The sequence below is a fragment of the Cantharellus anzutake genome, assembly GCF_015039405.1.
Source record: "Cantharellus anzutake strain C23 chromosome Unknown EI90scaffold_279, whole genome shotgun sequence".
Classification (NCBI taxonomy): domain Eukaryota; kingdom Fungi; phylum Basidiomycota; class Agaricomycetes; order Cantharellales; family Hydnaceae; genus Cantharellus; species Cantharellus anzutake.
In genome coordinates this window covers 1-71024 of record NW_024067229.1, presented here as the reverse complement: position 1 = coordinate 71024, position 71024 = coordinate 1, and the positions used below count along the sequence as shown (strand labels likewise).

The 71024-nt window shown below is 49.4% G+C and overlaps 7 protein-coding genes across 7 annotated transcripts; 4 read left to right on the top strand and 3 right to left on the bottom strand.

The window, feature by feature from the left end:
• Positions 1-7979: 7979 nt before the first annotated feature.
• On the top strand, positions 7980-8875 carry EI90DRAFT_3024492 (uncharacterized protein; the record flags this gene model as incomplete). The annotated part of the gene is made up of 4 exons (XM_039057898.1): positions 7980-8465; positions 8517-8662; positions 8721-8811; positions 8861-8875. The coding sequence occupies 4 exons, from the start codon at positions 7980-7982 to the stop codon at positions 8873-8875; spliced, it is 738 nt and encodes a 245-aa protein (XP_038907618.1).
• A 19538-nt stretch (positions 8876-28413) lies between these two features.
• On the bottom strand, positions 28414-29638 carry EI90DRAFT_3296065 (uncharacterized protein; the record flags this gene model as incomplete). Its single annotated transcript, XM_039067465.1, has 2 exons — positions 28414-29001; positions 29024-29638. The coding sequence occupies 2 exons, from the start codon at positions 29636-29638 to the stop codon at positions 28729-28731; spliced, it is 888 nt and encodes a 295-aa protein (XP_038907617.1). The 3' UTR covers positions 28414-28728.
• A 14870-nt stretch (positions 29639-44508) lies between these two features.
• EI90DRAFT_3024490 (uncharacterized protein) lies at positions 44509-45027 on the bottom strand (the record flags this gene model as incomplete). The annotated part of the gene is made up of 1 exon (XM_039057897.1): positions 44509-45027. The coding sequence occupies one exon, from the start codon at positions 45025-45027 to the stop codon at positions 44509-44511; it is 519 nt and encodes a 172-aa protein (XP_038907616.1).
• A 5646-nt stretch (positions 45028-50673) lies between these two features.
• Positions 50674-52772, top strand: EI90DRAFT_3024489 (uncharacterized protein; the record flags this gene model as incomplete). The annotated part of the gene is made up of 7 exons (XM_039057896.1): positions 50674-50764; positions 50838-51104; positions 51187-51372; positions 51437-51602; positions 51671-51905; positions 52257-52299; positions 52522-52772. 7 exons carry the CDS (start codon positions 50674-50676, stop codon positions 52770-52772), a joined length of 1239 nt encoding a protein of 412 aa, XP_038907615.1.
• Positions 52773-56397: 3625 nt separating this feature from the next.
• On the bottom strand, positions 56398-57365 carry EI90DRAFT_3161289 (uncharacterized protein). Its single transcript, XM_039066270.1, has 5 exons — positions 57240-57365; positions 57074-57177; positions 56644-57019; positions 56545-56578; positions 56398-56464 (listed from the first exon to the last, which is right to left on the bottom strand). The coding sequence occupies exon 3, from the start codon at positions 56931-56933 to the stop codon at positions 56748-56750; it is 186 nt and encodes a 61-aa protein (XP_038907614.1). The 5' UTR covers positions 56934-57019; positions 57074-57177; positions 57240-57365; the 3' UTR covers positions 56398-56464; positions 56545-56578; positions 56644-56747.
• Positions 57366-59104: 1739 nt separating this feature from the next.
• Positions 59105-61832, top strand: EI90DRAFT_3296063 (uncharacterized protein; the record flags this gene model as incomplete). Its single annotated transcript, XM_039067464.1, has 10 exons — positions 59105-59178; positions 59226-59331; positions 59881-59984; positions 60038-60113; positions 60441-60473; positions 60557-60714; positions 60752-60844; positions 60913-61010; positions 61231-61327; positions 61368-61832. The coding sequence occupies 10 exons, from the start codon at positions 59105-59107 to the stop codon at positions 61522-61524; spliced, it is 996 nt and encodes a 331-aa protein (XP_038907613.1). The 3' UTR covers positions 61525-61832.
• A 2348-nt stretch (positions 61833-64180) lies between these two features.
• Positions 64181-65317, top strand: EI90DRAFT_2956713 (uncharacterized protein; the record flags this gene model as incomplete). The annotated part of the gene is made up of 3 exons (XM_039055442.1): positions 64181-64331; positions 64935-65069; positions 65145-65317. The coding sequence occupies 3 exons, from the start codon at positions 64181-64183 to the stop codon at positions 65315-65317; spliced, it is 459 nt and encodes a 152-aa protein (XP_038907612.1).
• Positions 65318-71024: the final 5707 nt, after the last annotated feature.

The following is a 71024-nucleotide window of genomic DNA, read 5'->3' as shown; positions in this document are numbered from 1 at the left end:
TCGGGCCTGTAGAAGAACCGGAAGATGTTGAAGATCCTGCAGAGGTGCAGGACTATATGGCCGACGATGAGGCGTTCGACGATAAACTCGTGGACGACCCATACGATCCCAACCTCCTCGCTGAGGCGGAGGAGGAGTACGTAGAAGTGGACGCCGACATGTTCGTCGGTGCTATGACGTTCGTGGATCCCACGGACGAAAACTTCTCCATTAAATTAGCGTCTGCTCGGCAAGCAGACAAACTGCCATCTGATGAGCAGATAGTAGCTGAGCTTGTCGACGACGCGGTAAAGACCTACAAAAGGGACGGTGTTATACCGGTCCCAAAATCTTCATCGGGGAAACCGTCAACGCAAAGTGTGACGAGTTCTTCAGTGCCTAACAAGCTTCTGAAGAAAATCCCGCCAATATTCGACGCGAAGTTTAGAATCTCACGAGAGGCGGGTAAATACCCTGAAAACCGCAGCGCCGACTTAAGGCGGACGCTCACCGGCGAGGTTAACATCGCGGGGTAAACGCCTTTGTCCTATTTGATAGTGGCGCTGAAACAGACGCCCTATCTCCAGATTTTGTCCGAGCAGTTCACATTCCACTGCTCGAGTTGCCAAACCCCTTGGTTCTCCAGATGGGGACCAAAAACAGTCGTTCGTGCATAATGTACGGCACGAATACTCCCGTAACCATTCACGGGGTTACGTCTACTCACTATTTTGACGTCGTCAACATTGACCGCTACGACGCCATTCTCGGGCTCCGTGGCTGAATGCCAACGGAGCGTCCCTCAATTTCGAAACTCACACCGTCCACATAAAGACGGGCGACATCAAAACGTTTGATGTCCTGACGGAACGGGGTAAAACCTCAGTGGGGGCTGCTGCACGCGGTCGCCCCAAACTTCCCCGTGCACCGAGATCCGAACTGTCATCTAAACAGACGGCATGACGCAATACGGCGAAGGCTGGAAACCCTTCGCCACGCATCCTTGCCATCTCCGCTCAAAAAGACGCGGATACCTCCCAGTGGCCCAATCACTGGCCAAGCCCGAGGTCGAAAGATCTCAGGCTTCCCGACTGTTCCCATTTAGAAGGTCTGCCAATGACAGACCCTGAATTCGTGCCACTCAGGAATTGGTGGCGTGAACGTTTCAAAGACGTCATGGCGCCAGCCCCTGAGGTCCTACCTCCGTTCAGGGAGGTTAACCACCGGATCAACTTGATTGATCCGAATAAAAAATATATAGAAAGAAGGGCTACGTGCCCTCAGGCTCTCGAACCGCAGCTTCGAGAAAAGATCGCTCGTTATGAGCGAGCCCAATGGTGGGAACGCAAGGCGGTCGCAACGGCGGCTCCACTTCTTTGTCTTGCAAAGAAGGACGGTTCTTTACGGACTGTAATCGATGCGAGAAATCGCAACGCGAACTCCATTCTCGATGTCACGCCCATGCCTGACATGCGTTTCATCATGGATAGTATGGCTCGGGTAACTTATCGATCAAAGATCGATATGACAGACGCGTACGAACAGATTCGTATCGAACTGGACTGCGTACAATACACGGGGATGAGTACCCCGTACGGTACTTTCATATCGAACGTGCTGCAACAAGGGGACTGTAACGGCCCTTCCACGTTCCAGCGCGTTTTGACTTGGATCCTAAGGGACCAAATCGGTCGAGCCGTCCACGTATGGTTCGACGACATCTTCACTGGAACTACGTCAGTGAAGCAACACAACGAGAAATTCTTGTGGATATATACTCGTCTAAGGACGAGAAGCTCTATGTAAGCCCAAGAAAATTTGAGCCATTCGCCCCTGTACTCGACATACTGGGGTGTAAAGTGGACTCAAACGGAATCCACGCAGATTCCGACAAACTAGAGAAAATAAGGAACTGGCGAATGCCAGAGAACCACACCGAGGTTCTGCGATTCCTAGGGCTCATTGAGTACCTAGCGAAATTCCTACCCAACGTCAGTGCATACACTGGACCGTTGCAATCCATATGCACCAGCCATATGCCGTTCCGCTGGAGCGCCCTACACGAAAAATGTTTCGCGCAGATCAAAATAATCGCGTGCAAGACGCCGATTCTAAAGCCCATAATCTGGGATATACCGGATTCAGAAGACCAAAACAAGTACCGTGTCTGGGTGATCACGGACGCCTGCCCCGCTGGCGTCGGGGCCGTGCTCGCACAGGGTGCAGAATGGCAAACCTCTAACCCTGCTGCGTTTATGTCGAAGAAGTTCACCCCGACTCAACGGGCGTATTTCGCCTATGAGCTAGAAGCTCTAGGCGTTCTGGAAGCGCTCACCAAATGGCTCGACGAGCTGACTGGTGGGCGGAAATTCACTGTGGTCACTGACCACAAGGCGCTTACTTACTTCAAAGAGAAGAATCACACTGCGCCGCGTCACATTCGTTGGCAGAATTTCTTTCACGGTTTCAATTGTGACATCGTGTATGTACAAGGCCACACAAACAAAGTGGCTGACGCCCTGTCGCGATACTATGAGTCCTCGTCAGACGAGGATGTCCACTACGACGATTACGTATCCGCAGACATACGAATTGATAAAGAGGGCGACGATCTGCCCTTGGCACGTGCTGAGGAAGCACGGGAATTACTACACCTGCACAGGTTGAGACTGCAGTGCATACGGCTGGGCGCGTCCCACTCTATCGGAGACGCTCAAGAGCCACGAGATCTCGAGGCATCCGTGCTCGATCCCCCTGACGATCGTCAAGGGAGGAGGGAGCTTTCCCTCGAAGATGTACTGCCGCCATTGGCAGAGCTACGTCCTCATGTAGAGGACAAAGCTTTCATCGCAAGTGTGAAAGACGGCTACTCCAAACACAATGCTTGGAGAGGGATCCTGGCAAAACCTGGGGATTTCCCTAGGTTCTCGATCGTCGATGGCCTGATTTTCCGTCTGAATGATTCAGGCGAGCCACGACTTGTCCTCCCTGAATCTATTCATAAAGGGGAGAGGATAACGGGCATCGCGATCGAGCACGCACACCGCATCCTTGGTCACCTCGGCGCCAAGAAGACGCTCGAGTACATACGCAAACACTACTGGTGGTCTTCGATGTCAAAAGACATCGAGAAATTCTGCACGTCCTGCGGGACGTGCCAGACGACCAAGAAAAGCAAACTCAGATATCCGGGACTGCTTCACCAGCTCCCGGTCCCTGAGAAACCTTGGGAGTCAATCGCCATGGATTTCGTCGGACCATTCCCGACGAGCCTGAGTTATAACTACCTCTGGGTAGTTCTGTGCCGACTAACGTGCCAGGTTCACCTAGTGCCTGTGACGACCCAGGTCAAGACTATTGAACTGGCGCATCTGTTCCTGCAACATGTCGTGCGCTTGCACGGCATGCCAACATCCATCGTGTCAGACCGTGACACGAAGTTTACGTCTCAATTTTGGACTGAGTTACACCGACTCATGGGTGTTAAACTCAAGTTAACTACCGCATTCCATCCTCAAGGGGATGGCCAAGCAGAACGAGCGATCCAGACGGTGGTCCAGATCCTTCGGTCATTCGTCCGACCCGATCAGCGAGATTGGGCCGTGCATATACCCATGGTAGAATTCGCATTGAACTCAAGTGCAAACAAATCAACGGGATTCGCCCCGTTTGAGTTGGTATACGGATACCTCCCACAAATGACCGTGTCTCTGCCGTCATCCGAATTGCCGGGGGTGAAATCCTTTGCCCAGCGGGCCCTGGACAACATCCAGGCCGCTCACGACGCTATTATTAAGAGTCGTGTAGAACAGGCTATCCAGGCGAACCGACATCGGCGCCCTGATTCCCCAAAACTGAAGAAAGGGGACTACGCATATCTTTCAACGAAAGATCTGAACCTCCCCAAGGGGAGGGCACATAAGTTGTTGCCAACTTATATTGGCCCCTACGAAATACTGGAGGTATTTGAGGACTCATCAAACTACGTCCTCAGGCTTCCCCCAGTGTTGACGCAAAGAAATATCTTTGCGAAGTTCCACGTCTCACGGCTCGCACCTCATGAGCCGAATGATTCTGTGCTGTTCCCTGGGCGCGCCGTAGAAGTGTTTTACGACTTTGGCGACGACCCAGAACGGGAATACCAGGTTAAGGAGATCGTCGACCATCGATGGGACGACGATAAGTCTTTATGGTTCCGTGTCCGATGGGGACTTGGTGACCTTACTTGGGAACCCTTGGCCAACGTAAACGATCTAATTGCGTTGGATGACTACCTAACAGTACAAGGGGTAGAGAACGTCGAGGAACTGAACCGTCAACGACGGGATCAGACGCCGGACAATAGATCCAGCGGACCATCACGACCACGGCGTGAACGTCGCCTACCGGTCCGATACCAGCGGATATCAATGCCTTATCACGGCCAACTATGGCGTTGAAGCCATGAGTTGCCTAAACTGGCAAGTCCGGGAATATCCGAATAATATCGGATAAATGCGACGAAAGCGGGATCAAATCCTGCTTCCTACCATCAAATTTGAAATCGCTCAAATGAACGCTACTGAATCCCCCCTCGCTGATTCCTCCCTCGACCTTTCCCCCATCAAGGAGGCCCTCGTAGACTCCAGTCCAAACTCCCCACCTGTAAGTCCCACCACGGATGCTGCCATGTCGTCAATGGACGACAACTCCACAGTCGCTCAGACTGTCACCCCTGGAACGCCCAGCATGGGCGTTTTAACCCCAAAACAGGACCATTTGGTCCTGCCCACTCGCGTAAGCGCGAGTGAGAAATACCCCCACCTGCCGCGTTCCACGCAGACAGGGCTCGATCAACTCGAAATGATTACAGAAGTCGTGTGGGCCCGTATCGAAAAGAAACTCGAGAAACGCAAAGAGACTACGTTCGAAGACGAACGTAGGAGTGATGAGCTCGATGAGCTCAGGAACAAGTATGAGATGCTGCAGAACGAGGCCGACGACCTGCGTTCTGAAAACGACCGTCTTCATCGACGGGTCGAATCCCTCCGAAAGGCCAACGACGAACTCAACGAGGACGTCTTTAGAGTCGCGCGCACGGCGAGGGGACGCCCTGCGTCTCCCAAACCCGCCCCGATCACATCTTCTGCTCCCTCGTCGTCACGGCCCACTGTTCCCCAAACCATCGTTATCCCCGGGGTTGGCCCGGTGGATCCTGCGTCGGCCAAGTCTGCGCCGTCGAAAAAAACCACCTCTTCCAAGAGATGGGCCCCCACGTCCGACGATGACGAGATGGAAGGCGAATGGGTCGTCGACCCTGATGCCCCATTCGAAGAATTCGTCGCGAACCGTCCACCCGGCTACCATTACTACGAGTACTACGACGCCAAACTCACTGAAGTGCATGGCGAACCCCTACCCCCACCGACATATTGTCGATCGGTGGCCCTTCCTACCCGCTTCTACGACATCGACCATGTCGATAGAATCGAATTCCCAGACGCGGCTGTGCTCGTCCGCGACAAAGAACCTAAGTGGTTCGAGTTGGTTCGTAACTACATACACACCGAAGAGGGTGTGAGGTTCTATGCTACAATGTACCATCTTGCCTGGTCGTTCAAGACGGGCAAGCCCTCGCAAGAGGACGTCGACACCTGTACCGATTGGTACAGGGTGGCTACAAACAACCGCGCCTCACGAATGCGTATGTCGCGCGACGACATTGAGACGGAGGCGAAAAGACTTCCCGACCAGTACCCCCCGGCTCGTATTGCACGGATGTACATCCTCACGTGTCGATGGATAAAACCAATGACTGACGACGCTCGTGAGCGTCGTAAAATTCAACGCCAGGAACGAGCACTTATGTACTCGAACCCTCCCCCAACATCGTACTCAAACCCGCCTATGATGTACGCGAGCCCACACCCTGTGGCGTATTCAAACGCCCCACCTCCGCCGCAATACCCCCCTCCGACGTATGCACACTCGTCGGTGTACGAATCCGCCCACGCACCACCAGTGCGAGGGCGTGCTCCCTCTTCTCATGGACGTGGCCATCCCGCGCACCATGTCCACTATTCGCACCGTCGTCAAGACGAGGATTCGTCCATGAACGACGCTGATGTCGAGACTCGTCACTACGACGACAACTATCTGAGTGACGATGTCGCTGTCGACGCGGCTAGGTCCACGACGACTCGTAGGACTACGTCGAATCGCCCATCCGGCTCTGGCCCGTCCGGGTCAGCGCCGCGTAAACGAATGAGGAACTGACCCCCCCTCATCCATACCTTCGTCAACGACAATGCCGTCGTTGATTACCCACTTTCGTCAACGACAAGGCCGTCGTTGATCAATAATCTCTTACCTTCGTCAACGACAATGCTGTCGTTGATTGTCTATTCTGTACCCTTCGTCCTTCGTCAACGCAATCGTCGTTGATTATTCATTTTCTCGTCGGCGACAACTCTGCCGTCGACGACCTACACTGTCAACATCGTCACGGTGGACGATGGTATTTAATAAACTCACAACGACGAGAAAGTCGTTCCATCGTCGACAACACTGTCGTCGAGATCTGGGTGCATATGTTCCAGGAGAAACTCTAAGTGGGCTTCGCCTACAAAATACTATTATAGCCTCCTGCAATGAGTGTGCCCCCGTTTGCATACATTCTTCGTATGTAGAACGTTTTTTTTATTTCTTTAAAAATGCTTGCTTTCCCCTTGTGTATATATGGCTAGTACCCTGTCTGCGATCTAGTATCGCAAGGGAGGAGGATGTGAGGCCCCGGCCCATGTCTATATTCCGCCCACAACATCAGTTGATGTTGTGTTGTGTAATAATTATGTCACGACGCTAATTTAGCGTCGCGGAAGCTTCTCTATTTATTTGTGCCGAGAATGTATAAGATTGTATATAAACCCTCGGGGTAGCTGTAAAAGGCAGATTAGCCTTTACTTCTACCCCGTCAATATACAGCCAAATCAAGCGTATACTTAGACGGATTACTGAGGCCTGAGGCGAACGGGGGAACGGAACATTACCGTCCCCAAACTAGTAAGACAACCTTTCATCCTCCCAGAATTTAAGATCAAACTTTTCAATGTTAGTCGTCATAATGAGAGAGTTAGTAGAAGGGAAAGATCAACGCTGAACTTTCAGACTAAGAGGCCATGGAACGTGGCATTTTATACCTGGTGAACTCGGAAGTGCCGTCGACAGTGCCGACATACAACAAATCATGGGATGCGCTGTGGTCATGTAACGGATGAAGCAGCCATGCTTCACATGAGCTACAAAACTATTGAGTGGCACACGTGAAACAGGGTAAAAATACCTTCAACGCTGGAAGAGACCCCAGCAGAAGACGGGCAGTAGGCAGTTGCCATATAGGTCATGTGTGCTAAAACAGCGGTGTATTCTAATTCTAATTTGACCCTGATTTTGCTCCCGATTTGGATCATCACGAGACCCACCCGTGACGTTTAGCAAATTTTGATCGGCCGTTTTTTTTGTCTCTTGCTGTAACTTAAGAGTGTAGGTATCGACTGACGAGGGACGCCCTTTACGTTGGGAACTTGACGAGCGCGCTAGTTTCCGCTTCGCACGCTGACCCATTCGCAGAGAAAATAAAAATATGAAACAAAAAGGAAGGCAAATCGCATGTTGTCTTCCTGTGGAGCGACGGGAGCCCAAGCGATAGACATATTATTAATAAACCAACTAGAAAACGGTCCTTCTGCGTGAAGTCAGTTGATCAATACGGGGCCACCGCGGGCCTGCAGTCCTCAGAGCTTCGCAGGTGATGAATGGGTTCGTCCGCGGTCTGTCCATTGCTTGTTGGATCGTATCGAGTATCTGTGCTTGGGCTCACACCTACTGCAAGAACGGGCGCTTATTGCGTAAGGACTTTCCTAATCAGTCGGCTTCAGGGCTGTGTGCTCATACCGCCCAAAGTCACTGACACCGTGTTGAACTCTGGAATCTTGCTCGATCTTCATCACAACCTATCCGACATGAAGCGCGCTAAAGAAATCAAGGGGAAAGCCAAGGGTAAATTCAGGGAGATATTCCCGAAGAAAGACACTTCATCGCAAAGTGGTCAAGCTTCAAGGGTGCCTTCTCCCTTGCCATCGCCGTCCAGCAACACCAGAGGAGATATGGAGGAATATACCAAAGGAAACGTCAAGGGCAGAATTAAGGGGAATACCGACTCTTCGAGGGTGCCTTCTTCCACACCCTTGTCGCCGTCGTCGGCCGACCCTGGCGACGACACCAGAGTCAACCCCAAGGGAGACAATGAGCGAACTCTCAAAGGAAACCTCGAGGACGATGTTAAGGGAAATACCAAGGGTGACAGTAAAGGCGCCACATGCGTTGGTACCATTTGGAATGGTGTTAAGAGCGTGCTGCGTATTGCGCAGGCGAGTCTGGACAGCGTTCCCGTTCCCGGCCTCAAAGGGGCGATCGGTGGCTTCCTTGAAATAGTTAACCAATTAGAGGTGTGCTCTGTCATCAGCGTTAGTGGGGACATCATGTTCAAACTCTTATAGAAAGTGGGAGCGAATACCGATGCGATTCGTCAGCTCCAGAAGAACATCGAATTCTTTAAAGATTCAATATCCGAGCCTCTCAAACGCTATAGCTCTAAGGATCCTATTCCTTCCGAGGTAGCTGAGGCGATCGATACTTTATCGACGTGTGTACACATCTCTGGTTGCCTATCGGCGTCGGGCTAAACTGACCGTTTCTTTCAGCCGGCTTAATGCAGCTATTGCACCATTGCAATTGTTCCCCGACCAGAACTCTGCGTCCCTATGGGTGAATCGCGACGAAATCGAAGGGGCTGTTCGTCTGGCTGGGGAGGAGATACGTAATGCTGTGATCGCCTTTCAAGTCGGTACTCTCCTAGTATACATAAATTATGATTATGCATTTGAAGCTAATTCCGTGGACGTAGGCTTCGCAAGCAGTCCAAGGCAATTTAAGAATGGAAACTATCCTTACACAGATTGAGGTACGGCGCAGTTTGCATCAGATCTCTCAAGCTCTTAGGCTGACCAATCTGTTAGCGACTTCCTGACCATCTTAAGGTAATTTCCGTTTGTGGCCATGGAAATCATCCTTTCTGACTGTTTCCGAGTACAAAAGCGCGACGAAAATTTGGAGGCAAAGCAGCTTGAGTCCTATCTCAACAAACTTCCCCATGTTCTCGGCGCTGGCTATGACACCAACCGCCCCGGTGCCCCATCTAACTGTTTCCCTGGAACACGGGCCCAAATTCTTGATCATATCAAGCGGTGGCTGAACCGACCGGTTAGCGATACAGGGAAACCAGTATTCTGGATTAATGGCCTAGCAGGGATCGGCAAGTCGACTATCGCGCGCACCATTGCGGAGTACGCCGAGGAGCACGGCCTTCTCGGTTCTAGCTTCTTCTTTGTCCGTCAGCATGCCGAATTGTCCAATGCGAAGTTCTTCCTTGGGACAATCGTGCGAAACTTTGCTAAGAAACTTCCTGCATTCGGTGCGGCCGTCACGGAGGCAATGAAGAAGGATGAGAATCTTCCCTATGCTTCACTTTCCACCCAATGCTCCTCACTCCTCTTTGCACCCCTGCGAGGCCTCAGCCTTTCTGAGCCTCTTGTCCTCGTAATTGACGCCCTGGATGAGTGTAAGCGAGATGGTGTGGATGGAGTGAAAGAATTACTCGGCTGCCTTGTTCCTGGCTGCGCTGACATCCCTGGTCTCCGCATACTCATGACAAGCAGGCCAGAATCCCACCTCATTGGGGATCTGAACCGAGCGGTGAATGTGGACAAGATTGTGATTCATGAAGTTGATAAGGATATTGTTTCGCAGGACATCGAGTCATATCTTCAGCATGAACTCAAATCCATTTGTGAACGGTTCAGAGATGCTGTTCAGGAACCATGGCCAACAACTGTTATGGTTTTGGCCCTTGCAGGCAGAGCTGGCCGCCTCTTCATCTGGGCTGTTACTGCCATCAAATTCATAGGTGATGATGATGTTCAGCATCCAATGTATCAACTGGACACCCTCTTGAAAGATGGCTTTGACAGAGCTGATGTGGGTCCTTATGCTGAACTTGACAGGTTGTATGAAACGGTTTTGTCTGCTTGCATTGCTAAAATTCCACCTGATATCCGGGACCAGTTCTACCATATTCTACATACCATTGTTCTGCTCAACAATCCGTTACCCCTAAAAGCACTTGGCACTTTCGCAATGGTTTCTAATCCCACATCAATGCTCACCCGCATCCAATCCATCATACCGCTTCCTCCACAGCCAGAGGGCAGAGTTGAGGTCTACCATCCTTCCTTCCCTGATTTTATCCTACAACGGTGCAAGGACTCTCAGCTCAAAGTTGATGTGATGAAGCATGAGAGGTGGATGGCTTTCCGCTGCCTGAACCTTCTCATTGCTGGGCTTGTTCCTGCTGTAGATGAAATTGTGCCACGTTACTCACTCAATGTGGGTGTGAAGGATCTAGGTGTGAAGCTCACTTCACTGGTGGGGGAAGAAGTGCAATATGCATGCCGCTTTTGGACCTTCCATCTAGGAAAGCTTCAGGTTGTGAATGATGAAGTTAGAGAGGCACTGGAGAAGTTCACTGGTCTAGGGAGGAGTGGTGGGAAGGGCCTTTTGCTACGGTGGATTGGGGTGATGGGAATGATTGGTTGTGTGGGTGATGCTGCCAGAGATTTACGCCACATTCTTCCCTGGATGGTTTGTTATCATACTCTTTGCCTGATCATAATACTAATTTAAATTAGAGGGCTATGACACACCTGGCACACATTGCCACTGTATTGCATGAAGCCTTCCGGATGATTTTGACCAATGCACAAACCATTGAAGCTAGTTCAGCACACATCAGCCAGTCTGTCTTGCCAACCCTTCCCACCAACAGCCAGCTGTTAGAGGGTTTTCAACAAGTCCCTAGTCCAAGTGTAGCTGTTCATGTTGGGCATAGGGTAGAATGGCCTTCCCATCTTGCCACTCTTATTGGTCACACTAGGCCAGTGGGTTCTGTGGCCTTCTCCCTAGATGGATCCCTCCTGGCATCAGCATCAGATGATTGTACCATCAGGCTGTGGGACCCTCACAGTGGGAGCCACCTCAAGACACTTGAGGGCCATTCTGATTTGGTGAGATCTGTGGCCTTCTCCCCAGATGGATTGCTCCTGGCATCAGCATCAGATGATTGTACCATCAGGCTGTGGGACCCTCACAGTGGGAGCCACCTCAAGACACTTGAGGGCCATTCTCATTGGGTGACATCTGTGGCCTTCTCCCCAGATGGATTGCTCCTGGCATCAGCATCGGATGATTGTACCATCAGGCTGTGGGACCCTCACAGTGGGAGCCACCTCAAGACACTTGAGGGCCATTCTGATTGGGTGAGATCTGTGGCCTTCTCCCCAGATGGATTGCTCCTGGCATCAGCATCAGATGATTGTACCATCAGGCTGTGGGACCCTCACAGTGGGAGCCACCTCAAGACACTTGAGGGCCATTCTGATTGGGTGAGATCTGTGGCCTTCTCCCCAGATGGATTGCTCCTGGCATCAGCATCAGTTGATCGTACCATCAGGCTGTGGGACCCTCACAGTGGGAGCCACCTCAAGACACTTGAGGGCCATTCTGATTCAGTGAGATCTGTAGCCTTCTCCCCAGATGGATTGCTCCTGGCATCAGCATCAGATGATCGTACCATCAGGCTGTGGGACCCTCACAGTGGGAGCCACCTCAAGACACTTGAGGGCCATTCTCATTGGGTGGGATCTGTGGCCTTCTCCCCAGATGGATTTCTCCTGGCATCAGCATCAGATGATCGTACCATCAGGCTGTGGGACCCTCACAGTGGGAGCCACCTCAAGACACTTGAGGGCCATTCTGATTTGGTGACATCTGTGGCCTTCTCCCCAGATGGATTGCTCCTGGCATCAGCATCAGTTGATCATACCATCAGGCTGTGGGACCCTCACAGTGGGAGCCACCTCAAGACACTTGAGGGCCATTCTCATTGGGTGAGATCTGTGGCCTTCTCCCCAGATGGATTGCTCCTGGCATCAGCATCAGTTGATCATACCATCAGGCTGTGGGACCCTCACAGTGGGAGCCACCTCAAGACACTTGAGGGCCATTCTGGTTTGGTGACATCTGTGGCCTTCTCCCCAGATGGATTGCTCCTGGAATCAGCATCAGTTGATCATACCATCAAGCTGTGGGACCCTCACAGTGGGAGCCACCTCAAGACACTGGGCCATTCTTGTGGGGATTCTGGCCTGGGCCCTTTTGTGCTCCAAAATGGGGTTTCAAAGTCTGCTGTAGTTGTTAAGGATGGACAATGGCTTTGTGTTGATTCATTATATATTTTCTCTCTACCTCCTAATTATCAACCATCTACCTGGGCTTCACTGGGATCTTTGGTGGCTTTTGGATCTAAAACTGGTCAAGTCTTCAGTGTTGATATTTCATCTGATCTTGATAAGCTTGGCTGCATGTAATCTGACATGTGTTTGTTTTGTTGTTCTAACTTGGAAACCTAGCATGCAGTGGCCTTCATGTGTGGGTATTTCAGAATAATGATCTGTGCTGTAATCAGGCTACTGGGGGGAACAAGACAAAAAAGGAGTGTCAGGAAACACATGTTAGTCTGCTTTTGGAGGTGGGAGGTGTCAGATGCTGGAAGCAGGCAGTTGTCAGGGCACACCTTCTGGGTGGCAGCATTGTTGATGTAGCAACTTGATGTGGCACAGTGACAAGGATGGGCCACTAGTGTCAGGGCAATAGCCCCGAACCCCGAGTCATATGTAAATTAGATACATATAGTCACATGGGTAAGCGGGAACCTCCAGGTAACTGCTTACACACCACCATAAAATACACACTCTTGTATCACTTATGGCCTTGTGTGCTGAGCTATCCAAAGACCTCACACTTTTTTAAGTGTATGAGGTGTGTTTTACAACACAACCCACAACAACTACATAATCTTAACATCTGACTCGGAAGCGCCTATGGCACCTAAACATGCCCGCAAGGGCAAAGTCGCATCTGCAGCGACACTAAAAAGAAACGAGCAGTTTATTAAGAAACCACAATCTCCCATGATGGGAGATTCAAAACAAAAGCTGTCATCAGACGACGACGAGGATCAACATGATCCGGCATTAGCAACCACCTCAGGGCTGGTCCCTGAAGGTTTTAGAAACTTGTGTGGAGTAAGTGTGGGGCCAAATACCCCCAGAACTCCATGACATACCAATCTAACCCAAGCTGGGGAAGATCCCTCACCTCCTCACGAGGTAATCAACTTGTGCAAAAAACGCGTAAGCGCCGAACGATCAGCCCAAAAAGCTGATTGGATAGAGTCACAGGAAACTCCAGGGCCCCACTATCCCCTGGAGTCCCCCCTCACGTCCCCAAGTCAAGCCCCAAAGGCAGACAAAGGGAAACAAAGGGAAGAGCCCCCGCATCAGCTATCCGAAAAACTACTGGACTTGTTCCTGGTTCTGTCTGAATGGAGGATGGAAAGTGAAGACCAACTTCTTCTCAGGCTAAAAGCCCAAGAAGGCACGAAGATACGCCCTGAGAGCAGGATCTCCCAGAGCGCGGAAGCTCCAAAAGAACTTCCACTGTTTACACTCCCACACACCATGCCAGACAAGGCAAGGTCGCCAACCTCGGAGGAGGTCTCCGAGATAATGAAGAGGAGGCGAACTGAAATGAGGGAGTTCGCTGAGGAAGCCTTACATAAAAGTAAGGAAAAACCAGTGAACAGACCCCTCTATGAAAGGGAAGCACCCTCTGCAATGGCCTCGCCTAAACAAAGCGAGCATTGAGTGTTCACTCCAAGAACCCATTCTGGAACCCCCAGAAGCGGAAATGTCAACTGGGGAGAGTCTCTGCTCGCCCAACCAAACTTCCTCCTGGAAAACCAGGAATCACGCATAATAAACACGATAAACTCGATCCAAAAAAAGATCGAGGAAACAAACCATAATAGTACGGCTTGTCTAGAGATAACTCTAGAAAGAATGGCCAATGCAATCGATGTGTTGACTGAAAAAATCAGTGAACAGACAAACTTGCTGAAGGAAATAAATTTCTCACAAAAGAGTGAGGAAACAAATAAACACCCCTGGACCACGGTCCAGGACATAAATAGAACATGTGAAAAATTCACGAAAAGAACCACCAGTGAAAGCACACTGGAATATCATCAGCGACTCGACAGAGACGCTAAGGAGATCCTTCTCCCAAGGATAGGAGAAGACAATGCTGAAAGAAGGCATCGTTCAGAGATTAGGAGGAGATTTGGCACGTACCAAAGGTTCGGCCAAACGTCCACTTATGATGAACCTCTCAAACAGAGAGGTAACTCAATCACACCCTCTCAAAACAATGAGAGAATACAAATACAACTTCAGGCGAATTTGCCTGAAACCAAAGAAACACTGCGAGGAAGATTTCCCCCAGCAAAAACCCCCCCAAAGGAGAGATCTCCATTGGATAGCGACCCTGCAAAGGCAGGGGAGCAAGAAGAGTACCTGGAGAAATGGTACAAAAAGGCCATAAGAATGGCCGAAGTGAGAATACTCACTCCCTACCCAGAAGGAGTGAAGCCTGAAGCCCTAAAGAATGGGCTGGCATTTCCTGACAAGAAATGGTCAGGGGAGAACGACATGGAATCGTTCTGGCAGTGGTTCACAGAACTACTGGGATTCCTCGCCTCGTGAGGATGCAAAGGTCCCCAATTCAACGAAGACCACCTGGACTGCTTGATTCGTGGATTAGGGGGGCCCATGTTTGACCTCGGAATTAGACTCCGAGACGAAACTCTCGTCAGAGGAGACAAGGGCATGTTCCTCGAAGTTCTCAACATATTAATGAGAACTTTCATTAAAGCCTCTGCCGCGCTGAACGCGACAAAGAAGTACCACAACGTTGAATACAAAGCGGAAAAAGGCCTAAAACAGTTCTACCTAGAACTGTCCAAAGCAGCGTCCCAGATGGTGACGCTGCCAGACCAGGCATCCTTCAATGCCAGGTTCCTAAACTACATTCCCCTCAAATGGAAGAGGGAAATGATTGCTCATGATAGAATCAGAGCAGACTTCTCCTCAAACGAGGAGATGTTAAAAGCAATATCTTGTGTAGACGAGATAATTGACGGGCTGAAGATGTCTTCAGCCTACAAATCAGGTTACTATACCCAAACAACTACCATGGCAACCACGAGCTGCGGTAGAGCCCTCCCATCAGGAAAAAAGGCTGAAGAGCTGAAACCCAGATGGAAAGAGGATACATCCTGGTAATGATGTCCTTGTGGATAGCTTCGACGTCAACCATAGAGCTGGCCTGGAGGACTGGAGTGGCTAGACAAGTGGCTCGAAGGGAAGCCAAGAGCTGTTCTGTGGTAAAGACAGGGCGAAAATTCTGCGGATTGACCTGGGCGTAGTCCCTATCCCCTTCTTTGGGGTAGACATCCCAGCGTCTAGTCAATGCATCAGGTTTTGCACCAAGTCTTCCCGGATGGAAACGGACAACCATGTTAAACTGCGAGAGAAACTCTGACCAGTGCGCCTGCCTGTGGGTCAAGAGTTTGGTAGTGGTGAAATATTCCAAGTTCTTATGATCCATGACAACCTCAATTGGAGTGCCAGAGCCTTCAAGGTAGTGTTGCCAAGAGCGGAAGGCTTCAAAGATAGCCAGGAGCTCCTTATCATGGGTATCATAGTTGAGTTCAGGCACTGTCAGTGTTCTCAAGTGAAAAGCAACCAGGCAAATCTCATCATCCTCACAACGGATGGAGAGAATACCTGAGATTGCATAGTTGGACGCATCAGTTTCAACTATTAGCGGATGATTGGGTACCCAGTGAGTAAGGATGGGGGCGGACGTGAAGGCTTCTTTGAGACAAAGGAAGGTGGAACGACACTCATCAGAGAAAGACCAAGCCACATTTTTACGGGTGAGTCTGGTCAGCGGAAGAACTATACTGGAATAATCATGGATGAAATGGCGATAGAAGTTTGCAAATCCCAAAAAGGACTGGATGTCCTTGACCTTATGGGGCTCAGGCCAATCCTGAATGGATTGAATCTTTTTGGGAAACATGGACAAACCAGTCAGCAAAAGGATGTAGCCCAAATACTCTGTAGTGTCAGTTGAGAATTCGCACTTCTGCAGATTGGCAAATAACCCATGCTTGTGTAACCTACTCAGGACCTCCCGGAAATGATCCTCATGCTGAGTCTCATCTTCCGAATAGACCAGGATGTCATCCAAGTAGACTACCACACAAGTGTCGAGAAGATCAGCAAAGATGGTATTGACAAAGCGCTGAAAGGCTGCAGGTGCGTTGGTCAGACCAAATGGCATGACAAGCCAGTCATAGGATCCATAGCACATGTGGAACGAAGTCTTCCACTCGTCGCCCACTGCTATCCATACCAAGTGGTATGCATGGCAGAGGTTGAGCTTGGTGTAGATCTTCACATGGCTAGGAACATCTAGGAGGTCAGAGATACACGGCAGTGGATACCTATCTTTCTTTGTGATCTTGTTGAGGCCCCTGAAGTCCACACAAAGAACCATCTTTCTTGTGGATGAAGAGCACTGGCACGGTGTGGGTTGAAGACGAAGGATGGATGAAACCGGACACCAAGTGCTCGTCAAGGAATGTATGGAGAGCCTCAAGCTCAGACTGGGACAGGGAATAGGGGTGCCAAGGGGAGGATGGGAGCCTTCCTCCAACTCGATCTTCAGGTCATATTCATGGTGTGGTGTGAGAGTATTGGCTTTACTCTTACTGAAAACATCCACAAACTTGTGATAAGCCTTAGGAACAGTTGAGAGGTCAACAGGGTCGGACAAGATGGATGTTGAGCGCAACTCTGCTAATGTGGACAGATTTTCCAGGCAGAAAGTGATGGATCCATTGAGTCAGGCAGTCCAGGTGAACACAGCTGGGCTGACGATCTTGATGGTGATTGCCTGACAGACAGGTGCACACTGTGGGTTGGAGGTCAGATTCCCTTGCATTGGGACTGGGTCCACAACTACAGGAGGAGATGTCATCCATGTCCATGGAGGCCAACTCCCTTCATTTGATGTTCCAATGGAACGTTCCTTTATCTCGACTAGGCACCAGGCCCACTGACACAATTCAAGCCTAGTTAAGAAGGCTTCACCCTCAAATAATTGGGTGTCCAAATTGCCAAGCACACAGCAATTGTGACTTGGTAAGGCAAAGCCAACTTTGCTGCCCAATCACCCCTCTAGGGAGGAGCCCAACCCTTGTAGTATAGCCACTATGAGGGGATCTTCTTATGTGTTGTCTGTACAGGATGCCATGCATAATTTTCCGGAACACTGGCCTGACCCAAAGTCAGGTCAGTTACCTGATTGTTCTCATCTGGAACATCACCCAGTGACAGACGATGGTTTCATTCCCCTCCGCAATTGGTGGAGGGCGCATTTTGAAGATGTCATGGCGCCCACACCTGAGGTCTTGCCTCCTTTCCATGAAGTTAACCATAGGATCGATCTTATTGATCCCATGAAGCAGTACAATGAGCAGCATGCTACATGTCCTCAGGCTCTCAAGCAACAGCTACGAGAGAAGGCTCTTCATCACAAGCATGGTGGGTGGTGGGTTAGGCGTCCTGCTGCCATGGCATGCCTGTTGCTCTGCCTTGCAAAAAAGGATGGCTCTTGTCATGACCGACAAATCCTGGGGCTCCGTCAGCGGCGAATCAATGCCGATAGGCAAATCCGCCGACCCGAAACCCAATCTAACCAGCCCCCAATCCGATGTCTGGTCCCCTGCCCTATCAACCATGCACTGCATCCAGACCTCCACCCGCATCTGGACTTCTGCCCGCATCCGGACCTCCACCTGCATCTGTACCTCTGCCCACCTCCACACCCTCTGGACCTCTGCCACTCCTGGTTGCCCTCCACACCCTGTGGTCAGGCCAACACTCCCCTCCGACTTTGCTGGCCATCACGCTGCCCTTGTTTGTGACGGCACTGATGGACCACCCTCTGTTGCGGACTTGTCAGCACCGCGCTGATTTCCATGTCCCTTCACGGACCTGTGTCGGCACCGCACCGACCCCGCTTATTTGCGGACTTGTATCGGCGCCGCGCGCTGACCTCCGCTTTTCTCTGGCCATCTTGTCACTCGGCAGCATACCATTCATTCCTTGCCGAGTGCCTATATTGTTCATCCATTCATTCGCTTAACTTGCCAATATTGGCACTTGATCCATGTGCTGATGCACTTCTTATTACCTGTCAATATTGGCACTTGATCTGCTTTTGTTTAGTTCATTGCCTCCCATTTCCCGGGCTCTTGTCCTTCATTCAGTTTGACAATCCCCGCTTATTTCCGCGCCGGACCGCGCCGGACTGACCGGTCCTTCTGTGTTTCCCTCCTGCCTATTTATATCCTGTAAATACTTTCGGGGACCTTAGTCTGAAATCAACTAGAGTACCCCCCCCTGTCTGTTCTGAGTCTCTCCTTCTGCAAAGGGGGCTTCCCCCCCTCTGAGTCCGTGCTTGCGGAGTCCGCGCTCCTCCTACAGGTCCGCTCCGCCCGCAAGTCTTGTTTGAAGTCCGCTGTGAGTGTCAATCCATAAATACGGGATCTCCCCCAAACGTCAAGCTCAGGGCACAGCGCTCCACCTGAGTCGCTGAGGCCGCGATCCCACTCTGCTAACCTTGAACAGCGCTTCCGGACGCGCCGCACATTTCCGCCCGCATATCCGCACGCGCGCTCCAACAGACCTCTGCATCAACTCCGACCTCAACTCAGACAGAACCCAATCCATCTTCAACTCTGACAGTACTTCCGACTCCGACATTAATCCCGTCTCTGACAGCTCTCTTAGAACCATCATAGACACGAGGAATCATAATGCAAATACGATCCTCAACATCACACCGATGCCAGACATGAGATCCATAATGGACAGTCTGGCAAGGAACTCATATCGATTGAAAATCAATATGACCAACGCATATGAGCAAATACGGGTGGAACTCAACTGTGTTCCACACTGAAGGAGAGAACGAAGGAAGGTCAGTTGGGAGGTTCAAACAAGACCACCACCAAGCTGTTCCCTGGTTCTTTAGTTAGGATGGGGAAGTGTACTAGTAATATTTGTTGTAATTATAGTACCAATCCGAGTGTTTTGGCTAATTCTATTTTTATGGGTTAGTCTAAAAGTTTCTGGGAATTGACTTACAGATAAACCGAGCCCTGTGGAGCTTTTCTTTTATTGAAATTTCTTAATTTGTCTAGGTGTAATTCTGTGTAGTGTTGTTCAATTTGGAATTTAACTTGAATTAAATCTTCTACTTGGTGAAGTTTCAAAGATTCTACTCAGTTAATGGATTTAGATTGTGTCTGGAGTGTCCCTTGAGTTTGTTTTATTTTTGTCTTATTTTATTGCTTGTTTTAACAGTAGCAAAATAACTGTTTTGTGTTTACACTTTGAAATCTGGAGTGTTAACCAGCTCCCCTGTTGAAATATCTACTTAATATTTCTCTCCTTAATTGCTGCCTTTTACTACAGTGGCAATCTTAACTGTATATCGCTTTTTCGTGCTGGAGTGACAAGCAGAAATGCTTGAGAAAAATAATACTCTATTTTCTTACTTCTCTGAGGGGGGTGAAAAGTCACAGAAAGGGTCTCCCTTTTATACTCCTTGGGTTGCCTTCCTTTTTCACGCTCTACCTTGTATTTACAGGATTTATTTACAGTGTATTTTTCTCAAACTGAATAAAAAATGAAATTTTCACGCTATAGTTCTACTGTGCTCTGCTGCACTGAACTGTGGTCAGACTGTGCCTAGAATCCTTATTGTCCTTCCTCACCTAAACTATTTCAATGGTTAATTAGAACTTGACTGCGCTGCATTTGTTGCAGTTTCCTATTTCAAATTCCTCATATTTACCATTAAAATCGCTATGACTCGGTGATTCTGAATTCAAACTTCGCATTACTATGTGTATGGCTGCACTGAGACCTTCAGCTGATTTATTCCATTTTTATCCAGCAACATTTAGTTAAAATGAGACTTGAAATGGTAAATGAGTGAATTATTCAGGTTTAGAACCGAAAGAAAAAGTTGCTAGTAGTCAAGAATTACTCAAATGAATGTATTATAGCTCTCCACTTCATTAGAATATCATTCCCTAAAATTCCCACCATGGTCCATTGTAGTTTAGTGGATTTCGTGGATTTCGTTCATCCTCCCTGATTCCCCTTTGTATTATCATATCCTAATCCTCCATATGTATTGTTCATTGTTATAGTAGGTCGTCCTCAAAGATACCATATTTTTATGTATTTTATTTAGGGCTCTGGACCTCTTGAAGCTGTCTTCCCATGCATTTTCAGGTTTCTAACTTCATGTCCTTGTATCTCATTCATTTCTGGATGGTTTTTCACGTTCTTGGTATCATAAATTTTTATTTATTCCCACCTTTCCAATGGTTCTAAAGTTGTGTTCTATTTCCTGGTATTCCTTGAGTTAGCAAAAGTTTGTGCACACATCCGGTAATCACATGCATCATTCCGGTAGTCGTTCGTTTGCGGGCACCGTTTCTGTTTAATTGCTCGGGATTTATGGTATGCATGGGTGTTTGTATCCTTCATATGGGCTTCCATGATTTATTTCAGATTTTTCCCTCATGCTCTAAGGTTGTTTTGCACTTTCTGTGCTCTTCCTTATTTGGATGGAAATTGGTCTTCACAATCTGCCAAAGTGCGGATCTCGGTTCCAATGGCCAGTTCCCTTCGCATTGCCACCCTCACATGTCATTAAACATGATGCGGATTTCTATATTCCCGTCGTTGGTATAACTTCACAACGGCTGGACCGTTTGGGCTGAAAGTTTGCTTCACTATAGTTCCCTATTTTTCATATTTTCCGTGTTAATTTCGTTGTATGTTTTAATTATGGATCCTTTGTAAACATCGTCTTTTCCCTGAGCCCGGACTTTTGATGTCGCTATTCCTGTTATTGGATATCTCATTAATGCGTGATCCTTTTATTATGAAAATTTGGGTGGATTAAGATTAGATCCCTTTATTTCTAATGGGCTATCAAGCTCGTCTCGGTCGTTACTGGTTGTTCTTTGCACTTGCTTTTAAATGTTGTCCTTGTTTTCTGGGAGTTTTAGTCATATCTCCGTTGTTTATGGGTAGTTTTCCCTGTAATTACTTTCATTGGGTCCGTTTGGGGAACATCTACATTTTCTATTATAAACACGACTTTGAATTTTGCATTAGTTCCTGAGGAATCCTTGTTCCGTGGTACTTCCATCCTCGGCTATGTGTGCAGATGTGGGAAAGTAGTTTCCATGGAGGTTCTCTGGCTGTTTTTATAGTCAAATCTTTGTCGATTGTCCTAATTCTTGGTTTAATATTTGCTATAAATTCCCCTGAGAATTCCATCTCATTGATGCTAAGCTTGAAGTATTTTTGCTAATTTTTCTTTCTTCCATTTTATCATATGTAGTTGTAATAATTCATAAAATCTCGTTAAAATTCAGGTTCTTCTATTTTCTCATATCTACTTGTCATATGGGGTTTTGTGATTTATCTGGCATATTTCCATAATGGGTTTCCATAGTGTGACTGTTATTTCTCCTACAATGCACTGCATTTGCCACTCCATGGGGCACATACATCTCGAACGTGCTGCAGCAAGGGGACTGCAATGGTCCCTCAACCTTTCAAAGGACTGTGTCGTGGGTCCTCCAACAAAACATTGGATGGGCTGTACATGCATGGTTTGACGATATATATTTATGGGAACTGATTCGGTTTCTGAACACAATGAGAAGCTTTTGTGGGTCCATGACCAACTGAAAGCTGAACACCTGTACATCAGTAGGAAAAAGTTCGAGCCGTTTGCAGTGGTTCTGGACATCCTAGGATGTAAGGTGGACGGCCACAGAGTCCATGCGGACTCTGATAAAATGGCAAAACTCCGTGACTGGCAAGTACCTGAAGATCACTGGGAAGTACTATGCTTCCTGGGACTCATTGAGTATCTCACCCACTTCATGCCAAATGTTAGTGCATATACAGGTCCGTTACAGACGATATGCACCAACTACTTGCCATTCTTCTGGACCCCTTTACACCAGAAGTGTTTTGATGAGATCAAAAATCTCGCCTGTAAAACACCGATTCTGAAACCCATCATCTGGAGCGCCCCTATGGGCCTCTCTGATGATGAACAATCCAGGTTCTGGGTTATCACAGATGCCTGCCCAGCAGGCGTCAGTGCTATTCTGGCCCAGGGTGCAAAATGGGAAACCTCCCACCCTGCAGCATTCATGTCGAAGAAGTTTACTTCGACACAACGTTCATACTTCACATACAAACTGGAGGCACTGGGAGTCCTGGAAGCCCTGTCCAAATGGATGGACGAGCTAACAGGTGGCCGAAAATTCACGGTAGTGACAGACCATAAGGCCCTGACGTACTTCAAAGAGAAGCAACACATGTCAGGGTGCCACATAAGATGGCAGAATTTTTTCTATGGTTTTAACTGCGACATAATCTATGTCGAAGGCCATAGGAATAAAGCAGCGGACACTCTGAGTTGCTACTACAAGTCTTCGTGCAATGAAGACTTGCATTATGATGAATTTGTCTCTGCAGACATCCACATAGACAAATTAGGGGATGATCTCCCCTTAAGTCACATTGAAGAAGTGGAGGAAATGTTATATTTCCATCGCCTCTGTTTGAAACTCGCAATGACCAGACTTGGAACAGAAGATCACGACATTGAAGCCATGATCTTGGACCCACCTGAAGACCCTTCAGGGAGGAGCATGCTGACACTTGCCAACATAGTCCCTGAAGAAGGAAGTTTGAGAAGTGTTACCAAGGAAGAGTCCTTCCTCGATTCCATGAGGAAAGGCTACAACAAGCAATCTGCTTGGCATGGTATATTGGAGAACCCGTCACATTTCCCCAAATTCAAGGTCTCCAATGGCCTAAGTTGGGTGCACCACATCTGGTCCTCCTGGACGTCATTCACAAAGGGGAGAGGGCGACTGGTATCACCATCGAGCATGCACATGAGATCCTAGGGCACCTAGGATCCCATAAACCCTGGAATACCTGCGCCGCTATTACTGGTGGTTGACTATGGTCTGCGATGTGGAGAGGTACATCTCCACATGCAAAAAATGCTGAACCACCAAATGAACGATGCAGAGGAAGTCTGGGCTGCTGCACCAGCTGCCCATACCGGAGACCCCTTGGTCTTCGATCTCAATGGACTTTGTCGGTCCATTTCCATCGAGTTTGGACTATAACTACCTATGGGTAGTTATGTGTCGCCTGACTTCACAGGTACATCTGATACCTGTGGAGACAACAATCAACACCTTGGAACTCGCATATGAGTTCCTCAAGGGCGTTGTTCACCTACATGGATTACCAAAGTCAATAGTGTCCAATAGGGACACTAAGTTCATGCCCAGATTCTGGACGGAACTACACAGACTCTTGGGGGTTCGTCTGAAGATGACCACTGCCTTTCATCCTGAAGGTGATGGTCAAGCTGAATGGATGATCCAGAGTGTCATCCAGATCATTCGTGCCGCAGTCAGACCTGATCAGTGTGATTGGGTCCTAAAACTGCCTCTTACCGAGTTTGCAATAAACTCGAGTGTTAACAAGTCGACAGGGTATGCCCCCTTTGAGCTTATTTATGGAATTATGCCACATATGGTGGTAGAAGTACCACCTACGAACCTCCCTGGAGTCAGCGCTTTTGCACAACAAGCGCTAGATAATCTCCAGGGAGCTCATGACTCAATTATAAAGAGTCGTGTAGAACAGGCCATCCAGTCGAATAAGCTCAGGCAACCAGACTCACCTAAGCTGAAAGTTGGCGACCTTGCCTACCTTTTGACTAGGAACCTGAACCTTCCTAAGGGATGAGCCAAGAAGCTCCTCCCTAAGTTTGTCGGACCATATGAAATCCTCGAAGTATTCAAGGATTCATCTAACTATACCCTCAAGCTCCCACCAGAGCTTGTGAGTCGGGAATATTCCCCAAATTTCATGTTTCTCGTCTGGCCCCTCATGAGCCAAACAATTCATTACTGTTCCCAGAATGGGCTGCCCAAGTATTCTATGACTTTGGCGACGATCCTGAATGGGAATATCAGGTCCAAGAGATTTTGGACCATGCATGGGACACACATGATAGCCTGTGGTTCCGTGTTAAATGGGGCATTGGGGATCTCACTTGGGAACCCCTGTCTCACTGTGACAAACTCACTGCATTGGACGACTATCTAATGTGACATGGTGTTGATGCAGTCGAGAAATTAAACAGGGGAAGCTGCTTTCCCTCACCTCCTATATGAAGTGCCACCTCAGCATCTTGTCCCTGCCGTTCCTGACGGCCTGCCCACTTGGGAATGGTCCTGCAGCCATCAGAAGGCCGTTTATGGCATAAGTGGAAATTGCTTCCATGGGTTCATTACTATTCCCATGCATGAAAATTGCTCCTTCTTATCTCCCACCATCATGTCTGATCTGATGAAGACTACTGATGTTGGTTGTGGGCCAAGCCCACGCTGTCAGAGACCGGATCAAGATGAAGGATTGTCTCTGTGGTGGAGGGCTTCAGCCTCAGTGACTCAAGCCAGGAGTGCTGTGCCAAGTTACACGTCCATGCCCTAATTTACTTACTGGCAACGAGAACTAAGGGGGATCAACTCTAGTTGATTTTATTATTGAGGTGTAACCTATGTACAAGTTGAGTATATATAGTTACAGCAAGGGCGGGCCTGTAAATGGCAGGGCCAAGCAGAGCGGAGCTAACGGAGTTAAACATTAGCCGATTGAATATTACCAACAAGTTGGGTTATGGGGTTAGTGGAATGGTAGGTGATAACCCCAGAAACGGAAAGGAGGGATAGGCCCAAAGGTGGGCTTGCAGGGCAAGCGAGTGAATTGCCCAGCAGAGGTGGGAGTGCGCTAGCGGACGTTGGAGCTGTCCGGAAGCCTTCAGGGCTCTGTACTTAGGGAGGCATAGGTAATATATTGAAAAGAAGGGGTGGTGACCATTGAGGGAAGTGGAGGTGATTGTGGAATATGGGAGCTCCAAGGTTAGTGAAGAAGGAGCAGAGGTAGTCCGGAGGCACAGGAGGTAGTGAAGGACAATGGCTGTGGATGGATATGACAGTATCCCCTTCTTAGGCCTGAACCCTTGAAGGCCCAGAATTAGTAAGGTGAGGGGAGCTGTACTTACAGAAAGAAAAAATGAAAAAGGAAGTGAGTGGAGAGAAAGGAGAGATGGGAGAGGTGTCACGACCCAGCAATTCCCATGGTCAGGTGATCACTCCCCACACCTTCTCCCTCCTCCGCTTCGACCCCCATCAACTCCACTGCCCACCCGATGCCCCCTGAACAAGCCCATCACCCTTCCCCGTCACCGCTACCTGTTTCCACAGCCTGTCACGGGCCTACAAGTCTTTCCTTATCACGCTTGTTTTTCTTGACGGCCATGCATGGCCATCCTTCTCCCACACTCTTTGTTTGTTTTCATTCCTTCTTAACCCTGCCCACAATCTCTGTGAGATCTGGCGACTTATTTCTATTCACTCCGTTATACTTAAATACCGGTTGTACACTACCTCGTACTTTAGTTTGAAAATCAACTAGGGTTACCCCCTGCACTCTCTGTCTGACTCAGTCGCACCTCCTGCCTTCTGAAATATTGGGGCTGTGTCAAGTACGAGGTGCAACGCTCACGAACGAGTCATTGAAGCCGAAACCCCTTTTTGCCGCGATTGTCATCCCTGCCCTTGATGGGCTGTTATGCCGGAGCAGTGGACCTTAACAGTCACCAACAGCGAGTCACAGTAACGTTTTCCCACACCCTGACAAGTGGGTTCCAACATGGGCAATGATCTTGAATGGGCCAAGGTTTTTCTCAGAGAGCTTTTTGGAAGGTTGGGTGGAGCGGAAATACTTGGCCTTTACATAGACTGAAGTTCCTACCTTGAAAGCTGGGGCAGGACTCTGACAGGAGTCTTCCAGGCCCTGATAATGGATCTGAGCGAGGTGCATTTCCTTGCGAAGGAAGTGATGGAGGGAGTCAAGATCTACAGAGTACTCTTGGGTGCGTACTGATGTTAGGTCTCGCTCTGGGTGAATGGTGATGTTTGGATGGTAGCCTTTGTTGGCGAAGAACGGAGAGACGCCTGTGGTGGCATTCGGAGCGTTGTTGTATGCAAACTCCGTGAGAGGTAGGAGTTCGGACCAATTGTCCTGCTGGTAGTTACTATAGATTCGCAGGTACTGCTCGAGCATCTGGTTCATCCGTTTGGTTTGTCCATCTCCTTCCAGATGATATCTGGAGGTGAAATGGAGGCAGATGTCGAGGGCCTTACCAAGTGAATGGAAAAAATGAGAAACAAACTCCGGACCCCTGTCAGAGGTGATGTGGGAAGGAACTCCATGCTTGGAGAACACATGGAGGAGGAAGAGCTTGGCCAGTTCCGGAGAGGTGATGGTATCGTGGGTAGGAATGAAAATGCACTGCTTGGACAGGTGGTCCATGATGACCAAGATGGAAGTGAATCTGGAAGATGAGGGTAGCTGTTTGATGAAATCCATGGAGATGGAGTTCCAAGGACGTTTGGGGATGGGGAGTTGTTTGAGTAAGCTGTAAGGCTTGTGGCAGGGGACTTTGGCATGGGCACAAGAAGTACAGGAGGAGACGTAGCTTTTGATGAAGTTATGGATGCCCGGTGTAATGGGTCTATCGCCTAGACTCGAGACAGAGAGAAGGGGGAGGGTGGTAGTGTGCGCGGGTGTGGTTCGTTGGGCCGGGTTTTGGTCCGTGGGTGCTACTGGGTCTGCAAAAACCTCAAACAAACACTCACCTACGTCTCTCTTGGACGTCAAGGCTGAGTAGTATGATGAGAGGGGTCTTAGACGTTATCAACTAGCTCAATGGGGGCGTTAGGGTCGTGGATGGTGTCTTTGCCACTTGGATGCAACTTCTGCTTGTCCCTTCACGGGTCTATTCAATACTTACTTGTTATGTACAAGTTGTTATCTAGTTTATATATGTTGGAAATGGAATGAATGGACTGGGGGAATGTAAACGGGCCGTTAGGCAACCGTAAATGATGAATATCCAATTGGGAACAAAGAAACAATAAAAGAAATATGAGTGAATGGGGAAAATGTGACAACGGGTCCGAAATGGGAATTGTGAAGATTAACTCCGCAACAGTTCGCCACAGCACCCGCCTATCCTCCCGTCAGCAATCTCCTCGTCTCCAGCTTTCCAACGAGTCCTTATTCATCCCATTTGGTGCAGTGGTTCTTGAGATGTGGAGAGGGGGTGAAATTGGCGGCGTGGTTGGGCGTGGGAATTTGGCTTGGGGCTGTCGGGAATGATGGGGAAAATAAGGAAAAATATGGAGTGAGTGTATGGAGTGTTGGATAGTGATAGAATGAGTATCGGGAGCGTCAGCGGATATGTACTGCGTGTTAGTGACCAAATTCCGCAGAATCCGACTTTTTGCGGTACACGGAGTTGTCCCCACAACATATAGGCCTTGCTCTTGATCGTGGTCCCTCACGATATCCTCAACATCCTTAATGTATAAATATAAATGCCATGCTGGATAAGTCAAAGGAATGTGCATGTCGCATCGGCAATGGATAAATAGATGAGGGTACGCGGACACCCCTTCTTTGGAATGGAATCCTTCTTATGGCTAACCTTCGCCTCTAGCGTCGTGTTTGAGATTGGCAGGGAGTGCTGGGGACAATTCTGAATTTATGGTATCATTGACAAGCCATTCAAGAGCGTTGGAGAAAGCTCCGATGCATTTACTTCCATTCACAACGGGTTCAAGGTCCGAGGATTCAGCTTGTGATGCAAGTTTAAGGTCCAATGAATCTATCGATACTCCGTTGGCCGCTAACACCATGAACCGCTGCACTGCTTCTTCAGCGCCGTGCATCCACTTGAATTCGTTGCAAAACATCATTCCGAGAAATCCTTGCACTTTGGACGGGTTGCTAAACTTGACGGGTTTGGCAGTAACACCGTGGAATACATGCATGCCATTAATGGAGATTATAGCGCCCAGCATGGCCAGTTGTGGTCTGGCGAGTACCATTCTAGTACCAGAGACTGCCATTACAACGCCTAGTTGTCTGTATGCTAACGGTTCATGTGAATTATTTGCATATTCCCACTCAAATCGACGAATCGGGGGGATTTCTTGCGAGAACTGATTGATATAATGGGATCCATTGAGTGCACAGTCATTGATGGAGACATCGGCCATGTGTCCGGCGTCAAAGGTGGCTAAATCTCTTGAGGGAACGACTAAAGCGCAGTTATCTCGGGGCATGAACATAATCTCCTCGTTCCGAACTTGTGGCATTTGTGACGGGTTTGCTTGCCAAGGGGTATGGAGTGCGAGCTGGTGGCCGACGGGCGACTTCTGTGGTTCCACATCGACTTCCTTTCTGTCAGCGGTGATGTCTGCGAAGGGTTCCCAGATGGCCATTTGATTGGAAGGGGAAGTGGGCGTAGCAGTCCGCTTATCGGGTGGTTTCTTCCTGTGAGGGAGCTCTGGCTTGTGCGATTTCGATGTCTCAGGCATGTTACTGTGGTCGATGAACATGTTGGCAGGTAGGGATCTCATCGGAGCAAGCTCTTCCCTTGGGATCGACTTGAGGGCGCATGGCCGATGCAGCATACTGGGACTGGCGCTGCAAGGAACAGCTTGATTATCAATCTCTGGCTCTGGTTGCGGGATGGAAGATCGACGATGAGCACATTGGTCGGAAACACTACTGTCATAGCTGTTGCAGCTAGGCTCTCGGGATCGGCATAGATAATGCCCATGGCTCCTACTAGGGCGTTCGCAGTTTTCTGGCGGGCGTATGACTTCAGCTTGGACAGTGGGCTTCTCTTGAGCAGTCAAGATGTTGACGAGAAAACAGATGTCAAGTCCAGTGAAAGACTTCGGTGCTATGCGAGCTATCATCGCGGCTTCCGTTGATTCAGGCTTGACAGCGGCGCATCCAGTCTCTGAGTTCTGAGCAATCACAGGCGACGACTCTGCAGCAACGGGCTCATGATTCATGCACAGGAGGTCTTGTGCTGTAGCCATTCCCTTAGCGGTACCTGCGTGCTCGACAATTCCCGCGGAATTCGGACCAGATAAAGCCAAAGAACCTCCAGCAGCTCTTGAATCCTCAGTATGGGCTGCTTTACGATCTTCTAGAACATAGTCAAGGCCATCAGGCCTTGGCTCTTTAAGCTTCTGCTCCAGCAGTCCAGAATCGCGCATGGAGAATGGAGGGAATTCCATCTCAGCGGGCGTATAACAAGCGGCTGTGGTGTTGTGTATGAAGGTCTCCGACGTTTCCTTAGCTGGGTTCGGGCTTAAACCAGTGCAGTTCGTGAGGTTCAGGCCATGAGGCATCTTCGAAGGCATCCAAGCGGTGACTTTGCAGTCTCTCCTTGGTTGATCCGCTGAAACATAGCTGAGGCCGTCAGGCCTTAGCTCTTTAAGCTTAGTGTCTGGTGCGGTGAACGTTGACATAGTATGACTTAGAAATTCTAATGGCAAGGAAGCCTGAGGTTCCGTTCCAGGCTCAGCGACATTTATATCACGTCTAATAGCAGGGGTTTGGAATTGACGGCCGACTTGGGGTCCAAATTCGCATATGGGCTCTGAATCAAAAAGTTGCCGGTAACAATCCTCAGCGCCAATTGGGAAAGTGCCACCGCTATCATTGGCATAAGGCTCGAGGTCAAAGTTCTTGAATACTATGTTGCTGGGAATCGGATCCTTGCTAAGCAGCGGAAGGTTATCGGGCTGGGTCTCATCCGCCTGTAGTGGCTCCGACTCAGAGGCTTCGGTCTTCTCTCGATCTTCCATTCCGCAGCTTGCCCAGACATAATCGAGGCCGTCAGGCCTTAGCTCTTTAAGCTTTAAGTCCGGCCTGGGGCACATGAACGTGAAGCGGCTCAGGGATTGCAGCGGTTCTGATTCTTGGGGATCTGTCCTAGGTTCAACTACATCGATCTCACACACAACAGTATCAGAAAATGCGTCACAGCGTGCATGGGCAGGGTATGTGTCTTGAAGGACAGTTACGATGGCGTACTTGGGATGGGCGGAGGCGCTACTGGCTCGGTTTCCTTCATTGCACATGTACTCGATCCATGTATAGTGGCCGAATAGCCAGGGTTGTTCTGAAAATGCAATTCTGCGACATAGAGCACCTTGGATGACAAGAACATTGTGGGGGACTTCGATTCTTCCATCGGTTGCCAGCCTGTCTTTGCAAGATCCTTCTAAGACGACTTGATGCTCACACACTCCTCTAGGCGTCCGCATAGCACTGTTTAGGTCAAAGGGAAATTCAAGTGTGCGTACTGGATTGCTCATTGTAGCGTCCAACTCGCTGCCAGCGTCAAGGAACATGGTGCAAGGGGAGCTGGGTTCTTCCTCTTGAACCTCAGCGGTTCCGATAGCCAGAGGTGCGGGTTGCTCAAACATCACACCAGTGCCAACGCAAAAGTGCTCGGATCCCGAGAGTTTTCGATGTCGATTTTCAGCTTGATCACTAGTGCTGAAGGAGCACATACTACTCCTGTCGTCGCCATAGGACTCGAGACGGAAGTCCTCATATCCCATCTTGCAAGGGTTCTCATCGTCAGTAGGTGGCGTCAGGTCCTCAGCTTGGACCTCAGCGATCATGTCCGGGTTCTTGGTGGTTGCGAGATACAGGTCCCAGTCTGGATCATAGGCATCGTCTGGTTCACAGGAAGCGCCACCACTAAGATATGCGTCCAAGTTGAAGCTCCTATAGATCGTCTCTTGGGGTTTCTCCGCGTCAACATGCAGGTCTGGATCCTGGGGCGCCTCAAGGCATGCCGTCCTGTTGAAATCCCCGTTGTCAGGATGTGAATTCAGGTCGGGGGCATCGTGAGCCATTCCATAACAGTCCTCGTCGTTAGGACACCGATCTGAGTCGGAGACTTCACATGTTGCTGACTCCAAGCGGAAAACTTCACTTGCATAGACAGGCTCGCTAGTGTCTGAGTTGTAGTCCGATTCGGATGAGGCAGATCCATATTGTAGACTAGCGGAGCTGGACTCTTGGTTTGATAGAGTCCTCTGGACTTCACTAAGTACACCAGCTGCGGGGAAGGCTTTCGTTTCAGCGCAATCTTTAATGAGGTGACCTATGCTGCCACGCATAAAACATCGGCTCTCAGGGAATCGGGGGAAATATAGTTCGTCAGTAAGGTGGGTAGCTCTGTGGGCTGCATCCTGGCTGTTCAGATCGATGTCTGGCTGAGTTTCGGCGATCCTGTGGTCGTCAGCGGCTTTGGTGGCTCTGTACTGGGATCTCTTCAGCGTGTTCCTCCTGAGCATCTTAGCTGGTCTGCGACGCAATGAGTATGCAGCTTCCACTTCTGGATTGGATCTCTCATCGTCGAAATCCTCACTATCGCTGCTGTATAAGGAATCTTCGGCAGAATACTGGCTTGCTGAGTCCAAGTCGTCCTCGGACTCATACAAATCATACTGGAGGAGCCCTTTGGCTGTTGCTACGACGTGATCCATGGGTGGTGCACGAGTCAAATCCGTCCACCGGTTGTGCAGCTTGAGTTCTTGTCTAACTTGTTGGCGGAACTTGGTGGGCTTGAGCCCTTGGTAGAAATTATCGTCTTTATCATCGCTGTTGAGTGCACTTCTTTGCTCGAGGGACTTGGCGATGACTTGAAATTGGCGGTGGTAATCTTCGAAGTCTTTCCGATGCTTGATCTCCCGTTCTTTCCTGACAAACTTTCGGAGGTCTTTGGGGCGATATGTACGATCTTCTTCCCCATCTGAGTAAAAATCAAACAGATCACTCTTCAGCGCGTTCCAATTCTTGTCATTGTAGCTGTCAAGAGTCCGGATAAACGTGGCTTCTTTGTCCGTACAGTAGGACACAAGAGAGTCGCATTTTCGGCGGTCCGGAAGATGTGCAGCTGCTGTCAGAAGCTCAAAATCGTGCAAGAATGTCTTCAGCTTCGTGCCTTTGAACCTGGGGGCCTCTCTGGAGCGTGGGCCAGGCATATGAACGATTGTAGCTGTGTGGATTGTAGGGATGGGGTTACTGGCTGGGGCGGCGGCGGGAACGGCATGAGATGTGTGAGACATGTGGCGTGTACTGTAGTAACTTGGGTTGTAATCGAATAAAAGTTCTTCTAACTGCGCGTACGAGCGCTACGTCCGTCTACGCGAGGTTTTGGAGCGGGTATGGAAGTTGGGGAAATTGGAGAGGCGCAAACACTGCTGAAATCCCTCCCCTGTAAGGACCACCAGTTTTGTAACGGGTCTATCGCCTAGACTCGAGACAGAGAGAAGGGGGAGGGTGGTAGTGTGCGCGGGTGTGGTTCGTTGGGCCGGGTTTTGGTCCGTGGGTGCTACTGGGTCTGCAAAAACCTCAAACAAACACTCACCTACGTCTCTCTTGGACGTCAAGGCTGAGTAGTATGATGAGAGGGGTCTTAGACGTTATCAACTAGCTCAATGGGGGCGTTAGGGTCGTGGATGGCGTCTTTGCCACTTGGATGCAACTTCTGCTTGTCCCTTCACGGGTCTATTCAATACTTACTTGTTATGTACAAGTTGTTATCTAGTTTATATATGTTGGAAATGGAATGAATGGACTGGGGGAATGTAAACGGGCCGTTAGGCAACCGTAAATGATGAATATCCAATTGGGAACAAAGAAACAATAAAAGAAATATGAGTGAATGGGGAAAATGTGACAACGGGTCCGAAATGGGAATTGTGAAGATTAACTCCGCAACAGTTCGCCACAGCACCCGCCTATCCTCCCGTCAGCAATCTCCTCGTCTCCAGCTTTCCAACGAGTCCTTATTCATCCCATTTGGTGCAGTGGTTCTTGAGATGTGGAGAGGGGGTGAAATTGGCGGCGTGGTTGGGCGTGGGAATTTGGCTTGGGGCTGTCGGGAATGATGGGGAAAATAAGGAAAAATATGGAGTGAGTGTATGGAGTGTTGGATAGTGATAGAATGAGTATCGGGAGCGTCAGCGGATATGTACTGCATGTTAGTGACCAAATTCCGCAGAATCCGACTTTTTGCGGTACACGGAGTTGTCCCCACAACACCAGCCAGGTATAATCACGACGTACTAGATCCAGAGTCTGGTTTTGACCGAAGTGTCTGGAAAGTTGGTGGTCATGTTTGTCTCGCAAAACACGGAGATGAAGATCATTGGAATTGTTAGAATGGGCAGATTCGGACGACTCCGGAGTGGAATTGGAGACTTAGCATGGAAGGACTCGGCCTCAGCAACTCAGGTGGAGTGCTGTGCCATTGCTGGTTGTCCTGGGGGTCCCTAATTTCGGATCTAGCAGAGGGAAAGTCTCTTGGGGGCATTTCAGGTTGATTTTGGACTGAGGTTACAAGTTACTATGTACATTGTATATAAGGAGGGGTCCGGAATCAAAAGGAGCAAGGGTACTCTGAAAGGAGACAAAGGGAGCTGAAAGGAGGGGCAACACCGAGGGTCAAGGGTTTGACTCAATGGTGTTTCCCAAAGGAGGAGTGAAGGCCCAAGGCCCAAGGAGGAAGGAGGAAGGATGGGAGTGGGGAATGGCCAGCTGACTGAATAGAAAGCAGCAGCCCAAATAGGAATGAGGGAGAATAGCGGAATTGAATGGAGCAATGCAATAGTTGCAAGGTCCGACATAAGTCCGGAAAGTCCGAACTCGGAAGTTAAACTCCGGAATATTGGCAAACATAATTAAATGGAATGAGCTAACCAATACAATGGGTATAAGCTGAGGTGGGGTCAAAGTCCAAGGTCGGAGCTAAGACCGGAGGTTCTGGAGACGGAGATGCGAACGGGATTCCGGAGTCGGGAGCATAGGTCTTGCGTACTCGTCTGGAAGGTGTCGAGGTTGGGGTCGGACCCGGAATGTTCCGGAGTCGGACCGAAGGTGGTGTCTGAGCCGGAGGTGGGATAACCTCTTGGGAGTCGGCAAGGAGAAGGTGATGGAAGGGAAGTAGGGCTCCGGAAGTCGGAGTTCGGAGTTCCGGGAGCCTGGAGCGGAGGTCGGGATTGTATGGATATGACAGGAATCCGGAACGTAGATGCAGTTGTCCAGCCTTAACAGGCCTTCGGCATCAATGGACCAGTGGGAATTGGGGAGGTTGGGGGAAGCGAGATGAGAAGAGATTGTGGTATCAGAGGAGAGGGAGGCTAGAATGTCTTGATGGAGAGCCTCTGTGTTGACGAGTACAGCTGCTCGGATTACTGTGGCAGCTAGGAATGTGGCTCATAAGGATGCAGTGAGCTGCTCTGAAGTGAAGACTGGTCAGAAGTTCTGCAGATTGATGCAAGCGTAGTCCATATCCCCTTCTTTGGGATAGATGTCCCAGTGTCTAGTCAACACATCTGGTTTTACTCCGAGTCTTCCGGGACGGAATCGGACAGTCATGTGGAACTGGGAGAGGAACTCTGACCAGCGGGCTTGCTGCCAGGTCAAGAGTTTGGTGGTGGAAAAATACTCAAGGTTCTTGTGGTCAGTGACGACGTCGATTGGAGTTCCTGAACCTTCAAGGTAGTGATGCCACAATTGGAACGCATCGTGAATGGCAAGCAGTTCCTTATCATGGGTGTCATAATTGAGCTCCAGCACTGAGAGTGTTCTAGAGCAGAAAGCAACGGGGTGAATCTCTCCATCATCACAACGGATGGACAGGATTCCGGAGATCATGTTGTTGTGGGGACAACTCCGTGTACCGCAAAAAGTCAGATTCTGCGGAATTGGGCCACAAACACCCACTACATACCTGCTGACGCTCCCAATGCTCATTCTATCACTATCCAACACTCCTGACACTCACTCTTTATTTTTCCATATTTTCCCCATCATTCCCGACAACCCCAAGCAAAATTCCCATGCCCAACCACGCTGCCAATTTCACCCCCTCTCCAGATCTCCATAACCACACATACAACCCAGCCGTTTTTCTACCCGATAGTGATGCTCTACCATCCTTCTTCACCCCCGGAGCATTTCCCAGAATGGCAATCCCATACCCAGATGGTTCAGCATGGAGTAGACTCTCACATGGTCTTGACAGCACCTGTCAATGGCCACATCTCAAGAACTACTGCACCAAATGGGATGAATAAGGGCTCATTGGAAGGCTGGAGACGAGGAGGTTGCTGACGGGAGGATAGGCAGGCGCTGTGGGGAAGTGTTGCAGAGATAACTTTCACAATTCCCATTTTGGGCCCGTTATCATATATTCCCCATTCATTCATATTTCTTTTATTGTTTCTTGTTCCCAATTAGATATTCATCATTTACGGTTGCCTAACGGCCCGTTTACATTCCCCCATGCCATTCATTCCATTTAAAACATATATAAACTAGATAACAGCTTGTACATAACAAGTTAGTACTGAATAGACCCATGAAGGGACAAGCAGAAGTTGCATCCAAGTGGCAAAGATGCCATCCACGACTCTAACGCCCCCCTTGAGCTAGTTGCTCACGTCTAAGACCCCTCTCATCATAATACTCAGCCTTGACATCCAAGAGAGACATAGGTGAGTGTTTGTTTGAGGTTTTTGTAGACTCGGTAGCACCCCAGGACCAAAACCAGGCTCCATGAACCACACCCACACACACTACAACCCTCCCCCTCTTCTCTGTCTCGAGTCAAGGCGATTGACCTGTTACAGCATAATCAGAGGCATCGGTTTCTACAATGAGGGGGGCGTTGGGTACCCAATGTGTCAGGATAGGAGCAGAAGTGAAAGCTTCTTTCAAGGTGTTGAAAGCAGAGCAACAGTCATCAGAGAATAACCAGGGGGCTCCTTTACACATAAGGCATGTCAAGGGGACCACAATGTCGGAGTATTGGTGGATGAAATGCCAATAGAAGTTAGCGAAGCCAAGGAAGGACTGGACATTCTTGACTTTACAGGGCTTGGGCCAATCTTGGACGGCTTTAACCTTCTCGATGGACATGGTGAGTCCGGAGGGAGAAAGACAGTATCCGAGATATTCTGTAGTGTCCATATGAAATTTGCATTTCTTCGGATTGGCATATAGGCCATGTTTGCAGAGTCTCCTAAGAACTTCTTGGACATGCTCCTGATGTGAAGCCATGTCTTCCGAGTAGGTAAGGATGTCGTCTAGGTAGACTACCACAGAAACGTCCAAGAGGTCGGCAAAGATCGTGTTGACGAATTGCTGGAAGGCCGCAGGTGCATTCGTGAGACCGAATGGCATGATGAGCCACTCGTAAGAACCATAGCACATGTGGAAGGAAGTCTTCCATTCGTCACCTGCTGCAATGCGAACCAGGTGGTAAGCATGCCGGAGGTCGAGTCTGGTATAGACTGTGGCACGGCTAGGTGCATCAAGGAGGTCTGAAATGCAGGGGAGTTGTCACAACCTGACATATCCGTCACTTCTGTCAATGCATCCTAGTGCCACTTGGCCTGTCCCACCTGCTATCATCATCATCCATCCACCCATCACCCTCATCTGCACTTCCTCCCCCATGCGCGTACCTTCCAACCTAGGTTTCCCGCTTCATTGTTGTCCACTTGCCAGCCAGACAGCTTGCTAGACAGCTGGATGGCCTTTTCTCTTTTGTCCGCTGGTGGACTATTGTTCCTCCTTTTGTTCCTTGCTTGCCTTTTGTTGACCAAGTTTGCCGATATTAACTATTTGTTTCTTTCTTCATTCATTAATATCGCACTTGATCTGCCACTCCTTCCGGGCCGGTCCTATTTAGTTACTTGTGTTTATAATGCATGTAGGTTACACCGGATGTACCTCAGTTTGTATATCAACTTGGATTCCCCCTCTCCTCATCATAAGGCTTCTGTCTGAAATTGGGACACCAACATAAGAACAAAGTGCAGTGCTCCACCTGAGTCACTGAAGCTAAAGTCCCACCCCTCCGACCTTACGAGCCTGGATGACTTCATGTGCCTTGTGGGTCACCTGGATACACGTCAGTGTCAGGGACAGCTCCGAAAGCGGTGAGGTCCCTGCATGCGGGACTCGGTGGGACGGATAGCGGCTGTGCGTAGCGGTGATCCCGTCGCGGGGTGAGCATCCCTGACCACTTAGGCTGAAGTGGGAAGTTGAGAAGAAGGCTGCTTCTTCTGTTCCCACCCCAGGTGCTATTATATACATGCGGTCAGGGTCACGTGGGAGGAGCCACGTCATCCCCACACACAGCCGCACTCCCCTGGGTATCTCCGTGGGAGATCCCGGAGGTGTGCCGCTCTGTGAGCGGGAATGCATGCGGCAGGCATGGCGATCGGGGGAGCGGGGTTAGGTGTGTTAGTAATACATAGAGAAAGGGAAGTCGACCATAGAAGGAAATAGAAAGAAAGAAGGAAAAGGGGAAAGAAGAGACAAAGGGTGATAGCGGGGAAGCAGAGTAGGGCGGTGTGGCGCGGGGTCAGGTGGGGTGTGCCCTGACAGTCAGACACGTTCCTGACAGTATATACGAACTCAAATCGCTCTTACGTTCTTTCCTTGCTCTATCATTGTTTCACTGAACTATGTCTAGAGCTTATCAGACCCATTCACAGATGCGCACTGAACCTGGTTCTTCTAGGCTTCCAGGTCTCGGTACGCTTGAAGAACTTCTGTGCAGACACAATCTAGACCCTTCTGAACATCCACCATTCCAAAGCTTTATGGCTGACCGTGATGACCCTACCTCCTCCTCCACTCCTGCACCCTCCCATCGATTTCGTCGTTCCATATTCCAAGACCATGATGAGGTGGCTGCTGTTGAGAGAGATGTTGATCCGGACAGCCAAGCTGATGACTATGACCCCAAAGCCTCTCGTAACCCTACTCCACGTCCTGATCCTGCTAATCCTCTAGACCTGCCAGATGCCCCACCCAACCGTGGTAATGGTGGTGGTGATGGTGATGGTGGTGGTGGTGATGATGGTGGTGATGATCCGCCTGAGGATCAGCTGCCAGATGACCCCGGTAGCCATGTGTTGGCCCAGTTGACAGATGCTATTGCCGCCCTGGCCTGCTCAACCACTGCCACTCGTCAACCTCCAGACCCCAGCCATAGGACAAAGCTTCGTGAGCCTGACCAATTTGACAGTACTGACCCTCAGAAACTCCATACCTTCCTTGTTCAGTGTGAACTCAACTTCCAGAACTGCCCCCAAGTGTTTGTCAATGAGCATACCAAAGTCACCTATGCCATGTCATTCCTCAAGGGGATTGCTCTGAGTTGGTTTGAGCCTGAACTTCTTCACGGTAACCCACATTGCCATCTATGCTGGATGGACGACTATGAACTCTTCGTCCAAGAACTCGAAGAGAACTTCAGCCTGCACGACCCATTTGGTGATGCTGAACGTTGTCTAAGTACCCTGACCATGTCGGATAATCACAGAATCGCCAAGTATGTTGTCGAGTTTAATCGCAATGCTTCACAGTTACCCAAATACGGGATGTTGCCTTGAGGCACCATTTCTACAATGGGTTGCCAGATAGGATCAAGGATGAGATCACTCGTTACGGTAAGCCACACTCGCTGCATGACATGTGCTCTCTTGCCCAAGATATTGATGGACGATATTGGGAGCACAAGGGCAAGTTGTCACACCATCCAAGAGATCAAGCTACCTCACCTGACTCCTCCAAGCAGAACGCGAAATCAGGCAAGAACCCAAAGTACTCTAAGTCCTCCAATCCTCCTGACTCCACGTCCGACCCTTCCACCTCTGCTGATCGCTCTACCAAGGACCCTAAAAAGTCCAAGGGAAAGCAACCCGACTCTGATCTGTCCTCAAAGCTTGACAAGAGTGGCAAGCTCACCAAAGAAGAATGCCAGTGTCGCTTTGAGAACAACCTCTGCCTCTTCTGTGGGCGCTCTGGGCATGTGGCCAAAGAGTGTCCTAAGTCCTCCTCCCATGCAGCCAAAGCTAGGGCAGCCCAGGCTGAGGATGTCGCAGATTCTGTGGTGGATTTGGATGAGGAAAAAAACTAGATAGTGACCCTCCAGGCCCCATATGACTGGTTGGTCATGCTGACCCTCCTCGTACGTCTAGAGTCCTGCACTTGAACACATCTGGACTATCCACTCTTCATTATCTTTCTGTTCCAATCTCTTTTTCTCCTTGTTCTGATGGTGGTCGATTTCCAACTTCAAGGGAGTGTGCTCCCGGCTCTGACCTGCTTTCTGCTTCAAGGGAGAATGCTCCTGGCTCTGCTCTGTTTCCTTCTTCCGGGGTCTGAACCCCGTAAAAATATGTCTTTTCCTTCTTCACTTCCATCTGGAAACTTTCCCACTCTTATTGACTCAGGATCTTCTGACACATTTGTAGATACATCCTTTGTCAATAAACACCACATCTCCACATATCCTGTCATGCCTCTGCAACTCCATTTGTTTGATGGTACTATGAACTCCATGATCACCCAAGCTGTCAATCTGCCCATCCGATTCGCCACTGGTGAGGTTACTCTGATGACATGCTATGTGTCAGGGCACACACCCGACTAGCCCGGACCCGGACCCACATCCGACCCACTTCCACCCGCTGCACTTCCCACATGCATGCACGCTCTGCGCACTGCATGCTCCGGGCCCGGTTCCTACTCCTTCATGTGACTTCCGGGTATCCCCGGAAGTTTTCCTGATATGGTGGCCACTGTGGGAAGATGAGAAGTTAGCTTCCTTCTCATCTTCTTACCCACAGTAGAGTTGTGCCCTGGACAGGGCTGGTTACACCACAGGCTGTGGACCATAGGGGAGGGTCATGGGGACCTGGGAGTCGTCCCCTGACACTATGTCACATCATTGGATGGCTCTTGCGCTATCATCCTAGGACATGACTGGCTCACCTGACACAATCCATTGATTGACTGGGTCTCGAGCATTATAACTTTCCGGATGTCTGAGCAATCCAGTCCAACCACCCTGAGCTGCTTGCCAAAGTCAAGCATCACCTTATTTGTGTTCAACCATGGAGCGCCCAATATAGCGTCGTACCTTTCAATGTTCACAACATCGAAATAGTGCTTCTTATTCTGACCTAATATCTTCAGGTCAACATTTGTTCCATAGTAAATGCAGGAACGACTCCCTTTGGTCCCCATTTGGAGTACCAAAGGGTTTGGTAGCTCCAGCAGAGGGATGTGGCATGCCCTGACAAAGTCAGGGGACAGTGCATCTGTCTCTGCTCCACTATCAAACAGGGTGAATGCTCTGGTCCCATTGATTTCAACGAGACCAGTCAGAGTGCGGTGCAAGTCCGCACTCCAATCCATAGGGTATTTACCCACCTCTCACGATAGTCTAAACTTCATGTCAAACATGGGCGGGTTTTTCTTTGAAATTTTAGCAGGAACCATTTCAGTTTCCTGCTTGCGAGGGGGTAACTGGCCCTCAGTCTTGAATTGATGAACGGGTTCATCAACCAGTTCAGCATAAATTTCTTCTTCGCTCAGGAGTTTCTCCACTCTCTGAGCCGAAGCGAGTTTTAGGGCATAATTGTCCTCGGATGGGTCCATGAATGTCATCCCTCATAGACCCACATGCCCAAAGGTGACCTCACCTTCAGGCTCACTTTCTAACTCATCCTGAGGATCAGGGTGTTCATATGGATCATCAACAAGGCAGTCATCCCCTTTGTCAATAGCAGCTGCTGGGTCATCTGGGGACTCCCCAGATGGCTCTTCTTCTTCCACCCCAGCTTCTGTTACTGGGGTGTCATCATTCATGTCCTCATCAATCCCCAGAGCGAAAATTTTGGCCCTAGGTGGGTGATTTGGGCATTGGAACAAATACCCGATTTTGCCACATTTGTAGCAAAGTGGGTTACCCTTTGCATCCTTTGAGGAACGACATTGATAACTGGAAGATCCGGTATTCAAAGCATATCGGTTATTATTTGGAGGAGGCACCTCAGTAGGCACCTCAGTCTGAGTTCTTGACAACGAAGCCACTAAGGGTTTTGTCACCACCTGTGTTTTCTTAGCACTATAGGCTACAGATGGAGGGAAACTACATGTCGTAGTTACCTTTGAAGTGGAGGTTGCCACCCCTTTCGTTGAAGGGGCAGCGCTGTGAGAGCCACTCGATTTCATTTTTGAGGGATTTGTAAATTTGGAGGATGTCAGTCCTCCCCTATACGCATTGATGGCATGCATGGAATCATATGTGTGGTCTACATGTAATACTGCAGTCCAAAGGTCATCTTTGGATGAGAAATCAACCGAAATTTGGTCACGCATTACTAGCTCTTCCTTCATGTACAAAGGAAGAGCATTCAAGAAATGCTCATTGAAACTCGCCTGGTCAGGGCGAGTTATCATCTTCTCCAATGCTTGGAGAAGTTGAGTATAGAAGTGCTTGATTCCTTTGGAGGAATCATATGCAAGGGTTTTGAAGAGTTTGGTGGCAGGAACTGCTGCCGATCTCTTCACATATGTTAACATCAGCTTGTTTAACAGCTGAATGAAGGTAGGGGTCGACCCCTCCTCAAAACCTTGCTTCATATCATGAAGCACAGTTTGTTTGGGGTCACCGTCTAAGGTGCAAGCTAGAGCATCTATATGAAGCTCGTTATAGCTCGTGCCTTTCCACCCATTTCCTGACATCCAGGAAGTGAGCTCCACCAGCCAGTTCTTGAATTTTTCGAGATTGTTTTCCCCAGACCACAAAGTGGTGGGGAATGGCACAGAGTTCTTTTTCAGTAACTCTGGTTTTACGTCAGCTGGGAGTGTTAGGATACAAGCCTTTACAAGGTTTGATACCCTTCTTACAAGATTGCCCATGAAGCCCTCCGGGTCTCCAGGGGTCATACTGTTAGGGTCCCTAGAATAGGACCTAAGAGTAGTTTCGATGAACCCATCATTCAGGTTGGTGGCACTTGCCATTCTCAGAACAGTTGAGCTCGTCGCCCAAAGAGGGTTCAGATTGTTGCTGAGCTCTCTTTTCACAGGAGAAATTAGGTTTATCAGGGCCTCAACCTGAGGACCCGGCATACAACGAATGGTAGGCTGGGGAGTCAAGACTTCTTGTCTCAGCTCCTGCTCTCGTTCGTGTTGTTTACTAGGCCAATTAAGGCCAAAGAAGGTGGCCACATCACTGTCACCACCACCAGGAGACACTTGCACCCTGAACCACCCATAGGTATTTAACCTACTCTGCAGTTCTCAAGCATGGCCTTGGCGTTCTGATTCAAGACCGTGCAGCATATAGACATATGCTGCATTGTCATCTACTTGCATCCTATATTCCTTGGATGCTTCACTCGGTGCAGGAGTAGCAAAGAGGTGTCTTTGCTTCCTCTTGATTTCACCTCGCTGGTTGACCACAATGGCCAAACCGGTTCCACAACGAGATATACAAGGCAATCCTGCCTCAACATCTGCATTATCAGAATCTGATGAACTAACGAAAACCACAGGTGGTTCTCGAGAGTTTAAACGAGACATGTTCAGTTGTTCCACAACTGTCATGACCGCCTGCCCCAACATTTCAGTGATGGTCTTCTGTAGACCCTCACTCCTGTTGGCCTCATCATCAGGAGGTCGATTCCATGGCTCGATGTCACGGCCGTGCATTCCAGCCCGTTAGCCGCCCATCCCGATGCCACCCGAGCCCGTTCCCGCTATGCGAGCGTGAGCACGAGCCCCAACCTCAGCCCTATCCTCCCTGAGGACTCCCTGCTCACTCCCCCGCTTGCCCCTAGGCTCCCCTGCACCTGGCCGACTCCCCACAGCCATGCCAACCTTCCCACCCTGAGTCCGCCTCCGGCACCATGCCCAGCGCGACTCCCCTACCCCACCCACTTGGCCCCTACAGGGCCGCTATCATCCCCGCACCCGACTCTGGCCCAACTCCGAGTCCAGCGCCACTATGATACCATCGCCGCTATCGCGGCCCTACGCTCTTTCCTTTATTTATCTGTTATTGTTTGTTTTGACCCTCGGTCATTGCCGGCCGCTATGCGGCCAACCCCACTCCTTACCCTTGTTTGCTTCCGGACCCTTCGGCCTTCGGCCCGGGTCCGCTTCTATTCATTTCTTCCTCCTATATATATCCTGTATACTACATTATAGTACTTTAGCTCTAATATCGATGTGACCACGACCCCTAAGTCCTGACCCCAACAAGGCAACCCCAGTAAGTCCGAAATGAGGGCCAAGAGACAACTAGGGGGCACAGCGCTCCTTTAGAGTCGCTGAGGCCAAATGCCCTACCCTCGGGCCTTGTCTAAGGCATCGCAGCCATCGCGGCCTATAGCGGCCCGCATCGGCGACCTTCGGTGCCGACCCCGGACCAGTGTCTAACACTCGAGAAAGTGATCAGGTTTGTTACAATCCTTGTTCACCCACTTCTCTTTCAAATGGGAAGGTATCTGCACTGGTGACGAGGTGGATTCCTGTTAGACACTGGTCCAGGGTCGGCACCGAGGGTCACCGTTGCGGGCCGCTATAGGCCGTGATGGCTGTGATGCCGTGAACAAGGCCCGAGGGTAGGGCATTCGGCCTCAGCAACTCTAAAGGGAGTGCTGTGCCCCCTAGCTGTCTCTTGGCCCTCATTTCAGACTCACTGGGGTTGCCTTGCTGGGGTCAGGACTTAGGGGTTGTGGTCACATCGATATTAGAGCTAAAGTACTATAATGTAGTATACAGGATATATATAGGAGGAAGAAATGAATGGAAGCGGATCCGGGCCGAAGGGTCCGGAAGCAAACAAGGATAAGGAGCGGGGTTGGCCGCATAGTGGCCGGCAATGACCGAGGGTCAAAACAAACAATAACAGATAAATAAAGGAAAGAGCATAGGGCCGCGATAGCGGCGATGGTATCGTAGTGGTGCTGGACTCGGAGTTGGGCCAGAGTCGGGCACGGGGATGATAGCGGCCCTGTAGGGGCCAAGTGGGCGGGGTAGGGGAGTCACACTGGGCACGGTGCCAGAGGCGGACTCAGGGTGGGGAGGTTGGTGCAGCAGCGGGGGAGTCGGCCAAGTGTAGGGGAGCCTAGGGGCAAGTGGGGAAGTGAGCAGGGAGTCCTCAGGGAGGATAGGGCTGAGGTTGGGGCTCGCGCTCATGCTCGCATAGCGGTAACGGGCTCGGGCAGCATCGGGACAGGTGGCTAACAGGCCGGAATGCATGGCCGTGACAATTCCTCACTTTCCGGGTCAGGGTATATAGTGGCCATCCATATTCCAGGGTCCCCTGAACCTGGGACGTGGACAAACTTGGGTAGGCCATTGTCATCATGCAGATTCTGAGTCATCATGACCATGGGAAAAGTCCCTTGGTCACGCAACATCTGTTTAGATGCCCTAGTTGGATCTAGGGTTCATCTGGGCACAGTTGATACAGGCTCCGAAGGTCCTTCAGGAACCTTCAGAGTCTCTTCCAATTTGTCAGGTTCAATGGGTTGGGGGCTTCTTCGGGGCAAAGCTCCTGACATCCCTCGAGCACGTCTAACCTTTCCAAAATGGTGTTGAATTGACTTTCGAGCCCCTTTTCAAAACTCACAAACATCTGGATGCATTCCCTCCATGGCACATCTTCTCGTGGTGCAACAATGGAGAGCAGTAGGTCTCCCTTCATCATTGCTTTGTCAACAGGGGGATTATTAGTCCCTGTCGGCTCACCACTCATGGTTGGAAGTAGGGGCACAGGTGCTGAAGGGCCTGTGCCTCTCGCCGCTGACTGAGTCTCTGTGTCAATCGGCGTGTTGTCCAGATCGGCAGCGATCGCAGCTGGGGCTTCTGTATCAGCCACCACTCCCAACAAGTCTAGCTTGTCTGGAGGTGCATTAGGGCTCCCAATCAGATCGGGGTCAATTGGTGCGGCATCAGCCTCACCAACGTCTACAATGGGATCGAGTTCTCGTGCAGATTTCTGTGCAGTCTTCATCTTCTTTCAATAAGAAGACAATCCAGCTGCCCCTCAAGAACTCATCAGGGAAGAGGGTCTGGGTGAAGATTAGATCAACATGCTTTGCAATGTTGATCAAATCAGGAACAAGCGCAGGGTTAACTGGATTAACTTACCAAGCGCAAAAAAGTGTAAGTGTGTGGTTATAAGCGCCTCACACTCCCGGTCCATCACACAAATACGCTTTAATGAGCTATATTGTTAATGGGGGAGTAAAGGCTGAGGAGCCTTTCCTCCTACCCACGCATCTTATATATGTGTATTTACATGATGTGTTATAGATATAGGCTAGAATCTTATGGTCCATGGTTGCAAGCAGATGGACCCAGGACCTTCCCCATTTTACTTCTCCATCAAACCCCATGCCAAGCTTTCCCACTGGGTTTTGGTGCTGGCTGGGGGATTTGTTGAGTTTCAAGGGACTTCCCTTGACCATTATGACTTTTATATTAGACAGTTAGAAGTCATATGATGTGTAAGGCAGATGCCGAAAAATGTTTTCTCATTATCGAATACATAACCCACAAACCTTGTACCGCAAATTGTAACATCCTCACCATTGTGTCACCACTGTAAACTCAACCTGTAACCCTGGAACCATGTCCACCTCCCTATTCCTCCTCTCCATGACAAAACCGCAGCGAGGAGGGCATTCCCGCGCCCAACCTCCTGCTGCCCACTCCCACCAGTCCACTGGGTGGTTGAGTGGTTACTCCCATCCAACCAGAAGTTCCCTATCAGGAACTGTAGCCTATCCCACCTCCTCAGGAGAAGGATACAGTCCAGGCAGCTCCAGGATGCCTGGCCACGCACCCGCAGGTCCCACTTCCCACGGTCACCCACTACCATGCACTGGTCCACCAGCCCGCTTTCCCCAACAACTCCTGCTACCGGTACGCTCCCATGAGTGCCAAGTCACTGATAGCCACCATCTGGGTGACTCCCTTTGGGAGTCCCAGTATCCCTCACTACCGGTACGCTCCATTGAGCGCCAAGTCACCACTAGCCAAACACTCCCAGCACACCTGTTACCGGCATGCTCCCAGGAGCGCCAAGTCCCCGTTAGCAGACAGCCAGGTGGCTCCCTCAAGGAGCCCACACCATACTCGCTACTGGTACGCTCCCAGGAGCGCCAAGTTACCATTGGCCGACACACAGGTTGTACTTCCATACACTCATCCTACTCCGCTCTCCCTCCGATGGCTACACAGCCACCTCCATTAGTGAGCTGAACGGCTCAGGTTGGGTTCCCCGGAACCCATTCCTGTAACATGATGTAATGCGGCTTAATATTATACAGGTTGTTTATGTTACTGAAGCGTGACTGCAGTCATGCTTGATGTGAAGTATGGAAAGGACAGACAATGTGTGGGTACACATTGCAAGTCCTTACAGTCAGACTCAGACAAGAGTCCTTGTTGGAGGGCAGCGCATATAGTGCCTTTAGGCACTAGTGCGACCCTTCCAGACATTGCTGGAAGGTTTGGGCTGACCAAATTACTTGGTTAGGCCATGTGACTTGTGAGAACAAGTCACGCTTCTCTTTCTTATTTTGGCTATTTCGGACTTATCCATGATGGCCACATACTATATTCAAACATTTGAATTAGTTTCATTTTCCCTCAGTTCTCATGCATTACTTATTGCTTCAGTTACTTGCTCTTTATTTCTACTCATTGTATATTTAGATTATCCAACAATTATTCCATTAGTTCTGAGGGGAAGGTCTGTGTTAGACACTGGTCCAGGGTCAGCACCGAGGGTCGCCGTTGCAGGCCGCTATAGGCCGCGATGGCCGTGATGCCACAAACAAGGCCCAGGGGTAGGGCATTTGGCCTCAGCAACTCTAAAGGGAGTGCTGTGCCCCCTAGCTGTCTCTTGGCCCTCATTTCGGACTCACTGGGGTTGCCTTGTTGGGGTCAGGACTTAAGAGGTCATGGTCAAATCGATATTAGAGCTAAGGTACAATAAAGTAACATAGAGTATATATATATGGAGAAGGAATGAATGGAAACGGACCTGGGCCGAAGGCCGAAGGGTCTGGAAGCAAAAGGGGACAAAGAGCGGGGTTGGCTGCACAGTGGCTGGCAATGACCGAAGGTCAAAACAAACAATAACAGATAAATAAAGGAAGGAGCATAGGGCCACGATAGCGGTGATGGTATCGTAGCAGCGCTGGACTCGGAGTTGGGCCGGAGTCGGGCACGGGAATGGTAGCGGCCCTGTAGGGGCCAAGTGGGCAGGGTAGAGGAGTCGCACTGGGCACAGTGCCGGAGGCGGACTTGGGGCAGGAAGGTTGGTGTGGCTGTGGGGGAGTCGGCCAGGTGCAGGGGAGCCTTGGGCAAGCAGGGGAGTGTGCAGGGAGTCTGTCATATCCATGCATACCCGACCCCGACCTGACTTCTGGACCTCCACCCTCTTCACCTCCGGAGTCATAACCTACCGCTGCCATTCCGATACTCACCTTCAGTCTTGGCAACACACCTCCTCCTTACCCCCCATGCCACCTCTACTCCTCCTCCTCCTACTCCACTCCCCCTCTGCAACGCCTCCACCCTCCCATAATCCTCCTACGCTTCCCCCGTCCGCTCCGATACTCACCTTCGGACCTGACAACCCTCCTCTCCGCCACTCATTCCCCCTTACCTTTCCCCTCTCTCCTCCCTCTGGTACTCCTCCGCCACCCTTCCGCCAAGTTACGACCTTCCGCTGCTGTCCTGTACTTCCTACTCGGATGCTGATCGTATCTTCGCTCCGAGCCTCCGTCATAGTCCCGACCTCGGACTTTGACTCCACCTCGGTCTTAGTCCATTGCATTGGTGACCTCATACTACGTAAACATCATTGCCAATATCCCTCGGACTTTCAACCCCGCTTCCGTAACCCCCGTAAGCTCCACAACCCCCGAGCTTCGCGGATTGCCTTCGGCACTTTCGCCACTTGTAATGTATCTCTCACATTTACCCCTCATCCCTATTTGGACTACTGCTTCTTCCCATTCTAGCCAGTAGTCATCATCCCCACTTCTCCTCATCCTCCTGCCCCTCTGGGCCTTGCCCTCCCTACCTCCTTTCGGACGTATCACAGGTCCTTCCTTATGACCTTTCGGTACCGCTCCGCTCCTTCTTCCCTTTGTCCCCGTTCAGACATCTTTGTTCCGATTCGGTTCCCCTTTGTTTCCTTGTGCTTTTGCCCCTTCCATTATATATATCGGCACTTGTACATACTTGTGGGTTCAGTCTGAAATCAACCTGAAATGCCCCCTAGAGACTTCCTGCTCACCTACTGTGAAATTAAGGACCAAATGGACAAACAGCAATGGCACAGCGCTCCGCTTGAGTCGCTGAGGCCAAGGTCCCTCCACGCTAAGTCTCCGATTCCACTCCGGAGTCGTCTGAATCCGCCAATCTCTAACAGAGTCCTCAGGGAGGATAGGGCTGAGGTCAGGGCTTGCACTCATGCTCGTGTAGTGGGAATGGGCTCAGGTGGCATCAGGATGGGCGGCTAATGGGCCAGAATGCATGGCCATGACAGTCTGCTGTAAATGCGATGTTCCAAATATGGCACTTCAGCAGCTCACTTGCAGTCCAGAATGTACTTTTCTCAATAATTTACTAGTCCCAAATTATAGCTATTCAAATGGGCTATTCATCGATGTAAAGTGTGTGGGAAACAGTCCTGACACCCCTTTAGACAGTGGTCAGCATGAGCACAGACATTGAGTTATCCCAAAGACTCACATCTGAAAAAGTATTTTGCATTTTTCTCAATAATTTACTTGTCAATTTAGTCCCAAATTATATATTTTGGAAGCTATTCAGATGGGCTATCCATTGGTGTAAAGTGCATGGACACTGTAGGAAACAGTCCTGACACCCCTCTGGACAGTGTGGCCAGCATTGTGCATGGACAGTGAGTTGGACAGCCAATTTCGCATAATTTATTGGTCAATTATATTCTGGAAGCTATTCAATGGGGCTATCCAGCTATGTAAAGTGTGGCTAGACCATGGGAAACAGTCTTGACACCCCTCTGGACAGCAGCCAGCAATGTGCACAGATAATGAGTCAGGAGCAATATAATAATAGTTCAGATGACTCCACTACAATAGAATTATAGGCACTTCATTGGGGTACTTGATCATTGAATAGACATTCATATAAAACCCAAGGGTCTACCTCATATGCCTGGGCTCGCTGGCTGAGTGGTAGGATTGTGCTGTGTTACTATAGACTGTATTGCCATTTCAATATAATAGGTATGTGTAATAGGTATTCATACCCCCTAGTATGTAGGGTTGTCTGTTCGAATCCCTGAAGGAGTAGAATATCTACATTTCTTTTGGGCTATTGCCCTGTGGTCATGTTGCAATGCATTTACAGCAAGGTGCAAAAAAATCGACGCGCCCAATTTGGATGAATGTCCGTGCAGGTCATGTGATAATCATGTGATTATCCACAAATGGCAGAAAATAAATGATGATCGACTTGCAGTTTCCTAAATAGGATCGATCACATGACCTGATCGACCATTCATCCAAATCTGTTGCGCCGTTTGTTTTGCACCTTGCTGTAAACTCAATGATCCTGTTGCAATGCTGGGTGGCTGTTGCAACATCAAGTAATCAATGCAAGACTTGCATTGCCACCGATCCGTTTTGGCCGTTGTATTGTGTTGCATTGAGTTATAATGTATTGATACAGATTTGTATTTTTTCCGACAATTATGAGGTACTCTTTCCCTTCAACCAAAAAATTCTGTATGTCATTCGTCATTGGTGTCTCAGTATGGGGTGTGGAGAATGATATCTTTTGCAGTTTTGCAGAGTTTCTTGCTTTGTTTCCCTCCTCTCTACTCCCTTATTTTTGTCTTCCATGTACCAATGAAAATGTTTTCAGAGCTGTGCAGGGGACACGTGCAACGCATGCACTCTAGTCCTTCTGACTATCGCGAGATAACTCGCAAACTCAACTTATAACCCACTTACAACAACACTCAACGTCATTGCCATTTAACTTATTCTAGGGTGGCAACTATCACCATCATTGCCAAGGGTGGGGACCCAGCGTTGAGCTGTTCATCCAAATAAGGAAACCCCTTTTGTGAGGCCACGATCTTGCCAACTTCTTTAGGCAGATGATTGACCTGCCCCACTTACCCGTTCGAATTGCAACCGGCAGATTTTTCTGTCTCCTGCTGTAGTGTAACAAAAGCCTCGCAAGCTCGGCCAATCAACCATGCTTTCCCCAATCGAACCTATTTAGCAAGTAAAACACCGCGATTTAGAAAAAGCTGCATGGGTGATATCTTCCTCCCATTGTGAAGTCTATATCAGGGGTATTTAGAATTAAGTGGAGCGAAAATTTGCAGGGGTCCGCTACGGAAGAGCCAAAGAACACGGGTCGCGGTCTCTCGTCACAAGCCGGCCTCTAGCTTCTCGAAGCCGGATTATTCATCAAGGTGTTCAGTTGGGCCTTATAGAATCACTCGACATGCACCCTCAGCATTATATATAGCTGTATCGGTATTATCGCACCTTTGTTTGCACGCCGCCATCCTCAGAAATTCTTCATCATCGACTCTTCATCGTTCAAAATTCCGTTCTTTCAGAAACTACGTTCATCGATGCGCAAGCACCTAGGAGGGAAAGGTGCGAATGACGGTGCGAGCAGCGGCGCAAGCAGCACGAGCGTCAAGCCAGTCGTTGCGCTAGTTGGTGAGGCCCTCATCCCCGCGGACCATAGTCCTTGTTGAGATGAGCTTGCAATGTATGTGACATCGCTTGCTAGGTTCGACTGGGTACCTCGGGAAATCCATAGTTCCAGTTTTCGCCAAGGCCGCTAACGAGGGTCAGTTCGCCGCGTTCAAGATCCTGACGAGCTCGACCCCAAAGGACGAACTCAAGTCTGCTGCATCGGATAAAGTGACCATCGTACAAGTTGATTATGCATCTCCTGCATCGTTGGAGAGTGCATTAGAGGGTGTCGATGTCCTTGTAAGCGCCTTGGGGGCAAGCAAATCAACGGAGGCCGCTCAAAAGAGTTTGGTTCAAGCAGGTAAGTTTCGATCAATCCCTCTCATCATTTCATGGAAACACTATAGTTTGTTCACCTCACTCGTCACACGTGTCTCACCCAGCCGCCGCGGCCAAAGTAAAGGTGTACTTCCCATCAGAATGGGGCACCGACTTGGATGTCAGCCCATACCCCTTCCCGCCTCTCGACGCAAAGACTGAACATGTCGAAGAAGCCAGAAAAGCCGGGCTTAAAACAGTCGTCTTCGTCGTCGGGGTGTTCTCCGATATAATCCTCTTGCCTATCTCTGGTACGTATGAGCCAACATTTGCCAGAGGATCGAAGGACTAAATGTGGCTCACGCCTACGATCAGGATGGTTCACTGCGCCGAACACGGTGCACATACCCGATTCCGGCAAGAATAAGGCTGTCTTCACTGCCAAAAAGCACATTGTGCAGTATGCACTCCAAGCCGTCATTCTCGCTGCTCAGGACCCGGCGAAGTTCCCAGATAAGGTTCGCGTTTGGGACGATAATAGGTACGATGAACGGTGCTCATTTGGTAGATGAATAACATTTCCCAACACCCTGTTGGCTTTTCCTTTAGATCCTGGGATGAATACACCGCAGAGCTCGAGCAAGTCCTGGGAAGAGAACTCATCAAGAACGTCATTCCTAAAGAACAACTTGTGCAAGATTTCGCCGCCGGACCCTCCATCGGCGGCCTTGGAAGGTTACTCGCTGCCGATGGCCTTACCGATTATTCGGACAACCATAACGAATTGTTGAACCCTGGCGAGAAGTATTTCAAACGTCAGACTGTTGGGGAGACTTTGAAGGAGGTACGTTATGATGCGATAACGTATGACGTTGTGAGTGGTGACTGATGATTGCATAGGTGGGATTCAAGCTATGATGATATCGAGCAATATTGTAAGACTGCAGAGAGATGGCATGACCATACTCTTTTTCTTTTGGCCTTTCTCGGCGCCAATGTATGTGTAGAGACCATGTCGTGAACGTGCGCCCGGAAGATGTGTTCCGGCCTATTTGAAGTGGTGGCTAACTTTAGCAGGGTCATCTGAGGATGTAATCCCAAAGGATGAATTTTCACGGTCAAAACGGATTAAGTCGCGAAGACCAAGAAGACCGCGTGCGAATTGCATCAACTATATTGATTTGTACGGCTCCAGGGACCGACAACAAAAAGAACGATAGTGTCACGCGAGATCACCTGTACGTATAAGGTGGGCATTCCCTTACTGGTGGCCTGCCGGTCACCCGTTGTACCTCTTGAGGCGATGTTGGGTCATTGGCGATTGGAGTGACAATATCATCAAGGGTAGAATCTTCCCCCCATCTATTCTCGATCCCATTGTCTCGATCGCCAGTCATTCCAGCTTTTCCTCGTTCGTGTGTAACAGCCGATGACTCATCAACGGAGCCCTGCCTACGTAGTACCTACCGATCGCAGATGGGCAAGGTGGATATCAAGCTTGCCCATAGCAAAGCAACACGATCAACAAGTAACATTCCTCGGAACGTCACCACCCACAGGCCGCAGTGCCCCGGACCCCACCATGTTCGCACAACCAATACCGACCCTTTACAATAATGCTAGGAACTTCAAAGTCCCTAAGGACCGCGTGACAACACGAATCCGGATCTGGTCTGCATCTTCACCACCGATCACTCAAGTTAGTCATTAACAGCTTACTCTGTATTTCAACTGGTATACATCTGTTGGGCCATCCCCGAGGATGCATCCGTAGTTTGAGAAACGATTGCTGGAGTCGATCGGAGGTTACCACCAGCACGACTCGAACGAATAAAGGCGACCTACCTAGACAATCCGTCCATTTCATCATTAGTGCCACCAAGACGCAAAGGGCCTATTCCTCAACTTCATTATGAAGCCACATCTTAGTAGGTAACATAACCAAGGTAGTACAACGTTGGCCCAACCATTCTTCCACATACGTCCAGTTCCACAGATCGATCATAAATCTACAGTATATAGTGTAGCTGGCAATACTCTACAAGCTCAGAAGCTCTGCTCTTGCTCCAAAAAATGTTGCCACAAAGCGAGACCTATCCCAGCACGTTCTGACGGGATGTAACATGTCAGCACATGTCAGCATTCAATTACTGGAGGAACATATTTGCACCTCGAGACGGAAGGAGTGGAGAGACAAGACAAAGGAAGACGACATGGTAAGAGATGCGACGAAGTTCGTCCAGCTAGTGTCATGGAAAGGTGGTACAAGGGTTCCACAGGCAGCCAGGCCCTCGTGATGGAACAAATGATTGAATCACCTTTGCCGTCACACCTCACAGTCCAAACCACATGCGGTTAGCATCTCGGAAAGCCCAGAATCCCCTGCTTCCAGTGGGAACACAGAAAAACGACAACGGTCCAGAGATTACCAAGACAAGCGAACAAGCGATACAGAGCACAGATTTGGGCTAGATCATGATCAGACCGGGGCAGAATGATCCTCGGAAAGGCAGCCTACGCTTCCCTCACCGTCGAGACGCGAGCCAGGCCTGCACCTGTTAGAGTGTCATGTTGTTTGGTTCGAGTCTCGAACCAAATAAATCGCGCTGCTTGCTCCTTATCCCACAAGCGCGAGCGCTTCAGTTTCCATTTGGTCCCTGATTGCCAGCAACATGTTGCGACTATGCGTGGTTGAAGCGCCCGATATTGTCCCACTATCTGGATAACACCTTTGCCACGAGGGAGTCACATCCTTCGCTTTATTCCAATCTCCCACGTTTACGCAACGCTACGCATCATACGATACCCATGTGCTCGGCGTTGCATGCATGGGATGCCGTGTCCAGCGCGTTTATCCATGGCGAACGGAGCCAGATGGGCCGTTGGACTATATTTAATCCGTGCCCGTCTTGCGATCAACAACGGCGGTGCACTACTTTGCATAATTCGAGTTTGCTAATGGTTCACCGGCGAATTCTACATTGTGGCGCTAGTGATACGAAAGCACCGCTCGATAGGAACGGCCAGATCGCGCATCAAATTTAACTGATCGTTGAGATTTTTAGTTCCTCTTACGCACTTCATGCCAATAAATCGCGGCTTGACCCGGCGCCGAGTGACATCAATGTCCATTACCCACACAGCTATTATATTCCTAACAAACATATACACGCACCACACACGGGTATCAGCGTGTACCCCAAGGGCATGGTCATTCACATACTTTAATCCAAATCAAGAATAAGATAAAGCTTCACCCTGACCCCGCCGCTCACACTCACACACCCGGGCCTCGCGTGTCCGTAGTTACAGTGGTGTGTACAATTAATGAAATCCCGATCATTAAGGCGTCAAAAGAATGGGTGATCATTACACATAGTACCCCAAAACTCATTATCAACCTTTGAATGATCGGGTATTTGCCAAGATATCTGTGCCACTAACGCCGACCATCGCTAGAAAGTTATCACTGCACCCAACGACTATCAAATAGCCATCTTTCTATGGCCCTATCGCGATCATCCCGAGTTATCTTGCGCCGGGCAATCCTACGCCACGTGAATCTGACGACAGGAACGTGCGCTTTGGACTGGGGACGTTTCCCGATCAAACGTACGAAAATCTGAAACCAAAGCATATTATATACTCAGCTAGGGACGATGCTCGATTCGTCGTGGGGGGACGTGTGGATTCATGGCCGCCACCCTAACTCCAATGCTTGACCTAGGCTACCCACTTCCGAAAATATATAACGGAATAGCTACAATCCAACAGGAGCAATCATGCGCACCGTTCTTCTTGATTCTGGCTTCAAGCCCATACAGCAATCACAGCATATGTCCGGACGGTCGTTGTTTAGGCAACTAGGCATTATGCCATGCCGCCTGCATGCTTTCACTCCCCGGTGATCGTTTAATGTTGATATCTGCGTGCGGCCTAGGTGGCGGAGTGATTATTCCTCCGCGGTCGAATGTGCCAACGTAACAGTGCAACTATCCCTACTGTAACATACAAAAAAGTTTCGCGTATCGGAGTTCCAAAGAAAACTGCCCCTATAAAATCCAAGCAATCACAGATAGGACTTCTGCTGCAACCGCTCCCAGTGGTCATTGATAAGGCGACGTCCATCATCTGCTGGACTGCACTTGCTAGGTTAGCGCCTTCCATGTCCGAAGTATGATATGAAAAGTTAGGCTGCATATACCCACTACCAGCCAACATAATGCGCAAATAAAGATATATCCGACTTATCGGAAATAAGAAAGACCAAACACATCCTTTCTTGCGGTGTGTCACAAGAAGATCGCGCCACGTTGATTCACCAAAGCTGGCACAATTTGCATCTAACATTTTCAATTGCAAGTTCAAAACATATCTAGCTGTCTAGCTGCTTGCGAGAGACTCAAACGCAAATTCAGAACTGTACAAGCCCCAAAATGGATGACGGAAATGAAGGGCGTGATGATTCCCACATATGCAACAGAAAATACAAGACCTAAAACCACGGACATTGACTTTGCCCTTGTCGAAAGTTGCTTCATTGCCTTATGACTGCAAGAGGAAGGAATAAAAGATGGCCACTAAATGAAATTGAAGATAGCTGCACAAATTAACGCCGCGCACCCATCATTGATTATTCTCCGCACTTGTCCACATGATGTTACCATTCCATCAGTACTAACTGGTTTGGTCATTTCCTCAGAGGAATTTGTCCGATACTCGCATCATGACTTTTTTTTTACAGCGCTTCTGCCCAAAAAAATAATAAGGTGCCTTGATCAGGCAGACGTAAATCAGTGCAACATCAGTGCATTGGCCCCTGTGCTACGTACTTCCCCCCTCAGCCATCACTACCTAGCACAGGGAAACCATCAGCAAGCATGTAATGCTTCGATATTCTGTGCTGAGGACGTTTCATACATCCAAACGGAGCCACGATCAAAACACAGATCAGAAAGGACGACAAATGAAATCAGTAAAATGTTTTCCTTACAGAGCTAAGCTTGATATGCGAACGGTACTATGAACGGCTAACCCTTGCGGCGTCCGCCTTCTACTGCGCGACCGGCCACAGACTGATCAGGTATAGATTATTAATTGCACTGCCAAATGGTAATTCACATTATACTGACCCAGCGCCATCCCCCACCACGGGCAAAGCGCACAAGCCGGAGAGTCTAGGCTGAAATCCGTTTCCGATTTTTTTTGGAGGACCAAAAAAGAGACCGTGCTGTTTTCAATGCGCGCTTCTTGTAACTTGCTGACTCAGTTCAAGTCGAGCTAGCAAATTGGGTGACTCTTCAACGCGTCTAAACAAGTTTCATTTGCCACGGAGGGAAATGACAAAGCGGCATTAAGCGCCCATGTTATCATGGACATTAAATTGGTGTTTCCCCCCGAATGCTAAGCGGCGGGATATGATCATATCAGCGTCGGAGAAAGGCTCCGGCCATTGTTCGATGATTTTATCGAGGGCTACACACAGAGCGACTACGGCCATGACCCTCTCTGGTTTTCCTACAATGGCAATTGCATACACTAAGTACTAATTTTGCCGCGGTGCGAATGTGTGTGTGACTTACTGCCAAAATAGGCATGGGTGGCCAGCGATTCGGGTATGCCATAAGTGGTCATTGGAGGCCTGCAAATGACGCCACTGATACGGAACCCCATCCAAGACCCTAAGTCAGAACGGGCCCGGATTACCGGTATACCATGTTAGAATTTCTCGGGAATTACTTGTACTGGCCACGAACAACCATGTGATTGGCAGTCTCCGGCAACTCCCGGAGGCCGGTTGCGCGATTGTTGTTGCACGGACGTTTTCACTGTAGATTTCTTTCTTGGAGTCTACCTTGATGGACGCAGTCATGGATGGCTTAAAAGCTACTTCACTCTCCTCTCTCCTCAGTTGAACTGAGCGCTGATATGCCCCTGGTTTATTCTAAAATACCGTTCCTATGACCCACACTCGATTACCATCAATTAACCGCCATAACATGACATACGCACCTGATCTGCCAAGATCCCCATGTCAAAGATTACATACCTGCTCCGTACATCCAAAAAAATCGATAATATGACGAGCGCCGGGCACCAGCCACTGATCGAGCGACCTGGAAGCAGCGTAAGATGCATGTTGTCGTGCCGGGTCGGGAACAGTGCTTCAAAAACTTACAGCTAGTTTACGAATTCGATTCAATCCACCCCCGAGGCAGACCCTTACCGCTGTACATATTGGAATCGGACGCAACGTCGCCCCCAGCTTGCTCGGGCAAGTGACTGTCCAAGGTATGGGCGGGGATAATCATGATAATGGCTAACAAAAGCCGACTGCCGACGGCACCGCCGGCGACCCGGAGGATGGTTTGTCATCATATTATATCATACAACGATAAGCCATGTGCGGCTGTGCGGACGACGTTGTCATAGTAATGTTCATCACTGGTTCGCGCGCAACTTCGATTGAATAAATTCTATTGAGTAGTACTGTGAGCAAAGAAGTCGCCGTGCGAGATAATAAGATTGTGCATGTGGAGGTTGGATGTAGAATGAGATGGAAGTTGTTAGACTGACCATCCGATGGTTGGACGTGCGCGCGGAGCCGAGGTGTCAAGCGAGAGGTTGGAGAATAATGTGCAAAACAGGTTGGGTTATACCACCTGAGAAGTTCTGAACTTGAAGTTACAGACCCAAGGGCGGGCAGGCGGAACGGAAATGGGTGAGTGTCAATGAATGAATGCAAGCGAAGCGATATCACGGAGCCGAGGCCGGGGCCCCCGAGGTGAAACATGAAGTGTCAAACTATCAACCTAGCTATTCGAACAATGAAAATTCAACACGGAATCTTAACCAAATATTTTATCTACTCTTGTGCCTTAGATACACTCATTCCTAGCCCTGTGAGTACTAGTTCTGTCTGACAATATCGCTGGATCGGCTTTCAAAAGAAGGGTGTATTAGGCCACTCAATTCAAGTCTTACGACCATCGTCCATCACGCAGGTTAGTAATGTGTGCCGCAACAAAGCGCAGCTAGTAAGGGCGGGTATGTGCTTGTAGCTTCTCGGCTGGTCATCAAATGGACGCGATTGCTCCCATGCATGCGTCAGCGAATACTACAGTTTGCAAGCGAAGAATTCCAGGGACTCATGTTCAACCCAGAAATACCCCAAACTTCTTCCCATCCCAAAAACAAACAAACAAATCTCGAACAAAACCCTCTATCGTACCAGCGTATATCACGACTCAAATTTATACCAGTGTCCCCGGGCCCAACGCCCACATCAAAGGACATGTACGTCTTCTTACCAATGATCCGAATTATATGCATTTCCATGTTAGTAGTGGGTACCGTGTGCGTCTCCGGTCCTCATCCTCCGTCCTCCATTCCCCCCCCCCTCTTCGCCGGTTTTAATTCCCGAATCGGGGAAAGATTTGGAGGAAAAGCTTTCGGCAGCAACGATCCGTACACGCCCGTCAGCAACTCCACCGCCCGGACGAACGGAAGGGAAATAAAACAGCGAGTGTTCTAATGGATTCCCTCACTGGCACACGTAGAACGCGGGGGGGGGGGACATAGTATATTGAGATTGAGAAACAGTTTCTCAATGTCATGTCATGCGTTTGTTCCTGCGCGTCAGGGGACTGCTATAAGGCTAACCGTCGCGGGTTATAGAGGTCCATTCGAGTGTCGAGGGGAAACTTTTTCATGGGGGCTTGTACAGACCTGCTTATCTAGTAGTAAGCATCCCCAGCTGCAAAGGAGGGCACGTTTGTAGAATGGGACAATGCCATGGACATGGCCCGGGGGACATGGGGATTTCCCTTACCTTTTTTTTCTTGTTGTTGATAGAAATCATATATTTTACTAAGTACTCACTTACTATGGTATAAAGCCGTCGCGGAGCAGTGATGCCTAGTAGCACACTGGCACGCGAATTCCATGTGTTAATCGCTAGTGCTGGCACACGCGAGTAGTGAGTACTGTAGGTCAAGAACGGATCGCGCCCCCCGCGCCGGGAAAAGATAAGATGATTTGCAAATGAAGTTCGGATCCAAAGTAGATGAGCGAATTACCAGAGGAACAGTGTTCCTCCCGGAGTTGTTGTTGAGTGAGTGAGTGACCGTTCGAAGGGTCGTTCATGAATTAACTGAACTGGTAGTAAAAAGGCCTCTAAGGCTGCAAGGAGAAACAGGGGGGGGAGTGGTGGGATTTCGGGTAACGACGCGAAAGGAAGAGCGGCCAGGGACCGAAGTGTGAACAAGCAAGTATGTGCTATAATGTGCTTCGATCCAGAATGCATCTTCAAGTAATACTAGAATAGGAAAGCTGTTTTTTGATAGGCGCCCATGCAGGCACCGTGGTGCGGGACTCCCGCCCCATGGAAGAAAACGTTAATTAGCACATAATGTTGAATGTTGATCATACATGTATGTATCTTGCTCGCCAAGTCATATGGGGGGGCTGGAGCCCAGGAGAAATTTCCAGTTTGAAAATATCGTGATATCTGCACTGCACTATGTAGTAGTGTTATTATGTGCAATAAGAGTACTTTCATGCCATACGCATGTGAATACATGCACAGCATATGGTATGGACGCGGTAAGAATGGGCTTGGCGGGGCAACGGTATGATATAATATAACACACATTGGTATGACAAATCGTCTTGCTGCAACCTGCGCCTCCCGCGCGGGGGGAGAACTCGTTGGGAATCTAAAACATAGTCTGCATGCGATCAGGTTTGTTCCCAAAATTTTGAACAGTACATAAAAAAAAAAAATCGCGTACATAATTATGGGGTGGTTGTTGAACTAGGCGAACAAGCCTAGGCGAAAGAATCTCAGGGTCATTTACAGCGGGAAAAGGGAGATGGATGGGCGTCTCAGCCAGTGGAAGCTGTCGCCCGGAGTAATCACTTAGTATGTCGGCAATTGGGGGTTAATGAATTATATTATTGTATGCTGCGATACAGTATATCAATAGGACTATTGTATAGACAGGCTAGATCCCAGTTGTGTGGATGGGGTAGTGCCCGAGCAGTGATCCGGGTCAGCCAGCGGAATCGAGTATGGCGTGTTTACTAGAGCGCTCGGTTGATGTGGAGGGATATACAGAAGCGTGTGATGAGTGTGATGGGAGGAGTTGTGATGATCAGCGCGAAGCCACGGAAATCGAAGCTAGTTTGGTCGTTTGGTGGGAAAAGGGGAGAAGATGAATCATCTAAAGTCTAGGACACTAGAATATGGAATGAAACAAGATGGTTTCCATAGTCATGGGCAAGCGAGCGAGCGGTACAGCAAAGCGTCACCCGAAGTTTGAGCCTGGGAATGGAAATACCGCCAGAATTGATATTTCATTACGGATTATATTGAAAGCTTCCCGGGGAGGAACATGAGCGGTGGATCTTGGTAAGCCGTAGTGCCTCCGGGTGATGAGTCAGAGTCGCTTTGGAGGGAATGATCGTTAAGTTTTGCTGGACCTGTGCAAAAAGTGTATCATAGCGGATTCAAGCCGGAGGACGATCGATTGGGAGAGTTCAACAGCACCGGATGACGCAAAAGTGTATAGAAAGATAAGCGAAGAGAAGCGAAGAAGAAATAACCCAGTTTGGATTTGGGCTACCCGATATGTAGAAGGACCTAGCACAGTGTGACTGGTTGAGCCTGAGTATCACTCAATATTGCAGCATTTGGGCTACGGAGCACAAAACGCGACTTCAACGTTATCGAAAGGCTGTGTCCAACTTATGGAACTTGGATTACGCGCGTAAACACGCTGAGTAAGCTAATGTTGTTGAAGCGGGTCGTGGCTGTGTATCCCTTCGCTGTATTCAATGCGATAACGTAGGGCAGGTGACCAGGATTTCAGGATCGACATTCAGTCCGGAGGACATGGCCCGAAAGTTAAGCGCGAAAGGGAGAAGAATTTCAGAGTCGTAGAAGCATGTGTGTACTTTTCGGAAGTGACTCGATGGAGATCAGTTTCAACTTTCATTTCTTTTTTGGGTCGTTTTCCGTTTTGTTTTGTTGTTGTGCATGCGTGCGCGGGCGGCGGGCGGGCGAGGCTGGCGCAGTTGCAAATGATGGGGGTGTATTCCGAGTGAGTGGATGGACACAATGAAAACGGTGGGGAATTTAACGAGAAAAGTGAACACGATATTGTTAGCGGGAGCCAGGGAAGTGACTGAATGGGCTAAGGGCAGAAGTGAAGGCCGACGGCAGCTACTTAGTGACCTCTCTGCTAGCTCTAAGAATTCGGGCAGGTGTGTGTATAGGGAGATTTACAGTTATCGTACCCTGTAGATCGAAGAGAGCACATTGCGGGAATGTGCGCAGAATCCAGACTTTTCCTTTATGGAAATGCCGCGGAAGCTGGATTTTATTTGCTAAGAGCTGGATGTTAGGAAAGGGAGGGAAGAGCGGGCGGTCATTGGGTGCCGGGAAGAGTGTGAAGCCCTAAACGGTCGAGTGCGGTAGTTGTCCCACGTGTGACAGTGAGCGCTCAATCGCCACGTTATACGGCTCCATGATCAATTGTGTGCGCGTGGAATGGAATGTGAGAATGGGGACCCACTTTGGACATTTGCAGGTAACTCATGTGAGCATGAACAATGCCGAAATAGAACATTGGAAGGGGGAGAACGGAAAACGTTTTATAGACCGGATGAGAACATTGAATCATGAGAAGGGACCTGCCGAAGGGTGTTTGTGATTATTGAGAGTGCGGAATTACAGGATTACAAATTAGAGTTGAAGAGTGAATCGCAGTGGCGCACGTACATACGTGGAAGGGAGAAAAGTAAAGTAAGAAGACGCCGGGATGGATAGATTTGTCTTGGGGCAAGGCAAAGAATGTTCTGTCACAGCCTTCGGATCGGGAATGCCCTGTGGCTGCGCACGCTCGATGTGGAGGACAAATACATAACAAATATGTTTATTCAAAGCAGAATGTTACATAATATAAATTTTTCCTAGGTGAATTACCACCAGTTTGGGTTTCTATATATAATGGTCATGTCCCGACTGCTACTGTCGAACGGCAAGAATATCGTGGTATAATTACCTCCTTTCACTCACTTCCCTGGCGTCCCTCTCGTCCTCCCCTTCCATCTTTCCTTCCGCGGTAAATACTTTCCAAGAGGTGTAGTGACAACTCTTCGATCACAACATTGAATGCTCTCCTCCCACAAACCTCGACATCTGACTCCGTCTTCCATTCTCTCCTCCGCTTGTTCTACTTCCTCCTCATCTCTCAGCAGCGACGACCCTCTCATTCTTCTCGACTTTCCAATGTATAACCCTACTCATTCTCACTACGATGTGCACTATGATCCACAACCACAGCAACAACCAACGTCGTCGTATGACAATCCTGCTCCTGGTGCATACAGCATCCCAGGCTCTCATCCTCACCCTGCACATTTTGATGACCAGTTGATTGCTGCTCATACGCTTTTCAACGCTCAGCAGCCCCCCCAGCCTCAGTCGAGTCAACAGCAGCAGCAGCAGTTTGACACTCAGTCAATATCAGATGGTTCGGTACGTGAGCTTATCCATCGTTTTTGGGAAAAGCAGCATCCACTCACAAACTCGATCGCCCCCTCTTCTTCTTCTTTTTTTTTTTGACTGGCTATGACCGACATCTTACGGACTCGTTGCTTAACGCGCGCCTTCGCGGCGCATCTCTCCCCTGTTAACCCTATCTGTCTGTCATCTCCCGTTTTGTTCAACAGTATCACTCCGCGGGCTATCTGAGCGATAATAACTATCAACCACAACATCCCTTGCAGCACCCTTCCTCATATGATGGTTCTGCGTCCGCTTTACCTCCTCCCCCAACCACAACCTCTCACGACGCTAATGGCTGGCCTTACCAGGTCCCCCAGCAACAGCAACAGCCCCATCATCAGAATCCACACCAACTGTCACCAGATCCCCATACGCAATTCCGCACTCCAGGTTCAGATTGGGGTGGTTCATCTGAGGGACAATCTCCGTACTCTTTCTCGTCTTCTCTTCCAGATTTACAACCTATGCCCCCTTCTCATCCGTTCTACCAACCACAACCACTACTATCTTATCCGCCGCCACACACACAGGGACAACAAGGACAGCCACACGACCCATCCTCCGCATCCCCCTACTACGCAGACATTCATCGACCAGGTTCTCAGTCTTCGCTGTCTGGGTCGGTGTCACCCGCTAGCTTTCATGATCCGTTAAGTCCTGTGCCGATGCAGACTTTTCCCAGTGCGGCTGCGGGAGGAACGCCAGGTGCGGGTGGGGGATCCTCGAATTATCCCTCCCCGTATTCCGATGGCCAGATTCAAGGGAGTGGAGGGCCAACGCATTTGAATCAAGTCAGTTCGCAGCTATCCACGTTGAGGATTGAACAGCAACAGCAGCAGCAGCAGCAGCAACAGCATGGTCAACACGCTTCTACTTCAACGTCTGTCGTCCCTATGTCTGTACCCATCTCTGCTCAACCAGTGACGGGCTCGTATAATTTACCACCACCCGCTTCGCCAATGTCGCCTCAAGGATCGTCCAATCATTCTCATTCTCATTCCCATCGTTCGTACGATTCGTTCGAACTTGAGGCTCCTTCGTCACATCCTCATACGCCTTCCGTTCATTCTTCTACCCATCAATCACATCCCCATTCACAAGCGCAACCAGTACAAGCATCGCCCAGTACACATTCGCATTCCTCCTTGTCTCAACATTCACATCCCATAAATGGAGGAGCAGCATCCCGATCACGCCAGGCCCAAATGTCCATGTCCGAGGATTTATCCCATTCTCGTTCGACTCATTCTCATTCACATATGCATTCTCCTCGTTCCCATCATCATTCCCATTCGCATTCATCACGCTCACACCCTTATGCCCACTCAACCTCAACTACATCATCGCCTCATCCCCATCCTTCGGCCTCTGCCTCGAACTCAAACCCAAACTCTTCGACATCCCCTAGACATCCAATCGCCAACGCTACTTCGACCACAAACAACACCTCCGCCACATCCGCGTCCACCTCCAACAACAACTCCATGCCCACCATGTCGGCATCTGTTCCAATCCCCATCTCGATCTCAGCGAGTGGCAAACCCCTGATGCCTGGGACACCTACCCATCCTGATATACCTAGACCTGTTAATGTGCCTTCACCGGCCCCTGTCCCTGGGTTGATCAAGAAGAGTAGAGGGAGGCAGGTACCCAGTGTTGCTGGTGTCGGGGGGAAGGGCGAGGAGAGTAGAGAGAGAAGTGCAGATGTGGGAGGAGTTGGGCTTACGAGGAGTGGGAGTATTGGAAGGGGAGTAGGTGGGGGTGAGAGGGGGAGGGACGGAATGACAGGTGCAGCTATGAACATTTTGGCACTCGGTGGGACTGGGGGTGTCGGCACGAGTTTTGGCGTCGGTGGCGCTGGTGCTGGGAGCAAGATGGGGAGGGGGAGAGGGACGGGAGTTGCGCCGGGGAGTGTGGGGAATGGGAACACGATCGGGATGTTGAGTGGTGGTGGTGGCGTCAACGGTGTTAATGGAGCGAGAGGGACGTTCTTTGTTGATACGACGACCTCGAGCCTTGAAGCATGGGGGAGAGGGAACGGAATGCCAACGGATCCGTTATCTCGGTCAGTGAGAGCTTCGAATGCTCATGGAGCTATGGGAGTAGGAATGGGAATGGGAATGGGAGTTGATGTTGGTGTCATTGAGACGATAGACTCGTTCAATGCCGCTATGCGGAATCGTCATCCTCCCTCTCACCCCCACCCCCCGTCTGGTGGACTTGGCATCGACCTCAATGGTGCATCCAATAATGGCCATAATGGTGCAAATACCATTCCGCAGTCACAGGGGATCATGACAGGTGTGACGATCACAACGTCGGACACCGATATTCGTTCGAGACCGTTCGTCTGTGAGGTGGAGGCCTGTGGGAAAGCTTATATTCGGGCTGAACATCTGAAGAGGCACATCCGAAGCATACACACTAATGACAAACGTAAGTTTCGCAGATCCTTGTCTTTCGTTTTTTTTTTTCAAATGCTAATAATAATGATGATGATGGTGTGTTTAGCGTACGAATGCCCGTTTGCTGGATGTGGACGGGAGTTTAGTCGGTACGATAATTTGTGTCAGCATTATAGAGGTGTACATGGGCCTACAAGTGGTGGTATTGGCTTAAGTTCGGGGTCGGGGCCGGGGAGTGGCGGATCGAGAGGGAGGCAGCGGGATGGAGGAAAGTCGTAGTGCATCATCATTCCTTCGCAGTCCCCCCTCCCCTCCGTGTCATCACCCAGTTCCCCCCCCCCCCCCCAACTCCAGATGCATACACCTGTATCCCTCGCTCCGTCTAATTTCCTTCCACCCCCTCTTCTCCCTTCGAAGATGGATTCAACTAGTAGAACTTCTCCTTCGATCTCATCATCTATCTTATCTCGATTTTGGGAACCGTCTATATCGATATTTCCATTTTTCTCCTCCTTTCTTTCCAGTCGGGATTTTTCTTTCAATGTGGGTCAATTTTTGGGAAAAGGGGGAAGGTTGAGGCTAGCCACAAGACGATCTGGAATCTTGCAAAGCTTGAGCAAAACAGGGACTGGACCCTAACCTGGAACTAAAACTTCCCGGCGGTTCGGATTTGTCCTTCTCTCTTCTCTCGCCCTCTCTCTCCCTTTCACGTGCAAAGAGGAAGTTCTAGCCAGGATCTCCGCGGAGATCTGGACTTTTTTTGAAAACTGGGTTCCCGCTTGTGTCTTTAAATCCCGCTCTTCCACCTCCTTTGCCCCTTTGCGTCCCCGCATTCTGGTATACATTTGGAATCGCTTCCTCGCTGGCCCGATTTACATAGGATCCTTTTGCCTTAGCCTCTTAGGCACAAATACTCGCCGTTGATATTCTTCTCCCTCCCCCCCCGTAATGTTTTCCGCCACTTGATTTGTTGCAAGTTTCCCATTTATCGAGTATTCACTCGGAGACCGCGGTGATATCTGGTGGGTGATTTGATGGTTCGGGAGGGGGGTCCGGGGGTCTGATTACCGCTCCATTCACATCCTCATCGTTCACCACCGTCTTTCGCTGGTTACAACACTATTTCTTTCAAGACCGCCTTGATCCTAAACCTCGATCGTTGTATCGTTATACACATTTGCCTTTTTTTCCCTCTTCGCTCACTTCTTCGGTTCCATCCCCGCTCTTTGACTACTGCTAAAGTTCCCCCCTTCTGCCTCTCCAACTCTCGCTCGCCCTCCTGATCGGGACTGCTGCTTGCTTTTCGCTCTTCATTTTCCTTCCTCCCACTCTTACCTCGTTTCGTTTCATCTTTTTTTTTTCCCTTTCTTCTCCTTTGGGCCTACTGTACTCCCATGGTGTGAATGTGTGTTTGTAACGTACTGTATGCTTTCCTTATTTTCTGCGCGTCCCTTATCGACCCATTCTGTTTTTCTCCCCTCAAACTAGCCGTATGTTTCACCCATACTCAGTTCGGCCGACCGATCGACCGATTGATTCTTCCGTCTGGCTGTCAGGTCGTCTGCTCGCGCGTTTTGTTGTTTTTGTGCTTGATCTTTTTAGCTTGTTCGGCGCTTGATCCAAGAGACATGGAGGTGACAAGTAATCGTTTTTCTTTGTCGTTTTTTTTTAGTAGTTGTCTTGATGATATACACAGGTCTGCTGGTCTGAACTTTTTTTTCTGCTTCAAAAAATCCTCGGTTGCTGTTTCTTTCTCTTTTTTTTTTACTCCCTTTACTACTATAGCATGTCATATAGTCCAGTTGAATGCAACTGTATGATCATAAATGACCCCAAGTGTGTGGAATTACGGGGGTGTGAAGTTGCATGAAGGAGATTCACAATATAATGCGCAACGGCGGCATGCATATACGTAGCATACATATCAGTCCTTGATAATCTTTCGAGAGCCGGCACCTCCTATCTGGCTACCTGTTCGCGGTATATATTGCGTGTGCATGCAATGTGTAGGCATAAATTACCTCATGATACCGATCAACTAAGAGGACTAATTGTGCTGATCGGACAGCCCATTTTCTTCTTCGGTGTGTGTGCATGTGTAATCCAATGTTAAATGCATAGCTACTGCGCAACTCATGGTACTACCGCGCGCAGTGGCTGCGGTGCCAGTGGATGGACATGTATATGCATATTGTTGTAAGTGGAATAATCACGATTACGTGAACGAGTGTTCCCAGGCCTAAGGTGTTTTCCATTGATGTAGGGATTACGCGTGTGTGTGTGTGTGTGTGGCCCCAAATGTGGGGTGCGCGCGCGGTGTCGACGTCGGATCCTAAGCATCAAACTGAATTACGCCAATGCTGATGTTGATGCCAGGTCCGGCGTTACCCGTCGCAACAAGGCAAGTTTCATTACACCATTTTTGTCCCTTTTTTTAAAAACCATTGTAATATGCTTGATCCATCTATTGACACCGCGTGTTTGGGCGCTGTCTGATGGATTAACTTGATGCGGTCGAGTTTTGATCCTTAGCAACCTAGTAGCGGCCTCCACACATATATTGCACACAGCCAGGGAGACACCTATGAGTTTTTGTACGTGCACGTCCCGCGCCCAAGCCGTGACGATTACGCATCGGAACTAGGCGCGAGAGCGGCACCCGATCGCCGCGTGCCGAGTTGAAAAATGCAGAGGATGGTTTTCTGGAGTGTAAAGCGTCGAGTCATCTACTGTACATGAATGCGCGCAGTCGATTCCAGTTGATTGTGGGGTGTGGGATATGGTAACAAATCCAATCAGACGCTCCTTGGCCGGGTTTTCGTTAATTGTATGCACCGAGCGGGCCCGAACTGCTGTGTGAGTGGGAGAGTGGCGGGCAGATCGTCCTTGTGTGTATGTAAGGTCCGCTCCGTATCTCGGACTTGTTCTTGATTTGGATTAGAGTTTTTGTTTTTCTGAATTAGGTTGATACACTCAACGAAATGATCGTTACGTAGTACTGGTGTCCAGATCACGGAGAGTCACTGCATAATTGCTTGTTGCCCTGCCCGCGAGAGAATGCTCCCACATTAATCAATGCCCTCAAGCTAACCCCACGTGTGGGGGGTCGCGTGTGTTTGTGGGGTCGAAATATAATGTTTGCCGGAGGTTGTTTTTTTGAGATTTAAATATCCCAATAGTCTCCCTTTGATTACATGACTTGGCCTGTACCTATGGATTAATTTTTGCGCCATTTTCCACGAGGTGGAATTTGGTCGGGCATGGTTACCGAGCACACGAGTCAAGTTTTGCTTGTATCAATGGAGTTGTAATAAACCCACATCTCCACGGCAGACCCCCAGACCGAGTGCAGCGCCCCTCCGTCCACATGGCCACATGGAAAAAGGCGTTTAGCAAGGGCGGTGTTTCATGTGTTCGACCCCGGGCATTTGAGAATGTCGCGCAGAGCATAGCAATTACTACTCTATATATAATTTCGAAAGATCGGAATGGAGCTCTCCGGTACCGGTAAAGGACTATGGCTTGAATATCTTGGATACACACCTCGCCAGCACTCCAGTTCATTTCACCACCCCTATACCTCGTACCTACATGCATTCCTTGTGGGGTGAATAGATGAGTGGGAAGATCATGCGTGACCTAAGCCCCTACTGTAGCCGAATATAGCCGTGTGTTACCTCCTGCACTTCCCAATCATTCTGGGATCCCTCAGTCGATTCTGCTTGTCCCATTTGCGGCGATTCATGAGCCTCCTGAGTATCCCACCCACGATCGTATTGACTGTTTTGTTAGGAACTGAAGACACAAAGGGCGGCTCTTGACACAAATGGAAGGCAACTTCACCCACATTCAGATTGGCAGATGAATAACCCAAATGGGATTCCCACAATATTATCGCTGTTCAATCTTGAAATGGAAAGCATAGTCAAGAACCAGTGAATTATACGGCGAAAGATCGACCATATATAGTTGCATAAAGGCAACGACACGGCGAACCAGGAAACATCACTGTACATTACCGTGTGTGCGCATGGTGGGTACAATACCCGGAGCACATGTATGCGCATCATTGGAAAGTTCTAATTCCGTTCACTTAACCCATCCGTCACTCTTTTCGCTTCCCTTTGTATCGGATACGTACGGTTACTTATCCGTTGAAGGTGGTCACCGTGGAATGAGGGATCACGCGGAATACACTAGGACGAGCCTGAGTTCTGCCGGGCCATCGTTGAGCATGACCTATCAACGGAGATCCCCCTCCCAACACTCATACTCCATGCTTTGAATGACCTGTGCAACGCTGCGCGCATCGCACAGTTGCAGTTGCAGGGCCACAGTGACGCCTTTACCGTTTCCCTCAACGTGCAATTAGCCGCTTTATGTGAGGGAAATAGGTGGCGCCACTTGGGTATCCCATACTATGAGCTGATCTTGTTGCCTTTTTTTACATCTACAATCCGGTTGTGATCTCCCGGGGATGCTAGAAACTATATATATCCAGGAATTCAAGCACAATTCGGATTCGTATACGGTGCCTTTCACGTATGCATGCACCCATTGGATTGAAACAGGGCTAGGGATACTGTAGCCACCCCAATTCATCCATCTGGGACCTAGTTAGTGCTGTATACATACATGCATAGTATAGCGATCCATCGGTTGCGGCGATTGAGCAGATTGGGTGCTCTCAATCGCTTCTGCGGTGAAGGTCATGGAACACAACGAAGACCGCCGGGCTAGATAAATAAATTCCACGTCACTATCAAGTGTACCGCTAACGATCGCCAAGTCTACCATGGCTACACGAACGTGAATAGAGTAAGAAGTGAGGATCGTTCCATATGATATGAGGGAAGATAAGCGTTGTAGGTGATACAAGCTTCTCCACGCGAGCGCTAAGTTCCAACGGTCCCGAAGTGGTTGATATGTATTATGCACCAACAAAATAAGATGTGTTCTTGATCCATTTTGCCTTCGTTTATGATGATGTTCCGAAGCGAAATTTGCGCTGCACCCGTCGTCAATCACCCCTGCCGACGTAGTTCCAACTACCTTCTTCCGAAGTGTGATCTCATTCTACGTACTGAATGGCGCGGCTAAGGTTGATTCGATCTCCGGGGTTGACCGACAAATTCATGACCGCTGCCCCTGGCTCGATCTAGTGACAATTTCCGACTTGACAGATGTACCTGAGCTACAATCACTTCCCAGCTCCAGTTATATACTTAAACGAAATAACGACAATAGAAAAGAGGCAATTGTGCTTCTGGATTTTAGCTTCTATGCGCTGATTGCCGTGTGTGGTTGCCTGGTTCTTAAGTATTATAAGTTGTTGCGCTACGCGTCTTCATTCCCCGAAAACGAGGCTGCTCTGCGCGGTTGTTGCCGACTCCAAACTGAAAATGACCAGTTGGCGTTCCCACGGCAAACCTCGCCCGCAGAGCAAAAAAAAACACACACACACAAAACTTCACATTGCCATTGCAAAACAGCTGCCCAGTAGATGGGCTAACAGTTCTTAATGATCTCATTAACTGTATAGGATAAGAAGGGAGTGCCTAGTGAACATTAAACGACAGTAGCAGGTCCGCCATCATGTGCGCCACACACTTTCATTAGCCTGCTGCTGTTGTGGTGACGGCAATTGAAGAATGTGTGGTACCTGCCAGCCCCAGCAGGAACCAAGGGCACAAAGCAACAACACGGATTCGGCTGATCGGAATAGGAAGGCCATCGTTCCTTACTCTGTCTGTATCTAACCCAGAAAAACGATCGCCTATTAGTTATAATTAATTCCCAGGCCGGTTGAAATGAATTTACTTCCACTTCATCGTGAGCTGGATCTTCAATGACACTTCATCACTCAAACAGCCTCGGGCGCACATATCTGCAAAGTAGGGACTTCGGGATTAGAACGATCCCGAAATGGAACACAATGGTCATGAAGGGAATCATGCAGCGGCGCAGTGGGTACAATTGATATAGT

What these genes read in the sequence shown, in the direction of transcription:
- EI90DRAFT_3161289 (XM_039066270.1), bottom strand. Translation starts at nt 56,933, where the DNA reads ATGACTGCGTCCATCAAGGTAGACTCCAAGAAAGAAATCTACAGTGAA.